Raw genomic sequence first — 64,570 nt, 5'->3', positions numbered from 1 at the left:
CTACATCAATGGGCTTAAAACAAATTTTTTTGTAATGGAATGGGCTCATTGGCAGCCCTAATCATGTTCATAAATGAGGATCGAAAATGCTAGTAGGCTTATTTCATACTAGGATTTCATACCAGCATTCAGTACGTCATGTCATCTCGTGAAGTATTATGTCCGTTTCCCTCTCGTTTCATAGTTATACATTTTGCACTCTTTCAACCTGGGCTTAACAGAAACTCCTATTTTTACCGCACTTTGGCTCCCCCGCACAACCCCACCATTCCACTGAAACTGATGTCAAGAAAGGTCACCGGAAACCTCCTGGTGCTGGTCCAGTGGATATTGGTTTAGCTCTTTTTTTGTTCAAACTCTCAGTGGCATCTGACCCTCTGACAACCTATTTCCTTTTTGAATTCAATCCCTTGTCTGTGGAGCCTGGCTTTCTCCTTTGCAGACTTTTTTTTTTTTTTTTTTAGCTCATCTTCCTCCGCTTGTCCCTTAAATATTAGTTTTCCCAGAGTTCCACGCCGATTCTCATCTTATGACCTTACCTCCTCCTCCCTCCATCCTTACCTGGATGAGAGGGAGCTCATCCACTCCCACAGTTTTACCTCCTGTGGAACTGATGATGATCCTACTCAACCCCTTTCAGCTTTGGGTCCCTATATCAAACATCTATTATAAATCTCCACTTAGAGGTCCATCAGGGTCTTCAGATTGAATAGTCCCAACTCAGTTCTCCATCTCCTTCTCTCCCAAACCTGCTCCACTCCCCTGATGGCTGTGCAACTCCTCAGCCCAGTCACCTGGCCTGAAACCTCTGGGGTCATTCTTGACCCCTCCCCACTCCTCACTGCCATATTTGATGGGTGTTGATTTTCTACATCCTTAATATATCTCAGATTCATCCCTTTCTCTCTGTTTGCACTGTCACTTCTGTCTCTGCAGCAGCATCACCTCTGACAGGTCTCCCTGGTTCATGACTGTATCAGTCAGGGTTCAACCAGAGGACTGGAACCCTTGGGAGTTTTTCCAAGGAGGTGGCTTATGCAATTGTGCACCCCTCCCTGTTGTGGAGGCTGAATAAACAGTCCCTCTAAGGCTGTCTCTGTATCTGACGCTAGAGCCTGAAGTCCACAGGGCAGGTGTTCTGGAAGAAAAGATTGATGTGAAGTGGGGGGATGGAGAGCAGGCTGGAACCCACAAGCATGAGTTGGAACCCCATGTCCATTCTTTTGCCTCTGACCTCGTTGAGGAGGGTGTCCTGCAGAAGCTGGGTCTTTTATCGTTGTTACCTGGAATGATCTTTATGAGAACCAAGTCTTTAAAACCCTACTGTGACTCCAATGCTTTGAGAAGGCTGTGCAAATCATACAGCACAGGGGGCCCTGAGGTCCCTGCCTGCCTACCTCTCTGGCTTGGTAACTTGTCCTCCCCCTTCTCCCCTCCTCCCCTTCCCCTTTTAATTCACACACAGACACACACAGACACACGCACACGCACATGCACATGAACGCACACATGTGCATGTGCACATACTCAAGTCATATAAAACTGCAGCAGAAAAGAAATTACCCATAATCTTTGGGGCCCAGTTTGTTCAAAATTAATGGTATTTTTGAAGTTTAGCTATCTTAACTCCAAAAAAATTAGGTGAACGCTTGAAAAACTATGTTGTTACCTGTTAAAACACAGAAGAGGCTGGGAACTGTCACAAATTATGCATCACAAGCCAGGTATCCTCCATCACACAGGGATTTCATTATAAAGAGCGTGACCCAATCCACAAACAATAAATGCTGGAGAGGTATGGAGAAGAGGGAACCCTCCTACACTGTTGGTGGGAACGTAAATTGGTACAGCCGCTGTGGAGAACCGTTTGGAGGTTCCTTAAAAAACTAAAAATAGAACTACCATATGATCCAGTAATCCCACTCCTGGGCATATATCTGGAGAAAACCATAATTCAAAAAGATACATGTTCATTGCAGCACTATTTACAATAGCCAAGACATGGAAGCAACTTAATGCTCATCAACAGAGGAATGGATAAAGAAGAAGTGGTACATGTATACAATGGAATATTACTCAGCCATAAAAAAGAATGAAATAATGCCATTTGCAGCAACATGAATGGACCTAGAGATTGTCAGACTGAATGAAGTAAGTCAGACAGAGAAAGACAAATATCATATGATACCACTTATATGTGGAATCTAGAAAAAGGATATAAATGAATTTATCTACAAAACAGAAATAGAGTTACAGATGTAGAAAACAAACTTATGGTTACCAGGGGGTAAGTGGGGGCAGGGATAAATTGGGAGATTGGGATTGACTTAAACACATTACTATATATAAGATAGATAAGGACCTACTGTATAGTACAGGGAACTCTACTGGGAACTCTGCTCGATACTCAGTAATGGCCTATATGGAAAAGAATCTAAAGAATGTGGATATATGTATATGTATAACTGATTCACTTTGCGATGCACCTGAAACTAACACAACATTGAAATCAACTATACTCCAATAAAATTTTTTTTTTAATTAATGAACCAAAAAAAAAAGAGAAAAGAGCATGACCCTGTTCTCCTAAGTCAGGCCGTCCTCCCTGTCATCACTGACTGTTATCTGCAGCCCCGTGATGCCTGTTATCCGCCACATGCCACTGGAGCAAATGATTCTCAAGTTACAATGGAATGGATCGAAAAATAGGCACTTATTTAAAAAGCCTTTTTAGAACATTTCTGGGTTTGGATTTGTTGGTGCTTAGACTCCCCTGAATCTGCTCTTACTTCGAGGTCTTGATCATGTGATCCCTCTGCCCTTCCTTTGCCCTTCGTCATGGAACTAACTCTTGTTAACTTCAAAGCTTGTGTAGGATGTCACGTCCTCCAGGAAATCTTTGCTAGTTCCCTTTGGCCCCTCCATCTACCCAGGACTGGGTTAGGGGCTAATCCGAAGGCTTAACTTTTGTCGTTAGACTTACCACACGGTATTTCATCTGCTTCTCAGGCAGGGAATAAGCTGTTTTTAGAGGATTTAGTTCCTAATCCCTAGCATGTAGCATAGTGCCTATCACAGCTTCATTCACTGGAGAAGAATTTAGGACATTATACTTGAATGAAGGAATTTGCTTCTTACCTGCACCCTCATCCTGCCAAAATCCTGATCCATCTGTCTGTCCACTGACGAGCCCAAAAAATGCAAGCTTGGGACATTCAAATGAAGATCATTTCCCAGTGTTTTATACAATGCTGGTGTGAATACTATTTTTTATAATTTTGTGGAGGGCAATGTGATAAATTATATCAAAAACTTTAGCATTAGGAATTGCCTTTAACTCTGTAATTCCATTTCTAGGCATTTGTACTAAGAAAATAATTAAGGGTGTGAACAAAGGTTTACCCACAATAATGTTAATTGTAGCATTGTTTATAACAGCAGAAAATTGAAAATAATCTATGCATCTAAAAAAGAGAATTAATTTGAATAATCGAATAAATTGTCAATGAACTACTATACAGTAATTGAAAATTAAATTCTACACGTAGGTTTATTTATATGTTAAGATGTTCATGATCTATTGTTGGATTTTAAAAGCAACTTATAATACAGTAAGCACAGTATTTTATTATTTTTATATAAAAATATGTGTAACGTATGCATAGAAGAAAGTATAGTGGAATATTCTTGTCTTTTTTATTGTCTGTTTCTTAAATTTTTCTAAAACGCATATAAATTGCTTCTAAAATATTATTTTAGCAAGAAAAACATTTAAGTTACTTGTAGTGAGTTCTCCAATCCCTCTACCTAAGCTCTATTAATAGGCATAAATGCTTTGGGACCGAAAGAAAAAGAAAAAAATTACCAAGCATGGGACTGGCTGGGCATACGTCACATACATGATCTCATTTGGTCCTGTAAAATGTATATGTTGCCTCCATTTATATTGATGAGAAAACTGAGTGCCAGAGAAAATAAGTGTCTTATGCCTGAAATCACACAGCTAGTGACAGATTCCATCCAACAGGTTCACTCAACCATAGGCTCCAGCCTTTCCTTCACACCACACAGCAGAGGCCCCACTTGGGAACACCCACCCCTGAGGCCAGTGCCAGCACTGAGAAGGGTGAAAACAAATTCATTCCCAAGGTCAGTGTTCTCTAATGTAAACCCACCAGAGGTCAGGGACCCTTGCATTAGAAGGTGGATTGAAGCTGTGGGGCTTATTGGTTTTGCCCTGTAGTTAATGATTATCTATCTGAGTATTGACCCAACAAGTTCCACAAAGAAGAACAGCAAACACCACGCACTTGCCTGGAAGAGCGCCAGGTTGGGGTGTCTTGCATTCAACCCCTGCTGGATGTGTGGTTTCAGGAGGATCATCTAATTTCTCTGAACTTCGGTTATCCCATTTACAGAATGTGAGGGTTGGTGGCCCAAACTCCAAGGACGCTTCCATCTCTGATGCTCTACCATCCTGTGATAAAACACATATCACACATGCAGGAAGGGCATCTTCACAGGAAGGGGAGCAGGAACAAATATTTCCAGTGTCTCAAAGACCCCAGTTTTCACCAACCCTCAGAGAGAGGTTTTCCTATCCTTGTTTTCAAGGTGAGGAAACTGGTTCTTAGAAAAGTTACAGGGACGATTTCTCAAACTTCTGAGCAGCTTCCTATCTGGAACTTCACACTCTTTCTCCCTCTCCTAACCCCTTTCTTATTCTTTTTAAGAATCTGTGATTAGGATAACTTCCAAGTTTTCTAGAAAATTAGTGAAGGACAAGTTAATGCTTTTCTCTAACAGAGTGGCAGAAGGTTGGCACATCTTGTTTCCTCTGATAGAAACACAGATTATCTTTGCCCAGCTCAGCTGCAAGTCCTTTAGCCTGGCTCAGGGGATGCAAGACCAATCTTTCTTAAAGGGACATTCCTCGAAGCTTACTTATTCTTCACTTATTTCCCAGAAATATGATACACTCTGATTGCTGTAGAACATACAGCCTCCGTGTTCTTTGTGTGCTTTGAGGACCTGGATCCTGAGCATTTGCACTCAGTACTGTCAAAGACACTGCTTAGAGTACCCCAGGACTCAACTGTGTTTTGAAAGTGAAGGAAATTTAATAAATTTTTTGAACACTGAAAAGCAAGGTAATGGCAAGGTAATGCTTGTAATTTAGAAACAAAGAAGACAACTTCAGAAATGTTGTTCTCTGTTCATTCCCTACTAGCTGGAAGATACTGCTGCAATGGGGAAGGGACAGGAAATGGAAAAAGTTCACCCACTCCCTCCAGATTCAGGGCAGGAGTTTTCAGTCTTCCCTCCTTCTCTGCTACCCACCCTTGTATCATTATCCCTCTTCTTCTCTTCTCCCCTCTCTCTCGCCATCCACCGTTCCCCTTAGAGCTTCAACAGGAGCTGCTCAGTTCAGCTGGCAATTAGGTGGTAATTATCAGCAAAGGGCATAATTGAGATGTTACCTCCTGGAGGACATAATCCTCATCCTTGCCTCCAGTGAAGTGCGGACAGGGTTAGTTCCCTCCCCTCCGTGCTCCTATAGCATCCAGATGTGTGCATGTGTGTGTGTGTTAGTTAATCTTCATTATTTGCAGATTCTGTATTTGCGAGTTCACCTACTTGCTGCAACTTACTTGTAACCCCAGAATCCCTGTCCACACTCCTATTACTTTGGCAGATATGCACAGAGTGGTGGGAAAGTTGAGTGCCCGGATGGAGCAGTTTGAGTTTTGAGCTGAAGTCAAATGCGTTTGTGCCCTGCTTTTTGTTTCCACTCTGATGCTATAAACAAGTGTAATTTTTGCCACATTTAGTGCCACATTTTTCACAATTTTGTGCTTTTTGTTGATGACTTCATTGTTTAAAATATCCCCCAAGCATAGAGCTGAAGTGAACGAGAAAGCTGAAAATGCACGTGTGTGGTAAGCTTCATTCAGGTATGAGTTACAGTGCCTGGTAAATTCAATGTTAATGAACTAACAGTAAGTACTAAATAAGATGTCTTTGAACAGACACACATATAAAACAGGGTTATGTATTATTATTGATTTGATGAAAATGTGACCAGAGGATCAGTGGACGGACACACACACACACACACACACACACCCCATATTGTATTTTCTCCTTACAAATATCCCTTCTCCTCTAGGCTATATGTTCCTTATGAGTCGGAACCCTGTCTAATTCACATCTCTGTCTCCCCTTCTATTTAGTACCTGGTACACATAGGTGCCCACCAGGAGTCTGCTGAATGAAGAATGAATGACAATCTTCTAAAGTTGTTTGAACCACACTGCAAAACCCCCAGTCCATTGGACACCCCCCGCACAGGCCTGAATCCCCATATGGGTTGTTTCCTTGGTTTCCCCAAAGCGATCAGTGTGGAGGTGTCAAGATAAAGTCATTTGTATTAGTATGTGTTTGAATAAAGCAAATGCCAGCTTCATAGCTATAATTTTATTCCCTGTGCGCTGCCATAATACATATTAATTATAACATGAGAAAGCCTTGGATCTCTTGGGCTCCCTGGCCCCAAGGGTAAACATTGAGTAAACTTATGTAAAAAACGGTGAGATGGCGTTTTATAAAGGACGGGGTCCATCTTTTAAAAGAAAGAGTCTTTCTCTTTAGAAAATTTACAGAACTATAGTAGAGCTCTGACAGTCAGTCTCTAAAATTCCAATAGAGTTACTATATAAATTCTGTCCTTGACTCTTTCCCTAAGCTCAGCCCTGGTGGCCTTATAGATCCTTGGGGCTTCTACTATCAAGGCCAAGAGGCTGTCTTCCAGACCTAGCCTCTCTCACTTGATTGGCAAACAATTATTGAGCAGGTACTCTCTGGTAAACATCACATGGATATCCTGCAGGTATGTTGAATCCAGTATTTATTCCAAAATTTAGCTCCTCATCTCTTTCCTATCTTTCCCTCAAACCTACTCCTCTTCCTGGCATATCTCTTTCATGATACTCCTCCCTAACATTCTCCCCAAATCACATCTCTGCAGCCATTTCTGGCCCTTCTTCACCCATGTCCCCCATCAGCGCTTGCCAAGGCCCTTGCATGTTGAGTGAATGAACAAACTAAGCAGATCAATCAGTGATTCTGTCCTGGCTTCAAACTGTTGAAGCATTTCCTCCTCAAAGGTATCAGGATCTAGAGAGTATGAGGTAGAAATTATCAAAAGTAACGGAAAGGAGGAAAGCTCAGGGATGAAGACTGGGCCAGAACAAGCACAGCATCAGGCCTCATTGACTCAGGGTTCCAGAAGTGGTACAGGGATCATCTGTGTGGTCAGTTATTTCATAGAAAAATGAACATATGCACTCAGTCTAGTGGGAGTGTGAAGTGGTACTTCTGAAATCCATGTATAATGCTGTTGTTGGGAATGTCTCAAGCTATAAGCATTTGGCCCCAAAACTTAAATCTTCTCACTGGGAGATCACTTTACATTTAGGGTTTCCTGTTACATGGAGCTTAGTCTGCTTGGACTGCTATAACAAATACCATAGACTGAGTGGCTTAAACAACAGAAATTTATTTCTCATAATTCTAGAAGCCAGAAGTCCTTGGCTAGAAGTTCAAGATCAGGGTGCCAGCCTGGTTGGGTTCTTGATGAGGACTCTTCTGGCTTGTAGACAGCCGCCTTCTTGCTGTATCCTTACATGATGGAGAGGAAGAGCTTTGGTCTTTTTCCTCTCATAAGGGCACCAATTCCATCACAACGGGTCCACCCCATGATGTCATCTAAACCCAATTACCTCCCAAAGACCTTACCTCCAATACCATCACACTAGGGATGGGGTCTTCAACATATGGATTTTGAGGGGACACATTCAGTGTGTCCACTGAATGAATTCTATAACATTTGGACATTTATGGTAAATAATGCTACTAATAATTTCCTGCTTCTTAATCATTATCTAGTATTTATATAACTAGCAACTTTATAGCATTTCTAACTTTTTATTTTGATTATCTTCAAAATTACAGAATTGTAGTCGTATAAAGACCTCTCAGATACTCTTTGCCCTTATGAACCAATTGTTGATATTTTGTCAAACTGTCTCTGTCTCTTTCTCTCTCTCTCTCTACACACACACACATACACACTCATATTAATGTTATTTTTTTCATAACCATTTGAGGATAAGTTACAGATATCATCACTTTTCTCTTTATTCCTAAATACTTCAGCTCTATTTTCTAAGAACAAGCACATTTTCTTACATGATCACAGTATCGTTATCAAATTCAGAAAATTTAACATGCATATACAATTATATAATTTACATTCCATTTGCAAAATTTGTTAACTTTTCCAACGGTATTTTTTAAAGCAATCTTTCCTCCTTATCTCAAGATTCAATCCAGGATCGAACTGGAATCACATATTGCCTTTAGTTACAAAGTCTTTTTAATCTCCTTTAGTCTAGAATAGTTCTTAGGCTTTTCTTTGTCTTTCATGAGTTGCCATTTTGGAAGAGTACAAACTCGTTGTTCTGTAGAAAACCCTTCAATTTGGTGTGTCTAATCTTTCCTTGTGATTAGATTTAGGTTATGCTTTCCCCCTCCCCACAAGAATACCGTGGAAGTGCTGCTGTATCCTCAGTGCATCACATCAGGAAACATGTGGTATGTTTGTCCCATTACTGGTGATGTTAAGTTTGATTGTTTGGTTAAGGTGGTGTCTTCCATGTTTCTCTGCTAATGTAATTATAATTTCTTCTTTTACAACTAATAAGTAATTAATAATTAATAAGTAGTTTGTAGGGAGATGTTTTGAGACTATATAGATAACCTATTCCATATAAAATTTTCATTCAATCATTTTAATATACATTGATGATTCTTGCCTTAATTAATTATTACAATGATGGTTACAATATTGATTTTCTGTCATTTCATCTATATTTAGTAATTGGCATTTTATTGTAATCAAAAGCTTTTCCTTCTTCCTTATTTAGTTAGTACCAGTAGAGACTCATGGATCACTATTTTATTAAATAAGTTTAATTCACGACTATCATTATTTGTTTTGATGCTCAGGCTGTCCTAGATTTGGCAGTTGATTTCCTTCAAGTGGTTCTTTTTACGTGAACTAATCATTCTTTCAGTACTTGCTTACTTTCTGGCACAAGGCCATCTTGTACTTTTTCTCTTCCTGGAATTAGTCACTTCTTCAAGGAGCTTGGCTTGCTTTTCATGGGGACCAGTGCGTAGAAACCAAGATCTGAGCACTCGATGGGCTCACTGCTACTGAGTGCCTTTGCTTCTAGGTCTGCACAGTGGACAAAACTGGAAAGAATAGTGATTTCATATGGTTCAACAGTCACTCGTGCTACCTGTGTAAAATTATGAGTTTACATGGGATTTGGTGAGATCTCCCACTGAATACACCTCCTCCTTGCCCCACTCAACTTTGGCTGTCCCATATCCCTTTTTTCTTTCCAGCTTTACTGTGATGTAATTAATATCGAACATTGTATAAATTTTAAGGTGTACAACATGATGATCTGATATATGTATATATTGCAAAATAATTACCGTAATACGGTTAGTTAACACATCCATCACCTAATATACCTGCCATTTTTCTCTTTTTTGTGTGTGGTGAGAAGATTTAAGATCTACTCTCTTAGCAACTTTCAAGTATACAACACAGCATTGTTAACTAATCTAGCTAATGTCACCATGCTGTACGTTAGATCCTCAGAACTTACTCATATTATACCTGGAAGTTTGTACACTTTGACCGCCATCACCCATTTCCCCCACCTTCTAACCTATATCCTTTTACTTCAGCGGAATCTCCTTAACCCCCAACATGCAGACCAAATCCAGAAAAGAAGCTGCTGAATCATAGCAGAGCTTCCACTGAAAGAAAATATGTCAGAGCTGCAGCCCCTCCATGACAATGTGTCCTGAAACCAAGTTCTGGTTCTGTTAATTTGGCAGATCTTACACTTGGGGTATTAGAAAGGACATATGTTTTGGGGTGACACAGTCATGAATTGGGCATGAAGATAACTTCCAACAAGGCTTTATGAGGGTTGAGGGAGCAGCTCCTCAGAGAGAGTCTGTCCCTAATTAAATCTTAGCCTTCTGTCTGGACCATGCCTCTAATTCAGGAACCAGGGTGTATGCCCAGCACTGGATGCCAGCTATTGAAGGCCAAGTGTATTGTTGCCTGGCATTCTGAAGTGACAAGGCAGCCTATTTGCAGGATATAAAAGGGTGATCTGGGCTTCCCTGGTGGCGCAGTGGTTGAGAGTCCGCCTGCCGATGCAGGGGACGCAGGTTTGTGCCCAGGTCCGGGAGGATCCCACATGCCGCGGAGCGGCTGGGCCCCTGAGCCATGGTCGCTGAGCCTGCGCGTCCGGAGCCTGTGCTCCGCAACGGGAGAGGCCACAACAGTGAGAGGTCCGCGTACCACAAAAAAAAAAAAAAAAAAAAGGGTGATCAGAGAGGAAGAACTTGGTGGTGTTTGTCCAGCCTGCTGGGGAGATGCCAGAGAGACATCCCTCTCCAGTGTAAATTAACCATCAGGCGTCTGGTTTATACATCAGTTGCTTGTGCATAGGGTTAGTGTGGGTTGGCCCCCAGGGCTGAGTGACCCTGGGTACCCTGCAAAGCTGAGACATCCTTGATATCTCTTCAGAAACCACCACTGCTGCCTCCAACCTCCTTCATTAAAGTGAGTGTGAGATGTGGTTTGGAGATCCTACCCGCCTTCCCTTAGGGTCCCTTGTTATCTTTTAGAATCTCTTTGGTGACATGCTGAGGGCCAGCTGTGTCCCAAGCACTTTATTTGTGTGCAGGACCCTGCCTGACCCTCACATCTTTCCTATGGGTTAAATGTGGCCTCAATCTATGTATTAATGCTCACAGGGCTGACGAGTGGTAGAGCTGGGATCACACCCAGGCTTGTTTGAGCCCAGAGTCTGTGCTCTTGGCCGCAACACCATAGGGATTCTTGTAGAAAATCCCACTTTCAATACTGCAAAGATTTGCCCCAAGAATATTTTGATACTGAAAGATGAGCTCTAAACCTTCTGAATTTTTTTGTACATTGCCTACATATTATTGATAAAAGGGAGAGAGAGGTTCCAGTGTCCAGGAACTTTAGGAGACAGACTGTCAATGGGTGGCCTGAGGCTACTGGGTGGGTTGGCAGAAACAAATACCTTTCAGTTTATAGAGGAGGCAGTTGGAAGGGTTGGAAGGGCATAGAAGGTAAACTACATAATTCACATTTTTTGTTTTTACTGCTGCTCCAGCTCCCGCTTCCTTGGATACCCTCCCTGCCTTGCCCATCAGGCATACTCCTATTCCTCCTTCAAGCCCCAGCCCAAATGTCACTTCCTCTGGGAAGCCTTTCCTGACTTCTCCAGCAGAGCTAGTTCCTCCCCCATTGCTTTCCTAGAAGCCACTCACTGAGGACAAGAACTCTGCCTTCTTCTCTGAAGCCATATAGGCTAGATGTATACCCTGCTGTAAGACCTTGGGCAAGCTGCTTAACCTCTCTGTTCCTCAGTTTTCCTCATTTGAACAATGGAAATGACAGGGGTACCTACAGTGCTGGGTTGGTTGAGGACCTTAAATGAGAGGAGGAACACAAAATCCTTAGCACAGGGCTGGCACACACTGAGAACTCAGCAGCGGTACTTATTATGTGTAACGCTGAGCCCTGGCAGCATACGGAATAAATGTTCATTCAATATTTTTGGAAGGAAGAGAAGATAAAAGGAGGAAAGGAGAAGAGAGAGAAACACAGCAACCAGCTGCAGAGATGGTCTTTAACGAGGGCAGTGCCAGCCTGACATTCTGGAGCTGTGGCTGCTGAGCATTCTTCCTGAGTACGCAACCCACCCTCTCAGGTCAAGACTTGGTGCCACTCTTTTACCTCCGCAGGGACCTAATCCTATGGGCTGTGCCTCTCCCAGCTGCAGCAAACAATGCCTCGCCTGGCCTACATCTCCCTGTCGTAAAATCAACAATCCGCTATCTCTGCCCTGAATCCCTCCACTGTCAGGAGGCTGGAGGGAGGGGAGCCCAGGTACCGCCCCCTCCTGGCTCAAGGATAATCAGCCCGGTTTCTCCTAACCTGACCCCCTTCGCTGTGACTCCGTTCGGGTGGGCTGGGAAAAGTCGCCCGCAGAGTTGCCTGGGGTCTGTGCTATGTGAGACAAGGTGAGGACCACAGGACAGTCACGGCTGTGACAGCAGATGTTGTCCCACGTGTCCTGTGCACCAGGGCTGTACCAAGCACCTTGCACTTACCTCCCCTGTGACCAGTCTTCACTGAGGCCTCAGAACATGGTGGCTCCCGCTACGTTCCTTGGACCGGGAGAGCCTGTGCCATCTAGTCAGTGGCCACATCTGATTGTTAGCATCTTACGTGAGGCGTGCCATAGTGTAAAACGAGTGGAAACGATCTCATTCATAAATCTTTCTATTAATGACAGATTGAAATGATGATATTTTGAATCTATTGGATTAAGTCAAATGTTAAAATTAATTTCACCTGCTCTTTTCTTTCTTTACTTTTTAAATGTGGCTACTAGGAAATTTAAAATAAAACATGTGACTTGCAGTGTGTTTTATGGAAAGCACTGGATTAGAGGATCACCCTGAACCAGAGCCAAGGTTTAAACCTGGGTTGATGGCCCCACAGCCTTGCTCTCACGTTCCTATGCCGAACTAAACTGCTCTGCTGATTCTAAAGTCCTCCACATACGTGATGGGGACAAGACAGAAGTGTACCTGGGGTGGGGCTCCTGGGGAAAGACCAAATGTGTTCCCCTCTTTCTACAAGTAGGTGCAGGTATGTGTGTGTGTGAGCCTGTGCGAGCTGGTGTTTTATGGGCAAGGAAGCTAAATGTTACGGCACCCACAGTGTCTCAGGCCATCTACAAAGCAAATGGCAGAGGCAGAATTGAAACCCAGGTCTATCTGACTCCAAAGACCGGCCTCCTCTCCCTGCTGCCTCTCACAGGGCTCCATACTCCACAACCTAGCAGGAGGCTGGGCCCAGGTTGTTTGAAACTGGCTTGAAACGCGGATTCCTTGGGCCCTGGTGAACAAGTTCCATCTTACCAGATCCTGGGAGGGATCTCTCCTGGAAAATGGAACCGTGTCAGGTAAAGAGAAGGGCAGGCATGCCTTCAAGGCAGGGCTGAGGGCTCTCAGCAGTCACCTGATTCTACACCCGATTTCACAGTTGAGGAAACTGATGCCTCTCACCTGTGGTCTACACAGCTAAGGGTTGAACCAGGACCTTCGAGTCAAAGTCCAGTTTCCTCTCCGGTCAGAGTTTAATCGCCCTTTAATCTATTTGCCTTTCTTCTTAGTTGCGGTGAAGGCCTTTACCCCTGCATGTCCAATGCATTTCCTCAGGCCCCAAACTCTCTCCTCCTCTTTTGGCTTCTCTTCAGTCCTGTCTCCCCCATCCTTCCCAACCTCTTTTTGTACATCATCTGAGCCCTGTGAATGTTTGTTCCCTCGCTGGCTGTAAATCTTTGTCGTACTCCAATAATTGAACGTCTGACGTCCATGCCCATTTCTGGTTTTCATACCCATTTTCCTACTGTTGCTTCTGGTTGAAAACAATGCCTCATGCCCATCTCTAAGGAGCTGGGATCATTAGATTTGAGTTTATAAATCAAGCCTTGAAAACTGATTGTTTGCTTGCAGACATTAGTTAGGGGCTGTATCATATTAAGCTAATTAGTCTTATTGACCCTTGATTACCGAGAGCCTAACACAGTCCCTGGCATAACCCTAACCCTCAATCAGTGTATGTGGGGTTTCAAGTAACTGCCATGATTATACCTATAACACTAGCTATCCTAGGTAACAAGTGTGGGTCTAGCCCTCCTCATACAGAATCTCCTATGAGGCAGGCTCTGTGATTAGCCCATTTCACAGATCTGGCTTTTGAGGTTTATGGTGGTTACCTGACTTTCCATGTTCATTCAGTTGGTAATTAAAAGAGTTACAATTAGGCTATTGCTGTAATATTTGCTCTGATGAAAAAGATTCTAAACTAGAAGTTTTCTATAACTGGTTCTGTCACTAATTCATTTATGATTTTTGTTAGGCACTTCTTTCCTATACCTCAGTTTTCTCACCTCAGAAATCTGCTGGCTAGAGTCACTAAATTATCATTAAGGGTACAGTACTTTTCTGTGAGTCTGTATGCTACCACCAAGTGATCTACAGTGACCCCCAAGAACATGGTGATCGATGAAGAAAAAAATATTTTCCACTCAACTTTTTAATAAAAATTTAAATTTTATCACATTAGCTAATTACAGCAATCCTTATTAGCAACACAAATCATTGTATTTAAGTTTAGTGTGAAATTAAAGTTTTAAATAAACAGATAATATTAAATGACTTGCTTAGGTTTAGTTCACGGTTATCAGCCGTGACTATCATACTGCGCATTTCAGTTTAGGGAGGGACATTTCTTTCAAACCACTCGGAATATCTCCACTTTCAGTAAAAAATCTTCATACATCTGAGCAGTTTCCTATCAAAAAATCTCACAGATAGCTATCCTTATTTACCAGTGCAGCAATTCCAAAACTGGATTTTGCAGGTTAATAATAAGTATCACAAAAATCTCTCTTACAGTCAAGTTAGTATAGGAAATTGTGATATAAATAGATTTTTGCACCTCAAAGCTTCAGAGAGCCTTTAACATGCTCATGTGTGTTCAGACTCTATAAGACTGTGCATCTATGGACGCAGCGGTTCCTAAACTTCTTTGAGCACAGAACACTGAGGTCGGGGGGGTGGGAAGGGTGGAGAGAGGGGTGAGTAATGCGCATATCTCACGGAACGGGATTCTATAGAATACCTTCTATGGTAGCCTAGTCTAGAAGCTTCCCTTCTCTCGTGACAAGCTATTTCTGATGTGTGTATGTGTTTTCAAATAGAAAGTTTTAAAAGATGTTTGTGCTTTGTACAGTTCCAGTCAGTAGTAACTTCCAAGTGGAACCCCAAGCAGAAGCTAAAAGAGAAAAGCCAGGGTCCGAACCAGTGTATTCCTGTATTTCAGCCCACCCTCCAATCATTATCTATCTCTTAACAATAGTATTAGGTTTTAGCCTCTGAACAAGTTTGCTTCCACACAGATCCATAGAAAAAAGTGTAGAATTGGAGTGTGATGCAAGAACTATTGATATGCCATTCACTTTTCTTTTTAAATTAATTAATTAATTTATTTTTGGCTGCACTGGGTCTTTGTTGCTCCTCACTGGCTTTCTCTAGTTGCCTAGAGTGGAGGCTACTCTTCGTTGCAGTGCATGGGCTTCTCATCGAGGCGGCTTCTCTTGTTGTGGCACATGGGCTCAGTAGCTGTGGCTCGCGGGTTCTAGAGCGCAGGCTCAGTAGTTGTGGCGCATGGGCTTAGTTGCTCCGCGGCATGTGGGATCTTCCCGGCCCAGGGATAGAACCCATGTCCCCTACATTGGTAGGTGGACTCTAACCACTGCTCCACCAGGGAAGTCCCTCACTTTTTTTTAATGTAAATGAAGTCCTTGTTTTAAAAAAACTAAATGAGGCTAAATAGAACACCTTTTTTTAAAAGTTTAAAAATTTTATTTTTTATTGAAATATAGTTGATTTAAAACTATATTAGTTGTGTTGGTTTCTGGATGTACAGTCAAGTGATTCAGTTATACATATGTATGCATATTCTTTTTCATATTCTTTTCCATTATGGTTTATTACAGGATACTGAATATAGTTCCCTGTGCTATACAGTAGGACCTTGTTGTTTATCTATTTTATATATAGCAGTTTGTATCTGCTAATCCAAAACTCCTAATTTATCCCTCCCTCACCCCTTTCTCCTTTGTTAACCATAAGCTTGTTTTCTATGTCTGAGTCTGTTTCTGTTTTGTAAATAAGTTCATTTGTGTCATATTTTAGATTTCACATATAAGCAATATCATATATTTGTCTTTGTCCTACTTCACTTAGTATGATAATCTTTAGGTCCATCCATGTTGCCACAAATGGCATTATTTCATTCTTTTTTATGGCTGAGTAACATACCATGATATATATATATATATATATATATATATATATATATATAATCTCACATCTTCTTTATCCATTCATCTGTCAATGGACACTTAGATTGCTTCCATGACTTGGCTATTGTAAATAGTGCTGTTAAGAACATTGGGGTGCATGTATCTTTTTGAATTAAGAGTTTCCTCTGGATATATGCCCAGGAGTGAAATTGCTGGATCATATGACAACTCTGTTTTTAGTATTTTAAGGAAGCTCCATACTGTTCTCCATAGTGGCTGCCCCAATTTACATTCCCACCAACAGTGCAACACACCCTCTCCAGCATTTATTATTTGTAGACTTTTTAATGATGGCCATTCTGACTGGTGTGACGTGATACCTCATTGTAGTTTTGATTTGCATTTCTCTAATAATTAGCAATGTTGAACATTTTTTCATGTGCCTATTGGCCATCTGTATGTATGCTAAACAAAACTGTTTCTAGCCAGATCCCAAAGTGCTTTAGGAATCTCATGGGGGCCTTTATGTAGATGATATGGGGTTAAAGCCCTTTTTCAGATATAACAAGAATGGTGATCCTGGGAGGTGGAGCATGAAGTCACTGAGCCCCGTTAGCACCGTGATTCTGGGCTCCAAGATGGAGATAAAGATCAGTGTGGCCAGGACATCAGCTAGAGGCAAGGTGCTAGGGGCATATTCTGACTCAGCTGGAGCGCTGGACACAAACCAGAACTCAATCATGACCTCTTGGGAGCCTTGACCCAAGGGTTTATTTTGATTTCTTGGGAAACGGTTAGGAAACTGACATCTGTTTACATGTATACATGAATGTGAGATTACTCAGGGGTCTAAGGTTACAGATAGTGGCAAATCCCATCCAAAGTACTGACTCAGGGAAATCCACATTTAGAATTCAAAGAGATAAAATAGGACATTGTGCTTCAAAACCTGATCACTGGTTTAGCTTGTAATCACAAAGCTGCTCAAGTTGGCCTCAGAGCCCTATATACAGCCCGGTGCCTGCAGCTCTGCATACTGACCCCTCCTGGGCCTTGCCCCCGACAGGATGAGTCTGTTCCTACCTCTGGCGCTCTGCACCCTGGCCGCCTACTGTGGGGCTCTATCTCCACCCCATCCAGTCCCCGGCCCCCCGCCTCTCTTCTCCCTTGGCTGCAACAGCTCAGATGTGCTGGATATCGCGAACTTCATCCTGCAGGACATCAACAGGGACCGAAAGGACGGCTACGTGCTGAGCCTCAACCGAGTGAGCGATGCCCGTGAACACCCACAAGAGGTAAGTGGCAGTACCCTCTGGGGCAGGTGTTTGCACAATTTGGGGAGGCTCGCCAGGGCACGGGAACCCAGAGACACCTGTTGGCAGGTGTTTTCCAAATCAGAAACCCTGTTGAGTACATGTTGCTCTCCTCTGCCAGGGTGCTACAGGTTCTTACTGTTATTAGAAACAAGTGCTAAACGGTATCTGCTCAGAAACGTGTGTCCCACCGTTTATAAGAAATCTTCACAAACGTCATAGCCTTTGGCTTTGCCATGAAACAGGGACCTTTTTTGCTGGTCTTTAGGGGTTTCTGCTTCATGTGGGTTGTGCATTTCTCCTCCCCTTCCCACAGGCTGGTCTGGGGTCTCTGTTCTATTTCACGCTGGACGTGTTAGAGACTGGCTGCCATGTGCTCAGCAGGAAGTCGTGGAAGAATTGTGGGGTGAGGGTCTTACATCAATCGGTGAGTACTTGTGTCCAGGAGCTCGAGGGGGAAAACTAGGTGTTCTCTGTCTACAGCATGAAGATGGTTCAATGTGTACCATCTTTAAATGTCCCTCTTTAAAATCTCTTTGGCAGGGTGCCTATGTGGTTATTCCAATTCTACAGACAAAATAGAGTTTAATCAGAGGCGTGTCTGAGGCTCCCACTGGGGTCATGACACCAGAATTGAAAAGTTGCCCCCAAATTATTTCCTACCTCCAAGACCTTTCTGTAGGCTCTGAGCTAGTGTTTAAATTGAGAAAAAAAGATCTGAAGCGTAGTGCTCTAGGAGCGTGTCTAAGGAAAACTGTAGAAGTAATGGAGGGGGAACTTTTTAATTTGTTTTATTTTGCTTTAGTTTGTTTCACTGAACACTGATATGAGATTTGAGGCTGGACACAGGGAGGGCTATGGTATGGGAGCTCTCAGAGGTTCCATGGAAGGATTTCCTGGAATCATAGAACCTAAAGGGAGTCAGAATTGATCCTATTAAAGATGACCATAGAAGAGGCTTGAAAATAACGTAGTGAGTTTTCATTTGGTTCTCAATTATCCTGAGATTATTTTCATTAATTTATATGAAATTTTATGAGTACAGGAGTGTGATATAAGTGTTTAGAAGTGAACTATTTGACCAAGATATCTTTTTCTAATCATTTAACCAAATTCGTCAAACTGCACCTACCTGGTTTTGAAAAGCAAATAGTCTATTTACCGTATTGTGAATTACATTTGTTAAGGTGACACTAGCTGCTATAACACATACACTAAAAAGCGTATACTGATTGCAAAATGATAGAAGTTGATCCCCATTCACATGAAGTTCAAAATAGAAATTCTTGATCAGGAAGGGGCCTTCCTCCAGGAGTGATTTGGAGACCCAGGTACCTTCCATGTTGTGGCCCTAGACTCTGCTGCCTTCAGCGCGTGGCTTCTGTGGTCACCATGCTCATCTGCATCAAGCTATGGAAAGGGAAAGAGCACGGAGGACAGATAGCACGTGGGAGAGCTTTATGGGCTAGACCTGGAAGTGGTTACACATCACTTCTGCTCACCATGCTGTGGTTAGAACTCAGTTACACACAGTCTCACCTAAGCAGGAAGGAGGCTGGGAAGAAGTCAAGCTGTGTCTCAGGAGAAGGTTAAACTGTTTAATGATCAGCTGGCCGTTTCCCCACCCCAAACTACTAAAATTGACCTTAAGTTTCTTGTTCTTTAAAAATGAAATGTCCAGGGCTTCCCTGGTAGCGCAGTGGTTGAGAGTCCGCCTGCCGATGCAGGGGACACGGGTTCGTGCCCCGGTCCGGGAAGATCCCACATGCCGCGGAGCGGCTGGGGCCGTGGGCCGTGGCCGCTGAGCCTGCGTGTCCGGAGCCTGCGCGTCTGGAGCCTGTGCTCCGCAACGGGAGAGGCCACAGCAGTGAGAGGCCCGCGTACCGCAAAAAAATAAAAAATAAAAAAAAAAAAAAGAAATGTCCAATTTCATTCTGGGGGTATTTAAAAGTCTTAGTTCATTCCACTGCGTCATAAAATGTATTTGTTGGTTCCAGGTTTATGGTCAATGCAAAGCAATATTTTACATTAATAAGGCAAGAAGAATTTTCTATTTACCTGCTTATAATTGTACTCTTCGCCCAGGTAAGAGATCACTTTGATTTTGTGCATTTTAATAATAGATGGAAAAAGAGTATTTAACTATACTATGCTATAGTGTATAGGGTTTCTCCCATCCTTACTTCCTATTCATTCCAAAGCCAAGTTCTTCATATATCCAACACTTGCACTGCTCCTCTTCCCACAATTAATCTACATTGTGTCCTACATCAAATCCTAAATTTTCAGTCGGACATAAATGGCATAACCTCTTTGACTGGTCCCCAGGCTTCCTTTCTAGCTATTTCTGCCTTATTACCTTGACTATACCAACTCTGCCCTCCATTCAACTGGATCGCTCACTATTTTCTGAATACACATCACACCTTCCAATCTCTGCATCTTGTTTGTTCTTCTCCCTCTGCTGAGGATGCCCTCCACTGATAACCTCTGCCCTTGGAACTCATAAGCATTCTTTAAAGATCATTGTCAATGCTGCTTCCTCCCCCACCGTTCTCTATTCAAGAAACTCCCCCTCCCCTCAAAAAACAAACAAAAAGTGGTGCTTTCCTATTCTACAGCCCTACACAACTTTAACCTAACCATTCATGGAGTACAGACCATGCACTGCCTTGATTTGGGGTCTTCTGTCTTATATTGTGTAGAACGTTTTATCCCTTCTTCCTGTCTGCTACAACTCTCCCCCAGTTCCTATCAAGTGTAAGGAGTCTGTAATATCATTGAATAAATTAATAAATACATACATTCATTCTGGGTCTCTCTTTGAACAGCAAGCATCCATGGCATGGGAAAATAGGATATGGCTACTCATCAAACTATTATGTGTGTGTGTGACTCCCCTGGGAGATCTTGTTCAAGTGCAGATTCTGATTCCATAGGTATGGGGCAGGGCCTGAGGTTCTGCATTTCTAACAAGCTCTAGGTGATAATAATGCCGTTGGTTCCTTTGAGAGGGCAACAGATCTAAACCTTCCTGGTTGTGAAGATGAGACTCGCCTAAATTAGAGGACAACAGCCAATAAAATGGATCAGGTCTTAAATGGAAGTCCTAGATACCTGAAGTATGGGAGGTCAGGAAATGACATGTGGGGATGGTGCCGGGAGTGACAGCTGTGGGTGTAACTTCCCCACAAAATGCCCGAATACATCCAAATAAACACACAGTTGATCAAACAATGTGCTTGCTTTGTCAAAACAACTGCTAGACAAGTTTCCTAGCCTGACTTTTATACAAGTTTTGCCACCCCCCAGCTCCTCCAATCAGACATTCTAGCTGTACCATTAGTGTGATTATCCTATCCAGTCATACAGTGATTTGATCAACTTTTATTTTCCAGCTTACTTGCATTTTCTAACCAAAGAGGGTGTGCTTCCACCTTCCGTATGTCATTCACTCACTCATTCATTCAGCAGGTATTTACTAAGCACCAACCATGCATTAGACATTATGTTAGGTGTTGGCGACTAAAAGGTAAATAAAACATGACGGTAATGAAATCCCAACTCAGTCTGCTTTACAGAGGCAATAATGGTGGAAGATATTGAGCTAATTAGGAAAATGTTTTACCAATGTTATACCAATATACAGTTGACCCTTGAACAACATGGGTTTGAACTAACTATCATGGTCCACTCATGGATTTTTTTTCACTAAATACATACTGTAATATTACACTGTATGCAGTTGGTTGAATCCATGGTTGCAGAACTGTGGATACGGAGGGCTGAATGTAAAGTTAAACTGGGATTTTTGGCTGTCTGGAGGGTCAGCACCCCTAACCGCCGTGCTGTTCAAGGGTCAACTGTACTATATTATGTGTTTTTTAACTAAATTCCTAGGGTAAAAAAATTTGCGTAAGGTGAAAAAATATTGCTTTGTTTCCTTTTAAATTATGAAAGTAATACACGCTCATTGCAGAAAACTCTGCAGTAAGCTAACTTTCTTTCTAAATAATGCTTTTCCACTCCATCCTTGACAAAGCTGAGCATTATCTTTTTTTCTTTCAATCTCTGCTTCTGTTGTGATCATATGATTTATAGGATTATGTATCATTAAGGAGTTTTATTTTTAAACTTTCTCCCTTTGGCATCAACAGTTTCTCTAAGCAAGATTACCACGATATGCCCTGACTGCCCCAGCTCCAGCCCCCATGATTTGTCAAACCCCAAGTTCCTGGAAACTGCTACTGAGTCTCTTGCAAGATACAACGATAAGAGTCCCTCGAAGCAGTATTCTCTCGTCAAAATCACCAAGACTTCTAAGCAGGTGAGCCTGAAAGGCCAGTTACAACAATATGTCTCATAACTGTTGCTATCGCTATCGAGGCCCTCTTTTTGATTAGAACCCTAAGAGCCTTTGCTTCATTCCCTACCTTTGGTAACCCTGATGCACATTCAATCATGTTTTCGTTTCCGAGTCATTCCATGGGATTTCTGTTAGAGTTGTGTGGTATGATTTTACTTCATTGCCCTGAAGGCAAGAAGGGAAATGGACTCATAGTCTCCTTGGGTTATTCTACTTAGGTTCACTATTTACTACCACATTCCCATATCTGGTTGACCTTGGACCACTTAGCAAGTCAAGTTCTACTCTGTGTTTTAAGTATAGGAGTGGATGTTGAGTTTTATGGGTTAGGGGAAATGTTCATTTGTACCTGAATTATGTTGATATCTATCATATGGAGAAAAGCTAATTTAAAAACAAATTTACATGAGGAAAAATAAGCTCCCCCAGGGGAAGGTTTTTAGAGCCCAGTTAAATCCTTAAGAAGGGAAGAAAGGTATGGTGAATATGTTTTCTAAACAACAAAATCATAATACATGGTTTGATCATGGTGGGGATTACAGGGACAAAAAGTGACCCGTGTTGACAATGACTCTGGGAATGTATGGTTTCTGTAAATATAATGTTGCCAAACCTGACTCATTTCTCCACTTGAGAAGGTTTGATTTTTATTTCTCACCTCTCGTCTCCCACCAGTGGGTGTTTGGCGCTGCCTACTTTGTAGAATATTTAATCCAAGAGTCATGTCCCAAGTCCCAGGCTAGCAGCTGTGCACTTCAGCCCCCTAACCCTGTGGTGAGTATTGTTGAATGTCTTCATAATTTAAGCTTTGTGCTCACAGATCATCTATATATGTTTATTGAGCATAAATTATACATGAAGTGTTGTAATGCATGAGACACTTTTCTTCCCCTTAAGGAGCAACTGACTATTTAGAGATGGCCCAGATGCAATAATATTTGATTGTAAATGCAGTTTTCATCAGCAATGTGATGGCTTTGCAAAAAATGATCATAGGAGGCTATAAAAATATAGACAACTCTCCTCAGTGGTTGGTGGTAGTCCTGCTTTTATCCAAACAGACCCAGTTACATTTGGAATACAGCATGGTGTTCCATTCCTTGGACCACTCTTTAAGAAGGACAAAGTGAAACAGGGCTTCTTTCAAAGAATGCAGCCAAGATGGGGAGGGTGCCCTGAAACTATCTCAAGCACACCTAGTAGGAACGTCAATTGGCAAAATGTATTGTAGCACAATTAGGAAAAATGCAAGCATTTTTCCCCCCTTATTCACTTAGTTATAATAAAATTTTATTAAGATATAATTCACACACCATAAAATTCACCCTTTTCAGGTGTACAAGTCAGTGTTTTTTAGTCTATTCATAGAGTTGTGCTGTCATCACCACTATCTAATCTTAGAATATTTTCATCAGCCCAAAAACAAACTCCACATCCATTAGCAGTCATTCCCCTTGCCCTCTCGCCTATGCCCCGGGAAGCCACTAGTCTACTTACTGACTCTATGACTACATTTTTTGAACATTTTATATAATGGAATCACACTGTATGTGGCCTTTTGTGTCTGGCTTCTTTCACTTAGCAAAATGTTTTCAAGGGTTATCCTTGTTCAGCATTGATATATCAGTGCTTCATTTCTTTTAATGGCCAAATAATATTTCATTGCACGGATATACCATGTATTGTTTATCCATTCCACAGTTGATTGATATTTGAGTTGTTTCCCCATTTGAGATGTTATGAATGGTACTACTATGAACATTTGTGTATAAGTTTTTTTTCTTTTGGCTTGCGGGATTTTAGTTCCCCAACCAAGGGTTGAACCTAGGCCCATGGCAGTGAAAGCACCGAGTCCTAACCACTGGACAGCCAGGGAATTCCCTGTGTATAAGTTTTTATGTATACATATGTTTTCATTTCTTTTGAGTACACACCTTGGAGTGGGACTGCTGGGTCATATGAGAATTCTGTGTTTAACCTTTTAACTAACTGCAAACTGTTTTCCAAAGTGATGGCAGCAGTTTCATAATCCCATCAGCAACATGTGAGGGTTTCAATTTCTTCATGTTTTTGCCAATGCTTATTATTATTATCTGTCCTTTTTATTATAGCTATCTTACTGAGTATGAAGTAGTCTCTCATTTTGGTTATATTTGAATTTTCCTAATGGCTAATGATTGAGTATCTTTTAATGTGCTTTTGGCCATTTGTATGTATTCTTTGGAGGAAAGTCTATTCAAATCCTTTGTCATTTAAAACTTAGATTATTTATCTTTTTATTGTTGAATTGTAAGAATTCTTTACATATTCTGGATATAATCCCCTTATCAGATACATGATTTTCAAATATTTTCTCCCATTCTCTGATTTGTCTCTTCATTTTCTTGATGATGCTCTTCGAAGTACAAAAATTTTTTAATTTTAATGAAATCTTCTTTATATTTTTTCTTTTGTTGAATGTGCTTTTTGTGTCATATCTAAGAATCCATTACCTAACCCAAGATCATTAAGATTTACTCCTCTGTATTCCTCTAAGAGTTTTATAGTTTTAGCTGTAGGTCTCTGACCCTTTCTTTCTTTTTTTTTTTTTTTTGGCCACACTGCATGGCATGTGGGATCTTAGTTGCATGCGGGATCTTAGTTCCCCGACCAGGGATCAAACCCCTGTCCCTGCATTGGAAGCACAGAGTCTCATCCACTGGACAGCTAGGGAAGTCCCCTCTGACCCATTTTTGAGTTAATTTTTGTATATGATATGAGGTAGGAGATTCAACTTCATTCTTCTGCTTGTGGATCTCCAGTTGTCCCAGCACCATTGGTTGAAAAGGCTATGATTTCCCCCATTTAATTGTATTGACATATTTTTGAAGATCAACTGACTATAAATGTAAGAGGTTTTTTTTTTTTTGAATTTTTTTTTTTTGCGGTATGCAGGCCTCTCACTGTTGTGGCCTCTCCTGTTGCGGAGCACAGGCTCCGGACGCGCAGGCTCAGCGGCCATGGCTCACGGGCCAAGCCGCGCTCTGTGACATGTGGGATCTTCCTGGACTGGGGCACGAACCCATGTCCCCTGCATCGGCAGGCGGACTCTCAACCACTGCGCCACCAGGGAAGCCCTTTTTTCTGAATTTTATTTTATTTATTTTTTTATACAGCAGGTTCTTATTAGTCATCAATTTTATACACATCAGTGTATACATGTTGATCCCAATCTCCCAATTCATCGCACCACTACCACATCCCCTGTCACGTTCCCCCCTTGGTGTCCATACGTTTGTTCTCTACATCTGTGTCTCAATTTCTGCCCTGCAAACCAGTTCATCTGTACCATTTTTCTAACTCCATATATATGCATTAATATACGATATTTGTTTTTCTCTTTCTGTTTTTCTCTTACTTCACTCTGTATGACAGTCTCTAGATCCATCCACGTCTCAACAAAAAACCCAATTTCGTTCCGTTTTATGGCTGAGTAATATTCCATTGTATATATATATCACATCTTCTTTATCCATTTGTCTGTTGATGGGCATTTATGTTGCTTCCATGACCTGGCTATTGTAAGTAGTGCTGCAATGAACATTAGGATGCATGTGTGTTTTTGAATTATGGTTTTCTCTGGGTATATGCCCAGTAGTGGGATTGCTGGGTCATATGGTAATTCTATTTTTAGTTTTTTAAGGAACCTCCATGCTGTTCTCCATAGTGGCTGTATCAGTTTACATTCCCACCAACAGTGCAAGAGGGTTCCCTTTTCTCCACACCCTCTCCAGCATTTGTTGTTTGTACATTTTCTGATGATGCCCATGCTAACTGGTGTGAGGTGATACCTCACTGTAGTTTTGATTTGCATTTCTCTAATAATTAGTGATGTTGAGCAGCTTTTCATTTGCTTCTTGGCCATCTGTATGTCTTCTTTGGAGAGATGTCTATTTAGGCCCTCTGCCCATTTTTGGATTGGGTTGTTTGTTTTTTTAATATTGAGCTGCATGAGCTGTTTATATATTTTGGAGATTAATCCTTTGTCTGTTGATTCGTCTGCAAATATTTTCTCCCATTCTGAGGGTTGTCTTTTCATCTTTTTTATGGTTTCCTTTGCTGTGCAAAAGCTTTGAAGTTTCATTAGGTCCCATTTGTTTATTTTTGTTTTTATTTCCATTACTCTAGGATGTGGATCAAAAAAGACCTTGCTGTGATTTACGTCAAAGAGTGTTCTTCTTATGTTTTCCTCTAAGAGTTTTATAGTGTCTGGTCTTACATTTAGGTCTCTAATCCATTTTGAGTTTATTTTTGTGTATGGTTTTAGGGAGTGTTCTTATTTCATTCTTTTACATATAGCTGTCCAGTTTTCCCAGCACCACTTATTGAAGAGACTGTCTTTTCTCCATTGTATATCCTTGTCTCCTTTGTCATAGATTAGCTGACCATAGGTGTATGGGTTTATCTCTGGGCTTTCTATCTTGTTCCATTGGTCTATATTTCTGTTTTTGTGCCAGTACCATATTGTCTTGATTACTGTAGCTTTGTAGTGTAGTCTGAAGTCAGGGGGTCTGATTCCTCCAGTTCCACTTTTTTCGCTCAAGACTGCTTTGGCTATTCGGGGTCTTTTTTGTCTCCATACAAATTTTAAGATTTTTTTGTTCTAATTCTTTAAAATATGTCATTGGTAATTTGATAGGGCTTGCATTGAATCTGTAGATTGCTTTGGGTAGTATAGTCAATTTCATAATATTGATTCTTCCAATCCAAGAACATGGTATATCTCTCCATCTGTTGGTATGATCTTTAATTTCTTTCATCAGTAGACATAGTTTTCTGCCTAGGTGGGAAACTTTTGCCTTTTGTCTCCGTAGGTAGGTTTATTCATAGGTATTTTATGCTTTTTGTTGCAATGGTAAATGGGAGTATTTCCTTAATTTCTCTTTCAGATTTTTCATCATTAGTGTATAGGAGTGCAAGAGATTTCTGTGCATTAATTTTGTTTCCTGCAACTTTACCAAATTCATTGACTAGCTCTAGTAGTTTTCTGGTGGCATCCTTAGGATCCTCTATGTACAGTATCATGTCATCTGCAAACAGTGACAGTTTTACTCCTTCTTTTCAATTTGTATTCCTTTTATTTCTTTTTCTTCTCGATTGCCATGGCTAGGACTTCCAAAACTATGTTGAATAATAGTGGTGAGAGTGGACATCCTTGTCTTGTTCCTGATTTTAGAGGAAATGCTTTCAGTTTTTCAGCATTGAGAATGATGTTTGCTGTGGGTTTGTCATATATGGACTTTATTATGTTGAGGTAGGTTCCCTCTATGCCCACTTTCTGGAGAGTTTTTATCATAAATCGGTGTTGAATTTTGTCAGAAGCTTTTTCTGCCTCTATTGAGACAATCATATGCTTTTTATTCTTCAGTTTGTTAATATGGTGCATCACATCGATTGATTTGCATATATTGAAGGATCCTTGCATCCCTGGGATGAATCCCACTTGATCATGATGTATGATCCTTTTAATGTGTTGTTGGATTCTGTTTGCTAGTATTTTGTTGAGGATTTTTGCATCTATATTCATCAGTGATATTGGTCTGTAATTTTCTTTTTTTGCAGTATCTTTGTCTGGTTTTGGTGTCAGGGTGATGGTGGCCTCACAGAATGAGTTTGGGAGTGTTCCTTCCTCTGCAGTTTTTTGGAAGAGTTTGAGTAGGATGGGTGTTAGCTCTTCTCTAAATATTTGATAGAATTCACCTGTGAAGCCATCTGGTCCTGGACTTTTGTTTGTTGGAAGATTTTTAATCACAGTTTCAATTTCATTACTTATGATTGGTCTGTTCATATTTTCTATTTCTTCTTGGTTCAGTCTTGGAAGGTTATACTTTTCTAAGAATTTTTTCCAGGTTGTCCATTTTATTGGCATAGAGTTGCTTGTAGTAGTCTCTTAGGATGCTTTGTATTTCTGCGGTGTCTGTTGTAACTTCTCTTTTTTCATTTTTAATTTTATTGATTTGAGTCCTCTCCCTCTTTTTCTTGATGAGTCTGGCTAATAGTTTATCAATTTTGTTTATCTTCTCAAAGGACCAACTTTTAGTGTTATTGATCTTTGCAATTGTTTTCTTTGTTTTTATTTCATTTATTTCTGTTCTTATCTTTATGATTTCTTTCCTTCTGCTAACTTTGGGTTTTGTTTGTTCTTCTTTCTCTAGTTCCTTTAGGTGTAAGGTTAGATTGTTTATTTGAGATTTTTCTTGTTTGTTGAGGTAGGCTTGTATAGCTATAAACTTCCCTCTTGGAACTGCTTTTGCTGCATCCCAGAGGTTTTGGATCATCGTGTTTTCATTGTCATTTGTCTCTAGTTATTTTTTGATTTCCTCTTTGAGTTCTTCAGTGATCTCTTGGTTATTTAGTAACATATTGTTTAGCCTCCATGTGTTTGTGCTTTTTACGGTTTTTTCCCTGTAACTGATTTCTAATCTTATAGCATTGTGGTCAGAAAAGATGCTTGATATGATTTCAATTGTCTTAAATTTACTGAGGCTTGATTTGTGACCCAAGATGTGATGTATCCTGGAGAATATTCCATGCACACTTGAGAAGAAAGTGTAATCTGCAGTTTTTGGATGGAATGTCCTATAAATATCAATTAAATATATCTGGTCTATTGTGTCATTTAAAGCTTGTGTTTCCTTATTAATTCTCTGTTTGGATGATCTGTCCATTGGTGTAACTGAGGCATTAAAGTTCCCCACTATTATTGTGTTACTGTTGATTTCCTCTTTTACAGCTGTTAGCAGTTGCCTTATGGATTGATGTGCTCCTATGTTGGGTGCATATATATTAATAATTGTTATATCCTCCTCTTGGATTGATCCCTTGATCAGTATGTGTGTCCTTCTTGTCTCTTGTAATGTTCTTTATCTTAAAGTCTATTTTATCTGATATGAGTATTGCTACTCCAGCTTTCTTTTGATTTCCATTTGCATGGAATATCTTTTTCCATCCCCTCACTTTCAGTCTGTATGTGTCCCTAGGTCTGAAGTGGGTCTCTTGTAGACAGCATATATATAGGTGTTGTTTTTGTATCCATTCAGCAAGCCTGTGTCTTTTGGTTGGAGCATTTAATCTATTCACGTTTAAGGTAATTATCGATATGTATGTTCCTATGACCATTTTCTTAATTGTTTTGGGTTTGATTTTGTAGGTCCTTTTCTTCTCTCGTGTTTCCCACTTAGAGAAGTTCCTTTAGCATTTGTTGTAGAGCTGGTTTGGTGGTGTTGAATTCTCTTAGCTTTTACTTGTCTGTAAAGCTTTTCATTTCTCCATCGAATCTGAATGAGATCCTTGCTGGGTAGAGTAATGTTGGTTGTAGCTTCTTCCGTTTTATCACTTTAAGTATATCATTCTACTCCCTTCTGGCTTGTAGAGTTTCTGCTGAGAAATCAGCTGTTATCCTTATGGGAGTTCCCTTGTATGTTATTTGTCATTTTTCCCTTGCTGCTTTCAAGAATTTTTCTTTGTCTTTAATTTTTGCCAATTTGATTATTATGTGTCTTGGTGTGTTTCTCCTTGGGTTTATCCTGTATGGGACTCTCTGCACTTCCTGGACTTGGGTGGCTATTTCCTTTCCCATGTTAGGGAAGTTTTCGACTACAACCTCTTCAAATATTTTCTCTGGTCCTTTCTCTCTCTCTTCTCCTTCTGGGACCCCTATAATGCGAATGTTGTTGCATTTAATGCTGTCCCAGAGGCCTCTTAGGCTGTCTTCATTTCTTTGCCTTTCTTTTTTCTTTATTCTGTTCTGCAGCAGTGAATTCCATCATTCTGTCTTCCAGGTCACTTATCCGTTCTTCTGCCTCAGTTATTCTGCTATTGATTCCTTGTAGTGTAGTTTTCATTTCAGTTATTTTATTGTTCATCTCTATTTCTTTGTTCTTTAATTCTTCTAGGTCTTTGTTAAGCATTTCTTGCATATTCTCAATCTTTGCCTCCATTCTTTTTCTGAGGTCCTGGATCATCTTCACTATCATTATTCTGAATTCTTTTTCTGGAAGGTTGCCTATCTCCACTTCATTTAGTTGTTTTTCTGGGGTTTTATCTTGTTCCTTCATCTGGTACATAGCCCTCTGCCTTTTCATCTTATCTATCTTTCTGTGAATGTGGTTTTTGTTCCACAGGCTGCAAGATTGTAATTCTTCTTGCTTCTGCTATCTGCTCTCTCTGTAAGTGTTTATTTTTGTACCTTCAATTTTACTCCATTGATCTGCATATCTATTCTTATACCAGTACCACACTATCTCCAATATTATAGTTTTGTAGTAAATTTTGAATTGAGAAGTCTGAGCCCTCCTATTTTGTTTTTCCTATTTAAGATTATTTTGGGTATTTTGGATTCTTTGCATTTTCATAATAAATCAACCTTAGAATCAGCTTGTCAGTTTCTATCTTTAAAAAGTAGGAAATTTGATAGGGATTTCATTGACTCTGTAGACCAATGTATATAGTAAGTACTGTCATCTTAAAATTAGTAATTCTTCCAGCCCATGAATATGGGGTGTCTTTCCATTTGTTTAGGACTCATTTAATTTCTTTTAACAATGTTTTGTAGTCTTCAGTGTCCAAAACTTTCACTTTTTTGTATAGCTAAGTATTTTTTCCTCTTTGATGCTAATATAATGTATTTGTCTTCTCAATTTTATTTTTGGATTGTTCATTGCAAATATGTAGAAGTATAATTGATTTTTCATATTTTGATCTTGTATCCTGTAACCTTGTTGAACTCATTTTTATAGTTCTAATAGTTTTCTGGTAGAGTCCTTAGGATTTTCTGTATACAAGATCATGTCTTCTACAAATAGTTTTAGTTCTTCCTTTCCAATCTAAATGACTTTTAATTCTTACCTAATTTTCTTGACTAGAACTTCCAGTACAATGCTGAATAGAGATGGGGAGAGCAGACATCCTTATCTTATTCCTGATTTTAAGAGGAAAGCATTCAGTATTTCATCGTTTAATGTGATGGTAACTGTAGGCTTTTTATAGCTGCTTTTTTATCAAGTTGAGAAAGTTCCCATCTAGTCCTACTAGTTTGTTGAATGCTTTTATCAAAAAACAGTGTTAGAGTTTGTCTCATGCCTTTTCTGTGTTAATGAGATAATCGTTTGGTTTTCTTTTTCTCCTTTAATCTATTAGTATTGTACATAACAATGATTTTTTTATATTAAAACAGACTTGTGCTTTGCGGATGAATCACAGTTGATCATGGTGTATAACCCCTTTTATATGTTTCTGAATTCAGAGTTTTTAAAAAGTTTATTTATTTATTTTTGGTTGTGTTGGGTCTTTGTTGCTGCGTGTGGGCTTTCTCTAGCTGCAGCAAGCAGGGAATACTCTTCATTGCAGTGCACGGGCTTCTCATTGTGGTGGCTTCTCTTGTTGTGAAGCATGGGCTCTAGGCACGTAGGCTTCAGTAGTTGTGGCTCATGGGCTCTAGAGTGCAGGGTCAGTAGTTGTGGTGCACGGGCTTAGTTGCTCCGTAGGATGTGGGATCTTCCCAGACCAGGGCTCGAGCCCATGTCCCCTGCACTGGCAGGCGGATTCTTAACCACTGCGCCACCAGGGAAGTCCTGCATTCAGTTCGCCAGTGGTTGTTTTTTTCTTTTAAAGATTTTTAATCTCATATTTATAAGAGACATTGGTCTGTAGTTTTTCTGTGTCATATCTGCCTGATTTTCATATGAGTTTAATATTGGCTTCATATAATGAATTGGGAAAATTTCCCTCCTCTTCTGTTTTATTTTGGAAGAATTTGTGAAAGGTTGATGTTCATTCTTCTTTAAATATTTGGTAGAATTCCCCAGTGAAGCCATCTGGGCCTGAGCTTTCCTTTGTGGGAAGATTATTTGATTAATATTTCAATCTCTTTACTTGTTGTAAGTCTATTCAGGTTTTATATTTCTTCTTGAGTAAGTTTTGGTAGTTCATATCTTCCTAGGAATTTGTCCATTTCATCTAAGTTATCCAATTTTCCAGCATACAATTGTTCATAGTATTCCATTTTTATTTCTGAAAGATTAGAAGTGATGTACCCTATTTAATTCCAATTTTAGTAGTTTGAGTCATTTTTTTCTTAGTCTATCTAAAGCTTTGCCAATTTTATTAAATTTTTCAAAAAAGAGTCAACTTTCAGTTTCATTTTTTTCTCCGTTCTTTTTTTATTATCTAGTTCATTTATTTCCTGTCTACTCTTTATTGTAACCTTCTTTTTGTTTGCTTTGGGCTTAGTTTACTTTTCTTTTCCTAGCTTTTTAAGGTAGAAGTTTAGGTTATTGATTTACAATCTTTATTTGCTTTTAATATAAGCACTTACATCTACAGATTTCCTTCTAAGAAACGATTGAGCTGCATCTCACAAGTTATACATGTTGTTTTTGTTTCCATTCATCTCCAAATATTTTCTAATTTTCCTTGTGATCTCGTCTTTGGCCAATTGGATATTTAAGAGTGTTATTTAATGTCCACATATTTGTGAAAATTCCAATTTCCTTCTGTTATTCATGTCTAATTTCATCCCATTGTGGTTGGGGAATGTACTCTGTGTGATCTCAATTCTTTTAAATGTATTGAAGCTTGTTTTATGGTTTAACATAAGGTATATCCTAGAGAAAGTTCCATGTACACTTGAGAAGAATGTGTATTCTGCTGTTGTTAGGTAAAGCATTCTGTAATTGTCTATTAGGTTTAATTTGTTTATAGTGTTGTTCAAGACTTCTGTTTCTTTGTTGATGTTCTGCAAACTTGTTTTATCCATTATTGAAAATGAGGTTTCCAACTATTATTGTTGAATTATCTATGTCTTCCTTGAATTCTGTCAGGTTTTGCCTATGTACCTTGGGGCTCTATTATTAGGGGCATTATATTTATAGTTGTTATGTCTTTCTAATAAATTGAGCCTTTTATCGTTATAAAATGTTTTTCCTTGTCACTAGTAACAATTTTTGTCTTAAAGTAAATTTTGTCTGATATTTGTATAGCCATTCCCAGCTCTTTTTTGTTACTGTTTGCATTGTAAATTTTTTCCATCTTTTAATTTTCAACCCATGTGTGTCTTTGAATCTGAACTATGTCTCTCAAAAGTCTTTCATAACCAGTCAATTGAATATTAAGGAATAATTGGGAAAATGTCTTCATCATCTTCTGTAGAATCTCTCTTTCTCACTTCTCAATGCCATCTTGGGCAGATCACATAGCTTTCTGGTTATATTCAGTAATAAGAACAATTTCACTTTGATTATTAAGATTCACTTTCAGGTATTAAAAATCCCTTTTAGTCAATTCTGAATCAAAACTTCTATCTCACATCCAATTCAAAGCTTTCTCCTCCCTGTAGCTCAAGCCTGACCTAGAGCTTAGAACCTGCTGTGAGGAAGGAGTCAAGGTCTGTCCTTTCACTCTTTCTCCCCCTCCTGCAATCATTTATTTAACTATGGTTCTTCCAAGTTCCAGGAAGAATGAGAGAGGAAATAGAGAAAAGAGTTTAAAGTCTTTTACATAACTGGATCTGCAGTTGTAATTTTCTCTTGGTCTACACTGGCCTTCTGTTTACACTTGAAAAAAATGCATACTCTATGACTCTAAAGTTTCTCTTCTAGGAATTTACCCTAAGGATATATGAAAATAGCTTCAATGTTTAAACATAAAAAATTAGATTCAGGGCTTCCCTGGTGGCGCAGTGGTTGAGAGTCCGCCTGCCGATGCAGGGGACACGGGTTCATGCCCCAGTCCGGGAAGATCCCACATGCCGCGGAGCGGCTAGGCCCATGAGCCATGGCCACTGAGCCTGCGCGTCCGGAGCCTGTGCTCCGCAATGGGAGAGGCCACAACAGTGAGAGGCCCGTGTACCGCCAAAAAAAAAAAAAAAAACATTAGGTTCAATCCAGCTTCTAACAAAAGAGAACTTGTTAAATAACACAGAGGAATATTAGGTAGCCATTATAAAGAAAATCATAGAAAACTATTCAGTGTCATAGATGGATTTTTACTATATATTGTTAAATGACAAAAGAGAGTTATAAAATATTATGAAGAGTATAATTCTATTTTTCTAGAAGAAAAATTATGTATGCATAGGAAGAAATGTTAGAAGAAAAGAAATCTGCAGGAAACGGGTACCTTTCATGTAGTTACAGGTCTTTTTATTTTCTATTTGTTTATCCATATTCTAAATAACTGTTTATTACATTTCTAATAAGAAAACAAACTTATTTTATTTTTAAATAAAGAAAAGTTTAAGGAGATGAGAGTAGTCTTGTCTGAGAAGCAAAAACTCAGGTGGAACATACATAAAGAGCTGCTATATGAGAGATGAAAACAAGTTTTCTAGTTGACCCAAGGGTAGAAGTGTGGCCAAGAGATAGACCCAGATTTCTGTGTCTGTTCTATAGACACAGATTTCTGCTCAATACAAAGAATTTTCTAATAGAGTTTGTTCCTCAAGAAATCCTGAGTTTCTCTCATTGGAGGTAATTTAGCCTAGTTTGGGTGATTATTTGGTAGGGATGAGCTAAAGAATTGGCTCAGAGCCTACCTATTGCATGGTAGGAGCATCAAAGTGTTGATTGGCTGTGTGTCTATGTAATCAGAAAGCAAGTTGATTTCCATTTATGATCATTGATAATTGTAATACACATGTGACATTGTATTTTCCTTTTTTTAGCCTGTTGGTATTTGCCACGGTTCTCTTACTGAACGACACTCAGAAAAGTTGGTCTCCGTGACTTGTGACTTCTTTGAATCAGAGGTATTTTTTAGTCTAATCGGTTGTCTTTCTGTGAATAAAAGAGCAGATTATTTTAGTTGCCCCTACCCTACCCTCTCCTTTTATTTTCCTAAAGTCCATGATCACCACTTTATTCAGGGTGTCCTAAGGCCACATCCACAGGGTAGCTAAAAGAAAAACCTGTCACCCTTTCTTTTAGTTACAACATGGTCCCTATAGCATAAGTAAGACCCCTGTAGCTTGAGGGCTCAGGCATCTGAGATATTAAATTCAGTGTCCCAAAGACTCTTACCCTGAACCATAGGTAGAAGTTGTTTCCATGGAAATACTGAATCCTTTTTCAGAAGTATTTATTGAGCACTTACCATAAGGCAGCCTGGTGTAGTTGAAAGGGTGGTTGAGACAGGCCACCTGGGTTCCAGTCCTGTTCTGCCACCTACAAGTTTTGTGAACATGGACAATTTCCTACCTCTCTGAGTCTTGGTTGCCTCATCTATAGAATTGGATTGCAATACCTACCTCCTTCAGATCCCCATGAGAAACAGGTCAGAGGATCTGGTTGAAGGGCACTGCCCTGGGCCTGGCACAGAATAAACAATCACCAGAGGTGGCTTCTTCTGCCACTACTAGGAGTGGGGAGACACCTTACTAGGGACTTTGAACAAGCCATCTTACCTCTCTGGATCATTGTTCAGCTCTGAAATTTGTGAAGCCTACAGTCAAGCTTCTAAAGGTTTGGTTCCCCCTGGCCCTTATCTGTTTTGCTTTTTAACCATTTACTTATTTAAAATTTTTTTTTGGCCATGCAGCTTGTGGGATCTTAGGTCCCCAGCGAGGGGTTGAACCACAGCCCATGGCAGTGAAAGCCTGGAGTCTTAACTACTAGATGCCAGGGAATTTCCTTTAAGCCCTTTAATCAGAGGCCCATCTAGCTAGTCTCCCTTTGAAAATTCCATCAGAAAGGCACAGAACAGCATAATCTAGTACCAGGCATGGCAGGAATTTTCTTGGAGGACATTCCCTTATTTGAAAGCATTCTTATTTCAGGCTCCCACCCCTAGAGGTGAAAACCCTACTGTTAACCCAAGACCTGTGAACCTGTTCAAGGCGGAAGAGCCCCAGCAGACAACTCATCAGCCAAAAGCTGTGCCCAAAGGAACTGTCCAGTACCTTCTTGACTTGGATAACAAGGCTGAAGATTCCCAGGGAACGGACCCTGTTGAGGCCTTCCCTGTGCAGCTGGATCTAACCACAGATCCCCAAGGAGAACCACTGGATGTCTCCTTCCTCTTCCTGGACCCTATGGAGGGGAAGCCGGTTGTCCTGCCTTTCCCCTCAAAAGAACAACGCTCTGCTGAGTGCCCAGGACCAGCTCAAATGGACAACCCTCTTATTCTCCCACCTTGAGAACCACGTAGAGGATCCTGGGCGACATACTGCCCTACAGGAGATGAGCGGCGTTGGGAAAAGGGGGACAGAGAAACAGTTCAAACATAGAGAAGGCTAATAAAGTATGTCTTTTTGACTCCTCTTGGTCTCATCATGTTGCCTGGAAATGGAAATAAGACTTAACTGTTCACTTGCACACTGGACTGCATCCCTCCTAAACCATCCAAGGCCCCATGCCATGGATAGATGCCTCTCATATCATCTGCCTCTCTCTTTGTAATGACTTCTTACTTTTAGCTAATTGTTTCTGATATAGGGCCTTACTTAAGAATGTCCTCATCTTTCTGAGGTTAACCTAAAACAAATAGACTGAAGATATTTCTCCAGCAAAGATGGGTTTATTCAGGATCAGCAGAGGGTTGTGATTTGGGGTCTGCAACTGCGGAGAGCCACATGCAATCCCCCAAACAGCAAGCGAAGGAGAAGGCCTTCATGGAGAGGAAAAGGAAGTTGGAAGGGCCATACTAAACAAAAAGTCCATGGCTTTTCATTAGCTGAGTCCTTGCCAGGAAAGAAACGTCTTTCTTCTTCCTATAGGACTGTACTATTGTCACAGGTGAGAGCTCTCCCCTCTGGTCTCCCAACTCTATGAACTGAGGTTTCTGTTTATTAATTTTTTACCTTTCTCCCCTTTTAATCAAGATCTTTCTCTGAAAGCATCACTGATCAAGAGTCAGGTATTCTAGTTTCAATGGCTTTTTGTCATCCAGTGTCAGGAAGGACCTTTCCTTGGTGTAGTGTCTCAAATCGAAGGGAAAGTATGAAGATTAGAAACCTATTAAGGTCACCTTTAAATGACAAGAAGGGGTAGGAGGGAGAACTCTCAGGCCCTTTTTATCTAAAGTTCATATTTTATCAAGATCCTAGACATTGGAGATCATCTGAAGCATTCTGTAATCAAAATTTTGGCAACAAGCTTCCAACAGGCCTGTTCTGGTTATCCTGGGAAAGCTGTCTCATCAGCTGTCATCTGCTTCAGTTCTGGGAAATCTTTACTTTCAGGTCACCAGATGATGGGCAGGTCCAATTAGGGTTTGGCTCTTTCTTTAGGTGTGTCACATGAATCCAAGAGTCTATTCCTTGGAGTTTGGTGGCACAAGAGCTGGCTAGCAGTACCTGATAGAGGCCTTTCCATGAGGTTGAAGGAGAGTTCTTCTGGAGACGTCTTTTCAAAATAGATAAAATCTCCAGGTTGCAAGGTGTGATGCTTAAGGTCTTTTTCTCCCGAGGGCACACCGTGAAAAGATTACCTTACCAAAACATGGTTATTTTTAATAGAAACAATTAGGGCCTTGGCGATATTGGAATAGTTCTCCTTTATCAGTTGTGGGGCAAAAGAAGCAGGAGCCAGGTTCATTGGGTGTCCTGTGACCATCACAAAGGGTGAGAATTTATGAGCTCTAAGATAAGCAGATCTGAGATTTAGCGGGACTAATAGCAATGCTTTTGGTCAGGGTAGTTGGAGGACCTCTACAGATTTTTCCCACTGAGTCTTCATGATGTTGTCAAACCAGAGGATTGAGGGTGGTGAGCCCAATGAAAGTGTCGTAAAAGCGACCAAACAGCACATGTTTTTCGAAATACCTGGCAAATAAAATGTGTTCCTTGATCATTATGAAGTTTGAGAGGAGTTCCCCAGACAGGGAGAATCTTTTCCAGGAGGACTTTAGCTACAGAAGAGGCAGTAGTCTGTCTGCAAAGGAAGGCTTCAATTTGGTGTGAAAACATACAGACCATGACTGAAATATATTTATATCCATTAGATGGAGAAGTTGCATCAAATCCATTTGCCAGGCCTTGAACTGTCCATCTGGCAGTTTAAAATGTCTGGGAACGATACAAACAGGCTTCCCTGGGTTGCACTTTGGACAAGTGGGACAAGTGAGGTAGGCACTTTTTTCGACCTTATTGTTTTCCCACCAATATTGGTTCATGAAGGCTCTCATTTTGTCAGGAGACCAATGGTTTAATGCACATACAGTGGTAAGGAGTAGGAATTTTAGAATCTCTGGTAGGACTGTGTTGTTATTTGGTCCAAACCAGAGCTCTTTTTTTTTTTTTAACATCTTTATTGGAGTGTAATTGCTTTACAATGGTGTATTAGTTTCTGCTTTATAACAAAGTGAATGTTATACATATACATATGTTCCCATATCTCGAGATTTCTCTTTTTATAAAATCAACAATTGCTGAAAATCTTGTTTTTCTGAGCCCAGTTTTAGGGCCTCTCTAGCAGTTTTTCTAAATTATCGTTTGGGGAAATATCCCTTTGGACCATGACAGAGGTTTGGCTACTGTTGGTCCCTTTAAGGGCAGCATTGCTTGCAGAAATCTCAGCAAGGTAAATTTCCCTTACTTTCCAGAGAGTCCAGTTTAGAATGCCCCGGGATCTTAATAATAGCTAAAGCAGCAGGTTAAAGTATTTCATTTAATAATTCCCAAATGTAGGGACCATTCTTAAATTTTATTTCCATGGAAGTAAGGAAGCCACATTTTCCCCACAACTCTCTAAAATCATGAGCTACTCTGAAAGCATATCTACTATCAGTATGGCAGTTTTGTCCTTGGCTAAAGGACAAGCCCCTGTAAGAGCATATAATTCAGCCTATTGGGCCAAAGTAGCCATAGGTAAAGATGCTGCCTCAATACCATCAAAAGGAGTTGTAATGGTATACCCAGCACAATATCCACCATTGTCGCCTTTAAATACAACCAACCCATTGTTGAACCATGAGAAATTAGCGTTACCCAGTGGAATTTCCTACAGATCGGGAGAGGGGTCAGGTGGTTGGTCAGCGTTAAGCAGTTGCGAGGGACTTCATCAGTGACAGGAGAGAAGAGTAGCCAGGTTAAGGTTATTACAATGTAAAAGAGTTGTGTAAGCAACAGTTAACAAGAGGACCTCATAAGAGGTGAGGCGACTGGCTGAGAAATGTTGAGTGTGATGAGAGTTCAGGAGGCGTCTGCTGCATGAGGTACAAAAATGGTTAAAGGGGATCCCACAATGATTTTCTCAGTAGTGTTAACCAAAAAGGCAGTAGCCGTAATAGCTCTAAGGCAAGGGTGTATCCCTGTGCCACAGAATCAAGCTGCTGGCTATAATACCCTGCGAGTTTATCATGGCCCCTGTCTTTACGGTGAGTACCCCAAGGCATTCCCTTCCTCTTCGTATCTAGAAAGGAAAAAGGGAATCTGATAATTGGGACGGCCAAAGTCAGCTGAGAGTTCATCAAACTCTTCTTTAAGGCCTTGAAGGCTGTGTCATCCAGTTCTTCCCATAAAATTGAACTGGGTTATTGTTGAGCAAATCATAGAGGTTTGGCCTTAAGAGAGAAATTTGGGATCCAATTTCAGTAATAACCAACTAGCCCAAGAAAACCTTGCAGTTGGCACTTAGTTTTAGGTCTAAGGGGACTTAGGACACTAAGAAATCTTATCTGGATCTAGGTGTAGTCCTTGTTCTGATATCAGATGCTCTAAATATCAAACCTGGGTTTGGACAAGCTGCAATTTTTCTTTGGCAACCTTATGTCCCTTTAAGGCTAAAAGCTTTAGCAAGTGGATGATGTCTTCCTGTGAGGAGGCTTGAGAAGGAGAGCAAAGAAGCAAATCATCCACCTGTTGCAACAAAGTAGAACCCCTGGGGAACTTTACATCATCCAGATAAGCCTTCAGGATTTGTAAGAAACAAGGACTCTCAGTATAACCCTGAGGCATTATTGTCCAGGTGAACTGTTTTTCTTCCCAAGTAAAGACAAAAAGGTATTGGCCAGCTTTGTCAACTGGAATTCTAAAGAATGAACTGCGTAAATCTATTATAGTAAAAAGTTTACTTCCGGTGGGAATGGATGTTAGTAAGGTATGAGGGATAACAATGCTGTTTATTGCTCGGAGGTCCTGGACAAATCTCCACGCTTGGTCCTTAGGTTTTTCCCACCGGTAAAATGGGAGTATGACAGGAGCTAATACAAGGGACAATGAAACCATGAGCCTCGTAATCTTCTATTATGGGCTTTATGCCTTGAAGGGCTTCTTTACAAATAGGGTATTAATTCTGGGAAGAGGTCTTGAGGGATCTATTTGAATCTTGATGGGAAGTACACTGTGGATTGTGCCCATGAGGAAAATGGTAGCTGATTCAATAGGGGCAAATGATCAGTGTTTCCAGAATCTGCTCTACTATTATCAGAGATGGAACAAAAAAAAAGATGTCAAAGGATCATTTAATTCACCTGGTGGATAACTTTGATGACGACTGTCCATTTTCTAGAATTATTTCCCCTTTTTTGGACAAAGACATTCAGGCATGCTACTTCTCTAAGAAGTGTCAGCCTAATAAATGAATAACAGCAGAGGGACTAAGGAGAAAAGTGTGGGTATCTCTCAAAAGGCCTAAACAAAAGACAATGAGTTCAGAGACAGGAACCTTTTGATGTTCATTGGAGATCCCCACTATTTGAACTGTTTTAGTACTCCAAGGCATCTATTCTTGCTTTCTTACCTATTAACCAGTCTTTGAACTTTTGTAACCTGTCTGGGATTCTATGTGCCCCGAATGGATATACCCTTACATGTGGGAAGATTAAGATTTTGGCTGTCTTCCCTGGAGGTGACTCATCTAGAGTACGAGAGAGCTGGTTTGCCAGATTCTCTAAATCTGGAGTGGACATAGTTTCCCTTCTATCCTGGTCCTTTCTACTAGAAGGGAAAGGTCCTGGTTCATTCAGCCCATTAATAAACATAGAGTTAAAGGCTACCCGGGTGGAATCTACACCTGAAGGAAGACCAGAATCTGAAGCCTACTGTAATATTCATGAACAGGTTCATCAGAGTTTTGTGTGCAAGCCTGAATTTTGTTCCCATCAACAGGCTTTGGAAAAGCCCTAGGAATTGCTTCATAAAGTTGCCTAGCAATTGCCTGAGCTTGATCGCATAGTAAGTTAGTAGGCTGGATTCCCAGCTGTAACTCTAGAGACCTTTCAGGACTTTCCTAATTAACGGTTTTCATCCAGTGCTGGGCCTGGCCTTCACCAATGAGCATATGAACTAGCTGAGAAAAGTCACAGAAACCAGGTTGATAAGTTTGAATGACTATATTAAATTCCTCAGCGGATCATTGAGATCTTCAGTTTCTTCGGGAAGGTCTTTGACTATGGCTTGCCTTTCAGCTTTAGCCCAGGTAGTGTAAGAAATTAAGGGCTTAGCCCCTGGATCCTCAGAAGTCTTAATTTTAAAAAGACAGGATCTGACAAGTGCAGAGGAAAAGGGAGTGGGGAGAGTTTCAGAGAAAAGGGAAAGTTTGGTGGAAGAATTATTGTGAGGGATTTGAAGGTATAGTGGAGGCATAGGCATCCTAGAAAAGAAAGAAGAAGATGGTGCCAAAGGCAGAGCCTGAGACAAAGAAGCCAAGGAAGAAGAGCCTCAGGCTTCAGGAGCCATTTTATCTTTCTTCAGTCATTTGTCTGCCTCAGTTAATCTTTTGCAGAGGTAATTTCAGACTCCTGATAATAGTTGGGAAGCCTCAATATACCAACTGAAATAAGCATTCCACTCAGTTCTGGAAATTTTTGACCTATTGTAGTCCAGTTTGGTTTTTTTTGGTTTTTGGTTTTGGCTGCATTGCGTCTTTGTTGCTGTGCACGGGCTTTCTCTAGTTGAGGCAAGTGGGGGCTACTCTTTGTTGCGATATGAGGGCTTCTCATTGTTGTGGCTTCTCTTCATGCGGAGCATGGGCTCTAGGCTTGTGGGCTTCAGCAGCTGTGGCACGTGGGATCAGTAGTTGTGGCGCACGGGCTTAGTTGCTCCGCGGCATGTGGGATCTTCCCGGACCAGGGCTCGAACCCATGTTCCCAGCATTGGCAGGTGGATTCTTAACCACTGTGCCACCAGGGAAGACCAGTTCAGTTTTAAGGAAATTAAATTTTGTGAATTTCAAAAGTTCCCCACAATGGCCATTGGTACTCTAAATTGAGTTTGGTCAAGTCCGTTTATTTAGTTAGAAATGAACATGAGGAAGGACCCTGGTGTTTAGACATAAAATCATCTGGAATCCCTGTAGTGAGGGCACCCTCAAAATACTTAGATAACTGGGAGCCCATTTCTTAGAGGTTTTTCTCTAGGGTAAAGAACAATTTTCAAACAGCTCAAATAGCTTACAGAACAAATGGCTCAATTCAAATAGCTTGCAAGCCAATCCCAGCCAGTCTTAAGGAGATAGCTTTGTCTTGAAGGATCTAGACCAAAGGCTTTTTAAAGCCAGTCTCCAGAAGACAGCCATTCCAAAGGAATAGGCAAAAGGCTGAAAAACTCGGCACCGATTCAGAAAAAAATTCCCCTGCTCCCAAAGGAATGAGTCAAAGGGTATCCAGCTTCAGGAGAAGCAGCCTTTGTTCCAAAGGGAATAGGCTGAAGGTTAGCCAGTTTCAGTGAAACAGTCTGATCTCAAATCAGACAGAAGTGCCAATTTCACATACAGAAAACAAGGCCTTAACGAGAAAGAGGAAACCTTCAAATAGATACTGAATAAAGCCTGGAGCTTCAAAAGCAAAGAGGGTGCGAGCTCGGATCCAGGAGAAAGCTACACCTTCAAACTCCGGGGTTGGAAAAGCAATGAGGAGCAATGGGCTCAACTGTGGATACCACACCTGTTTGCTCACCAACCCTGGAGCTGTTGGGTGTCTTCTCTGGTCCCTATACAGGCCACCAAAATGTTGACCCGAAACAAATAGATGGCCAGGTATTTCTACCGCAGAGATGGGTTTATTTGGGATCAGCAGAGAATTGCAATTTGGGGCCTGCAACTATGGTGAGCCACAGCGAAGTCCCCAAACAACAAGGGAAGGAAAACTCTTATAAAGAGGAAAAGGAAGTTGGGAGGGCTGTAGTAAACAGAGCCCATGGCTTTCCATTGGCTGAGCTGTTGCCACGAAAGAAGTCTCTCTTCTTCCTATTGAGCTCTGCTACTGTCACAGGGCGTGAGTGCTCCCCTTCTGGTCTCCCAACTTCTATGTAATTGAGGTTTCTGTTAATTATTTACACTGGGCAAAAGCATACTGTGATTCTTTTGATCAAATAAGATGAAAATTGAGGGATATCAAGAGACTGGGATTCATCAGAGTTTCACTCTCCCCTTATTCCATAATTATTTCAACACCAAGTATCGGTCAGATATTGTCTGCACAACCTTCAGCCTGAAGGTGGAATTTTTTTTTTTTAACCTGTCTGAATACTCTCCAAGTCCCAAGTGAGTTGATAGACTCACTTAGCAATGGGGTAGGTGAAAGTGACATTTACCTGTGGCCTGTGGTTAATCCTGGAGAGAACCAAACATGGTCCAAGTTGGGGAACTTTCTGATTCCTTTAAAAGTTGTTTCCCAGAGGAGAAGTTAAGGGCCCAGATTATATTTATTCCCAATTTTTTCACTTAAAAATTATGTAATATAAGAATATAATATTATATGTGTGTATATGTATAATATATAGACACATGCACATATATGTCTGCAGACATTTACATATACACATATCTTTTGAAGTTGGACAGGTGTTGTGGGCTGCATTGTGTCCCTCAAAATTCATATACTGAAGTCCTAACCCCCAGTACCTCAGAATGTGACTGTATTTGGAGATAGGGTCTTTAAAGAGCTAATTAGGTTAAAATGAAGTCATTAGGGTGGGTCCTAATTCACTATGACAGGTGTCCTTATAAGAAGAGGAGATTAGGATACAGATGAGTATAGAGGGAAGACCGCGTGGGGACAGAGAGAGATGATGGCCATCTACAAGCCAAGGAGAGATGCCTCAGTAGAAACCACTCCTCTGACACCTTGATCTTGGACTTCTAGCCTCTAGAATTGTGAGAGATTAACTTGTTGTTTAAGCCACACAGTTTGTGGTACTGTGTTCTGGAAGCCCTAGCAAACTCATACGACAGGGAATGTACAGATGTAACTCTTGTCCTCTCTCCTGGCAGCTGTTTCTCAGAAGAGGCACATAGGGCTTGGCATAATTTGTTTAAGAGCAATAGACAATATTCACACTCTATTACTCTTACCTGCCTCCTTTAAGAAGGAAAAATGACTAAGTAGGGGTATTATGTGGTGGCTATGGCCCTATTTCAATCAGGGTCTAGCAAGAAACACAACGCATCACTAGCACTGTATGTGTCTTTCAGGTTCAATAAAGTGAGCGGAAGGGAATTCATGGCTCTAGTGACTACCCCTAGGTCTCAGCACAAGAGTATGTAGGAAAAGCTGATTCTCACCCTCGGTGCCCTTTCCCATCCGCTCAGCGTTCCCATCTCTTTCCCTCCACCAGCATTTAGCTCACCCAGGGCGCTCCATATTGGGTGTGACCAGTGTAGCAATAATAGAAAAGCCTCATGAAGGAGCTCAACTTATTGAAACATAAAACGGTTTTGTTCTAATTAATGGCTTTCTCCACCTCCAACCCTGGGTTGGAGCCGCTTAGTAACATCTTGGCCAGATTCCATACTAATCCTGTCATTCTAAACTACACTGAAGCTGTCCTGTTTGGATATTTAAAAGCTAGTGTTACTAATATTAAAAGTTCAATCTCAAATATAATCCGAAATGGGTTTCTTCCCCTTTTAACACGTGCTAAAGCGACCTGTGACTCTGGGAAGTGGGGTCTGCTTTCCATACCCCCGTCCCCATTGCTTCTCTTTTCAAACTCTTTGCCTCCATGCAGGTTCTGTCTAGAGCTTCACCAGTTCCCAGCCTTGGCTGCACATTGGAAGAACTCCCAACACCTGGACCCATCTCCAGAGATCCTGATTTAATTGCTCTGAGGGAGGCCTGGAAGTAAGGACTCTGAAAAGCATCTCGGGTGACTCACCGCAGAGAAGAGAGTGGGGAGGAAGGCAGATGCCGTTTAAGTCCCTGGTAGTGGGGAAGCAAGCTGGGCTGACTCCCTCTGGTCCTTTTTTTTTTTTTTTTTGCGGTACGTGGGCCTCTCACTGTTGTGGCCTCTCCCGTTGCAGAGCACAGGCTCCGGATGCGCAGACTCAACGGCCATGGCTCACGGGCCCAGCCGCTGCGCAGCATGTGGGATCTTCCCGGACCGGGGCACGAACCCGTGTCCCCTGCATCGATCGACAGGCAGACTCTCAACCACTGCGCCACCAGGGAAGCCCTCTCTGGTCCTTTCTGATGCCGCTGGTCTCTGCTGGCATGAGGGATCCCTGCAGGTATATTGACTTATTTTTTTTTAATAGATAACTATTTTATTCATTTATTTATTTTTATATTTATTTTTAGCTGTGTTGGGTCTTCGTTTCTGTGCAAGGGCTTTCTCTAGTTGCGGTAAGTGGGGGCCACTCTTCATCGCGGTGCGCGGACCTCTTACTATCGCGGCCTCTCTTTTCGCGGAGCACAGGCTCCAGACGCGTAGGCTCAGTAGTTGTGGCTCACGAGCCTAGTTACTCCACGGCATGTGGGATCCTCCCAGACCAGGGCTCGAACCCATGTCCCCTGCGTTGGCAGGCAGATTCTCAACCACTGCGCCACCAGGGAAGCCAATATTGACTTTTTAGGAGGAGTGAGGGTGGGGGGGAAGCAGCTTAATCCCAGCCCTGTCCTCCAGTGCTGAGCCCCTCCCCCAATGGTCTAGTCCCTCTAACCCCTTCTCTGGAATGGGCATAGAATGGCTTGACTTCTACCCTCACCACCATCCTCTTCCACATGAACTAATTCTCTTTAGCATACTTTAAGGGTCACAAAGAACTGGAATGACATGAGTGTGCCCCCAACTTCTTCCCAGTCACACTAATTATAGTAATAAAATAGCATTATGTATTTAGCACTGGATCTGTGCTAAGAATTGTATTGGTGACTTTTTATGCATGTTTTCTTATTTAATCATCACACAAGCCTGCCGAGAGATTTTTAAACCCTATTTTATAAACGAGGAAACTAAGGATCAGAGAAGTTTTATAGCTTACCCAGCATCACACAGTAAGAGAGTAACAGGCCCAGGGTTGAAATTCAGATCTGACTTCAAAGCGACAGCCTCTTAATCCTTCTCCTCTACCTGAACTGTCTTCCTTTTATGGTGTTAACCATTTCACATGTCTCCTCCCTTCAATAATGCAGCTACATTCTACTGAGGACTTTCAGTGCCACAATCCAAAGAAGGGACTGATGGCGGAGATTTCTGGCTGGCAGATGGAGGAAAATTATTTCTGACTCCACCTCGTACACCAATGCAGGCAGTGCTTACGGCCAAAAACACACTTTGGATCTGCTACCTACTAGTAATAACCAGATTTGTGCAGATCACAGTTTCACCCACTCACTGGTGGCATGTTTCAACTTTCTGTCCCCAAGACCCACTAATCATTTACAGCGTGTTGACTGATATGTGAACCAGGGGTCAAGGTGAACATACCCAGTTACATAACAAAAACGGGTAAAGACTTTGTTGAATCAATCGTGTGTGTATGTGTGTGTGTTTTAGAAAATCTGTATAAACTTCTCTGCTGTGGTATCCCAGAGCAAAGAATGGTTTTCACATTTTAACAAAATGAAGTTACTCACTGCAGCACTGTTTTTCATCCTTTTGATCCCACTGCAGCATTCCTGTGCTGTGAGTCCCACAGGCTGTGATGCTGCTGAGCCCGTGGCTGGGAAAGCTCTAGACCTGATCAATAAAGGACGGTGGGATGGCTACCTTTTCCGGTTGCTGTGGGTCGCTGATGTCCACTTGGACAAAATGCTGTGGCGCTGTCCATGGCAGAGCTGAGTGGGGAGATGATGTACCAGGGGCAACTGAGACTCTAGCCCCTAAGCCTGCTGCTTTGCACAGTGGATTGGCTTTGGGCAGGGTTTTCTGTTTCATCTGTGGGCTGCTGTGACTGTTCTTTTTTCCTTCAGATGAATGTTTGTTACTAGTATGTCCTTAACTATGAAACAGCCTGTAAGTACTTGTAAACACTTATGCAGAGCCCAGTCAAAGGCTCAGTACTATAAGAGAAAGATTAGAATAAACTGTGGGACTTGCTCTCAAGGAAATAATAACCAGCTCACATGCACACATATGTGAACTGCATAAGATGGGATATATTCAAGTGACCAAGTGAGTGGTATAGATGCAGGAGTGATCTCATAAAAGAACTATTTCGATGGGATGGGAGAAGGCTTCCTTTGCGTCCTGAAGGGTGAGCAGGATTTGAATAGGACGGTGGCTTGTGTAATGGCCTTCCAGGAGAATGCCAGCCATACCACCTCCATGTGGGTAGGGAATCAGGAAGGAAGGTGTTAGGGAGAAGCGGAGCAAAAGCAGAGGGGTTCCAGCAGTTCTCTGTGGGCTTTGGAGCAGTCATCACCTTGGAAGAGAGACCGTAGGCTTGAAGAAAGCAAGCCTACTGTTTTCATTTAGGTTATATGTTTATTCGGAGTGCATTTGAGGGCTTGAAAGAGATTACGGAGGGAGTCCTGCTTCTCCACCACCACCCCAGAAATAACCTACCCTTTGGTGGAACCACTGAAATCAGGGAGGCGAGACCATGGGGCACCAAAGAGGACAAGCAGAGATATTTATACTTGTTACAGTGTTAGAAACCAAGGCCCTAAAGGTTACAGAGAACGAGAGTGGAGGGATTTAGGATTCCACTAGCAATCTGATGACCAGTCACCCCCTTCCAGGCTCTCTGCCACATGTGTAGGACACAGGATGAATCATAGGACACAGGATGAATCAGCACAGTGCGACCTCTGAGTGGCAGTGGGGAAGGGGTGGGGGTGGGGGGGCGGATCTCCCTGTGCCTGGGAAGATAGGGGCTGGAGCAGGGACACAACTAGGAGCTCGTTCAGGAATGATGACATGAGGAGCAGCCCCAGGCAGTGGGAATTAGGGCAATGAGAGTAAAGAAAAGACATGAGACATTTCAAAGAAAGACCATTCAAGGCTTGAGGACAGGACATTCTTTAAGACAAAGACTAAGGCAATAAATGATTAATGGTGCCACTGACCAGACAAAAGAAGTTGAGAGAGGGAGCTGGTTTGTAAGAGAAGAGACTGAATTTAGCTTTTGGCAAGTTGAAATCAAGACAAGAAATCTGAGACTTCCCTGGCGGTCCAGTGGTTAAGACTCTGCCCTTCCATTGCAGGGGGCACGGGTTTGATTCTCTGGTCAGGGAACTAGGATCCTGCAAGCCACGCAGTGCAGCCAAAAGGGAAAAAAGTCAATCTATATTTTCAAAAAAGACAAGAAATCCAAGTTCAGGAATAGAGCTGGATGAGAGGACACGACTGCATATACAGATTGGAGGCCGTGATGTGACTGTCAGCACTTATATTCTAGGCTTGTACCTTCAACACCTCCATCCAAACCAACACTGCTTTTTAGTGATTGCTTTTGAAAGTTCAAGGGCAGAAGCAACATTGTGACCAGTTAAAAAGAGCATTCAGAAGTAACTCTCTGAAGCGTTTTATTAAATAAATAGATAAAATGACGCGAAGGTAGGACATCTGCGATGACTTGGAGAGGAGCAGGAATTCTATTTAGGAAATAAAAAGATTGGGTTTTTTTTGAAGAAAACTCTGGGCTCCCACATGCTACCCACCCATTGCTTTCTTGGTATTCCCCAGGGATCCACAGCTGTCTAGTATTTAGTCTTGGATGTGAAAGAATCTGACTGTTCAGTCCTATCCAGGAAACACTGGGCTGACGGTGAGCCAAGCTGTTTCTATTCGTCCATCTGAAATCGTAAGTAAACACGGTTCCATTCCTCTCCTCTTAGCGTTCTTGACTTCTGTCTATTGTGCTTGCCCAGGGTGGCTGCATACCTGGGCTAACACTGTAAAAGAGTAAGAGCAGCTTCTGCTTCTTGGCTCATGAAGACTGTGTTGACCTTGAGTAATATTTTCTTGAGAGCTACACTCTGGAACCCAGTTCAAGAAAAGTCAGTGGGGCTTGTGGTCCCATGTGATAGCATGACCAGCTGTAAGGCCTTGAGCAAATCACCTAACGTCTAAGAACGTATGAACTTGTAACCGTGTCCTATGAATACTGGTCCCACTAACAGAAATGGCCAAAGGGATTAGTTGCAGTCACCATGAGGAATAGGGTCTTGTTCTGCACGTTGCACGCGGGTACTCAGAGCCCAGGCTCCCTGCCACAGGAGGAGGACACAAAGATGAAAGAGCACAGATATAAGATTTCAACTCCAGAAAATAAGATGTTTACATGCCCAGGGGTTTTAGCATTTTTTTCCCCTTGCAAATATTTGGGGTATGGCCATGATCTGTTTCAACAGTTTCTCCGTGGTTCTCATGAGGGTTTTGGATGCTTATAGCATCCAGATCACAGACATATGCTAAGAAAATACAGGTTTTTGAGAGAGGGTTTGGTGAGAGAAAGCACAGACAAATTTCAAATGGTTAGTAGGAGTATGTTGCCTCACTTTTTTGTTCCCTCGTGTCAACCTGAGGAAAGCAGTAGGCAATAATATAAACCCCTCTTTCTTGCAGGTGATTGGACAATGCAAGGTAATAGCTGTAACACTTTCGGATGGGTCTCAGGATCTTAGAGTGAATGACTTTAACTGCACCACAAGTTCTGGTATGATCATCTGTTAAAATGCTAATTAATTCTAATTAATACAAAATTCAGTCTTACAGTGGTATCATCATATAAGACTATGAAGTACATATCAGAAATGGTTCCTGCCCTTGTGGACGTATTATTACTTGCTCTCCTGAGAAGAGAAGAGAGAGGGGTTTTCCTATTACTGGCACACCTTCTTTTAAATAAATTCAACATATAAAAATAGAAATTTACAAGAGGCTGTATGGAATCATCGTAGAGAACATAAGCTCTGGGGTCAGATTTGTTTGAGTTTAAATCCCAGCCTTATCACTTACCAGTTGTGTGGTCTTGAGGGCAAGTTACTTAACCTCTTCAAGCTTTCCTCCTTTGTAAAATGAGGATAACAATAATATTATCCCTTTGGTTCCTTCTCAGAATTAAATAAAATTGTCTGTGTAGTACACTTTGCAAAGTACTTAGCACTCGAGTATTGCCATCAACATCTGAAAGTTATGTATGTTCACAAAGCAGTCATACAAAGGATATATTATCTCCTTTAATCTCACAACAAGACTATGAAGTAAAGATTATGATCCTTTCTATTTTAGAGATGAAATAACTGAGCCTCAAAGAGATTCAATGACCTGGCCCGGGGAACACAGCCAAAGTGTGGCAAAGTCAGGACCCTTTACCACCGGTGATGACTCCAAATTCCATGCTCTTTTAATTCACTTTTTCAAAAAGAATTATCACAGAACTTCTTTTAAAATAATTAATCTTAACATGTTTCAACATATAAAAATTCAATAGTCAAGCAACTCCCCCAGGAGGTTGCCTTAAAGAAAGATTGAGCTGTACCTTCTCCTCTCTCTGTTAACGATGCCTCTCTCTCGTTGGCAGAGACAGGAAGAGGTCATTAAAATATTATCGTTCTAGGGCTTCCCTGGTGGCGCAGTGGTTGAGAGTCTGTCTGCCTATGCAGGGGACACGGGTTCATGCCCCGGTCCGGGAAGATCGCACATGCCGCGGAGCGGCTGGGCCCGTGAGCCATGGCCGCTGAGCCTGCGCGTCCGGAGCCTGTGCTCCGCAACGGGAGAGGCCACAACAGTGAGAGACCCGCGTACTGCAAAATATATATATTAGCGTTTTATGAGTGATGGGGGTGGGGGCATCGTGAATAAGGGTCACAACAGAGACTTGAGCATCGGAAGGATCTGGGTTTAAGAGACGTGGCTGCTGACTGGCTGATTTGATCTTAGACAAGTTACTTAGCCTCCCCAACCCTCAATTTGTCCATCTATAAATTGGAAGCTATTGTTATTCTTGCTGCCATGCTTATATGTGTTAAGTCCTAGCATTGACATTGTAACCCAGTAACCACAAAGCTGCCAACTGCTTTCTCTAGTCTCTTCGGCACTGGTCAATACTAAAGACAGCCCAGTACTCTCAAATTTCTTTGCGGATACAGAGCTCTACAGAAAACAAGCTGACAAAGCCCTGGAGAAGTACAAAAAGGAGAATGGTGACTTTGCTTCTTTCAGAGTGGACAAAGTGAAGAGGGTTGCAAGAGTTGTGAATCACCACTAACGTTTAGCTAGAGTTTGAGGGCCCAGGCTCCACCCTGGCAGGTGCAAACTCAGCAGCACTGTTCCTCTCCGCTGGCCTCGCTCGGCCAGCTGCCTTTTACCTTGAGACGTCTGTTGCAGCCTCAGCAGAGAGGCAGCAGATACCATAGAACTGCCCTCCTTCAGTTCTTTAGACTTTGGAGTTGGGGTGTGTGTATCTGAATATCTAACAGAGAAAAGGGAAAACCCAAACAAGGAAGAGGGAAAGACAGAAGAAAGAGCATAATAAGATGATGAGAGTCATTAAAATCATCAGGTCCTAACCTCCTTCTATTACAATGGAAGACCGAGGCTCAGAGTGCCTATCTCACCACACCCAGTGGTGTGGCTCGAGTGGGGCAGTTCTGCCTCCCAGTCCAGGGACCTAAGTGCTTCCCACCCAGAGGGGTCTTGTCGAGCAGCTAGTTGATGTCTGTTGTGCATTTTGAAAATGCGAAGTTAAATAGATTACGGTGAATCCAAGCAATGGAATGAATACAACGTAATTACTAAAAACAACGTTTTGGATGTATATGCCCTGGAAAGTGTTTCAAGATACATTGCTAATGGAAAAAACAGGTTACAGAACAATACTTAGAATATGATCCTATTTATGTTAAATAATTAGATATATGTGTATATGTGCAACATATTTAGGAAAAGGCTTGAAGGAAAAACTCATCAAGTGGATGATAATGGAACCTCTGAGAAAGGGAGGCTGGGGTGCAGGAAGGGTGATTTTTCACACTGTGCTTGAGTACGTCTGTGTTAGTTGAACGTTTCAATGAAATAGTATTCACCGTATCACTTATGTGATAAATATTTTACAGGCAGAGACCATCAGAAAAATGGCACATATTGGGGCTTTTGAATCCTCATAGTGCTATATTGAATATTGGATCGTAGGTATCCACTGCCTTTTTTACTTTTTACGTCCCGAAACTGCTTGGATTCAACTTGTTCTAGAGAGGAGGGGAAAGAACCAATTACTACCTGGACTTCTCTGTGAGGAACTGCTCCAGTCACCACTTTCCCAGGCACTCTCATGTGAGTATAATCAGCCTCTGTGAAATACTAGGTAACATTTAGAGACCACTTACTAGGGGCCAGGCAACTTTCTAAGTGCTTTATATATGTGACCTTATTAACCCACCACCACCCTATGAAGTAGGTACTATTCTTATTCCCGATTTACAGATGGGGAAACTGAGGCACAGAGAAGTTAAGTGAATCATGAGAGTATCATGTATATTATAGAATTATATATGCTATATACCTCAACACCAGGTTCTTTACCCATTAGGATAAAGACTTAGCTAAAACTAATAACTTGCTTGTATTAAGAACTGACACCCAAGGGTGCTTTCACTCACTTCACCTCGTTTACTCCACTCAGTGACCCCATTTGACAAACGAGGAGGTAACTGAGGCTCAACAGAGGGAGGTGTGTTAGTTTCTGCTTTATAACAAAGTGAATCAGTTATACATATGTTCCCATATCTCTTCCCTCTTGCGTCTCTCTCCCTGCCTGATGTTCACAACTGAGCTGAGGTTAGAATCCAGTCCTCCAGTTGCTCAATCGATGGGATTGCTCCCCTAGTCACTTATACTTTGATACTCAGGTACCTGCAGGAAGATCTCCTTAATAACACTCAGCATTTGTATGGTGACTTACAGTTTACAAAGCACCCACGTTATTGCCTCGTTGGAGCCCTGTGACAAGCCCTCTGAGGAGAAGCAAGTGTTTGCCTCCATTTCCCTGGAACAAGATGGTCTAGAAGTTTAAACACTTGCCTAAGGGCACTTAGCTAGAGAGTGTTAGGACACAGGATGTTAATGGTGGCCTTTTGATTTCAAGTCCAGGAATTTTCTGAGGTTTAATAACACATTCTCCAGGACGGAAAGAAAGGAGGCATTCATTCGTTCCTTCTCTCACTGTTCAACTTTTCAACCTCAAGCAGTTCTAGAATCCTGCTTAATAGCTACCAGGAAAGACACCCCACCTCCTCCATTTCCATCCCCAACAAACCCCTATCTTGGTGTAGGTAATGCAAACCCAGTAGAGAAACATGGCAGCTGGAGAAGAGGAGCTCAGTGCTAAGTGTTTTGCAGCATATTATCTCATTTAATTAAGCCTTCCCACAACGTGTGGATAGTTAGCATTGTGCTCACTTTACAAAGACAAATCCAGAAATTTTATGTAACTTGCTTAAACTCACAACCAGTAAATGGCAAAGACAAGATTAACATAGGTCTGTTTGACTCCAAAACTGTCCTCAGATCCTCAATGCTTAACAGTCTCTTCTAAAAAAAGAGTTTTCTTCTTGTCCTAGTCTAACGTTGACAGCTGGGTATTGGGGCCTCTGGGGCATAGCGGTGCCAACCAGTTGTAGCCTTGGTACCTAGGGTAGGGCCAGCAGACAGTCACTTTGACAGGGTCTGTGCAAACCCACTTTTATACTGGCTCCCTTCTTCCCAACATTTTCTTCCAAGGGCCCGGTTTAGGTTGTGCAAATCCCTCCTCTACACCACTCTTCACTCTCTCTAGACACAGCCAACTCAGGTCTTCATGCAGAAGGTTGGGCTAAAGGTAAGGTATCAATGATGCAGAGTTCCTCCTGCAGCCCATGGGGAAGCCCAGCACGGGGGACCACTCATGGAAGGGAACCACTGCAACTTGGAGTGAAACCCTTCAGAACCTACACTTTCCCCAAAGTGTTGACTAGGAAAAATGGTTAAATAGCTGATGGAGATATTTGATAATATTACCCTGATTTTTCGAAAGCCTGTTTTCCTTCCCCAAATGTCTGGAAGTTCACAACAAGAGCTGGGCACCTTCCTACCACCTGCACACACACACTCAAATACACATAGACAGACACTAACAGGTTTATCTCTTCTTTATAGATCTTTGGATTCTGCAGAGCAAATTTGTCCTATGATGTAGAAGACTCTGACTTGGAAACCCCAAAAGACATTGTCATAAACTGTGAAGTTTTCAATCTTAAGGTGGGTTGCTTAAGTAGCCTTTGTCATGAGCAGTGCCAAACTAAGTGATATTTTCACACATATAGTGTATTTTCTTCTTATGGCTGTTGGTGTGTATTGTGTGTGTGTGAGAGAGAGAGAGACAGAGACAGAGAGAGAGAGAATAGGGAGAGGGAGAGAGAGAGAGATGATGGATAAGAGATGGGGGGGAGGAGAAATACAGAGAAAATAGGCCCCTGGGAAAGTACAATTGTTGATATGACACAAAAAGTATGAATTTTTCCCCAAGAATTGAGGGTAAGATTTGCCAGAAAAGTAAAATCATGATCAATTCAATCAACCTCTAATGAATTTGAAAGTGGCCCTTGTAGTCAGGATTCCAGTGCTGACACTTAATAATTCCTAGCTTTTATTATTAGGCACAGAACCTAAGAAGAATGAATTAGCCTAAAATTTACTATATAAAGGTATATGAAATAAGATTCAAAACAATATTTTACATATGTCCCAGAAAGTTTTGTTCTATACCAAGATATTCTTCACAGTATTTTTTACATCAGCAAAAAAAACACAAAAAAAACAAAAAAAACCCTGAGTATAATCCAAATGTCCATGTACCAACCCTCACCCCCAAAATGGCGAGGGCAGGCTTGTCACCATGAACATGGCTCCACAAGTGCAAAGAGGTAAGTGCTCATCCTTTAGGAGTAGGAGATGTTTGTACCATAAAGCCTCAACTCTTGAGAATATAAATTACAAAGCACTAGTTTCCCAAAGGTTGATCTATAGATGAGTATCATTTTATAATATAATTTCACCAGATTATGTTGAAATGAGAAGAATAGTAATAAGGAAAGTTTTCATAATACAACATTTATTCCATCAAAAGGAGTAACCTTTACTCTGAGATTAACTTTCTGACTCGTGTTATCAAAGTATTATTCCTATTGTGAAATAATAATGGTGGTAGATGATAGTTTTGTTCATATTTTAAATGCCAAGTTGGCTAGATAAGAATTCGAGGAACCATTTTTTTGGGTCTCCTATTTTTAAAATTAGTTGTGAAATCCAAAAGTCTGGAAACCATTGGTGTAAATTAAATTAAACATCTAACTTCTTTTGTGTTACAGGATGATATTCACTCTTCTGTGTCCTTCACCAGGAACATACATCATTCCTGGTGTGAAGTGGTGTGAAGCATCGTTTGGGTCATGCCCTCCACTCTGGTGAGCATTCTCCTGCTGGCAGGACTCCATTTAAGCCCAATGGATCTAGAGATCACCATAATCCCCACGAGTCACATAACTTTAGATGCCCACCTCCTCTAGAAGACAAAAATTACTCAGACAGTCCACCATTTTGAGTAGGAGTTCCTCTACCATTGCCCCCTCCAGGGTCAAGATGCCATCACCCTCATTTTGACACCAGTGGGACCCATGGGCCCCCTCATAATCATAGTTCAGGTGAGTGTTATCCACACACACATTGTCCTCACAGTCACCATCCCCATGGACACCATCCCCATGGCCATGATTTCTATGACCATGGACCCTGTGACCCACCACCCTATAGCCAAGGTCCCCAAGACCACCATCGCCGAGGCCATGGCCCACCACCTAGGCACTCAGAAGAAAGAGGTCCAGGTAAAGGACCTTCCATTGGAGACAAATTGAATATGTTCACTGACTCCCTCCACTAAATACAGGTGAAGTTCTCCCTCTTCCCGAAGCCAATTTTCCCAGCTTCTCATTGCCAAACCACAATAATCCCCTACAGCCAGAGATTCAGGCCTTCCCCCAATCAGCCTCTGAATCATGTCCAGGAGAATTCAAGAATGAGTTTCTACAAATCTCAAAGTTTTTTTGCATATACAGTTCTAAAATAAAATCTGATTTCCAAACTTCCCTGGCGGCACAGTGGTTAAGAATCTACCTGCCAATGCAGGGGACACGGGTTTGATCCCTGGTCCGGGAAGATCCCACATGCCATGGAGCAACTAAGCCTGTGTACCACAACTATTTAGCACGCAGGCCACAACTACTGAAGCCCACGTGCCTAGAGGCCGTGCTCCACAACAAGAGAAGCCACCACAATGAGAAGCCCCTGCTTGCCTCAACTAGAAAAAGCCCGCACGCAGCAACGAAGACCCGACACAGCCAAAAATAAATTTTTAAAAAAGTAATAATAAAAAAATAAGTAAAATCTGATTTCCTTGATGGGAAAAATGAATCATGTCCTAGATTAGAAACATAAATAAAATGTGACCAGTAATAAATGCAAAATGACAAGTTATTTTAACCTTATATTCATACTCAGCATCAGGAAAAATGTGAGTGGGGGTGGAAATGGCATGAGAAGAGGGAGACAACTGGAAAGGAGAGGAAAGATCTCAGCACTACAGATTAGAAGTTAAGTCCATCACTGCCTATTACATCACTTGAGGCAAATCTCTGATCCTCAGAACTTCTTTATTCCTGAACTCCTTTAATTCTAGCGTCTTTTCTCTACTAGTACTTATGCTGAGGTTGGGCCTACCAAGAAGGAATGTATTCTCACTTAAAGGATTATTCTTACAAAAGGGACCCAAATTCTCTTCCACTTGTTTTTTCCAGCCCATTTGTTTTTTGGAACAAATTAATTTCGATTTCAGGTTGATGTCCTAACTGAGCTAATGGGAAATTTAACCTCAGGCCTTCTTGGAGTTCCCGCTACTTCCCACACGAAGTGGTGCCGAATTTTACTCTCATAGTGCCAAGGTGTTTGGGTGGTGGGCATGAGAAGGAGGTCTGATTCTTTTTTTTTTTTTTTTTTTTTTTTTGTTGCGGTACACGGGCCTCTCACTGTTGTGGCCTCTCCCGTTGCGGAGCACAGGCTCCGGACGCGCAGGCTCAGCGGCCATGGCTCACGGGCCCAGCCGCTCCGCGGCATGTGGGATCTTCCCAGACCGGGGCACGAACCCGTGTCCCCTGCATCGGCAGGCGGACTCTCAACCACTGCGCCACCAGGGAAGCCCAGAGGTCTGATTCTTCATCACTAATCCACCAGGTCCCCCGGCTGAGGGACGCTTACTACCCTGTTCACATCTCTCTTTAGGTCTCGTTTATCTGCTTCTTCTGTACCAAACTGGGATATAGGAGTCTCCGTAAGATGCTAATGGACATGACTGCCAAGAGACACCATATGGCTGGTCTCTCCCTGAGATCTTGCTGCCTCCAAGCTACAGCCCCAGAAAGCAGGACAGAGGTGTCCTCTGCTTCACAAGTCCTCTGTTCTTCTCTTCTCTTCTCCCCAGGCTAGGGACACTCTAGTCTCAGATAACTTCTCTTTATTCGTTTTTGCTCAAAAGACTCCTTTCTCACACTTGGATCCTCTTTCTTTCTCCTTCTTCCCAAATCAAGTCTCAAGCATAGACACAGGCTACTAAGACTTTAGATTCTCTCTACCTGACTTAGTGAAGCAGTTTCAGGTGTGTGGTGTTGGCAGAAGGTAGATTCTAACAGCAGGGCTGCGGGTGGGGTAGGAAAAAAAGCTAAGGGTGAAAGCAACTAAGCTCTTAGACTGGGAAGAAGGAGAAATACGCAAAGATGGAGAAGCTGAAGCTGAGAGAGTGAGGGGATGGCTGAAGGTGCACGGTCCACGAGTTGGAAAGGAATACACGGCTGATCACGGTGGTGTTTCAAGTGAAAACTCAGAAACAGTGTTTTCGAACCGAAGTTTGTGTGCCTGACACACTGTGAAGCCAAAAAAAAATGTCAGAGTTTGGATCAGAGAAAGGTTTATTAGTTGAGGAGGCGCCAGCGTGGAAGATGGGACTTTTCTCAAATTTATCTTCCTGGCTGGCCGGGGTACAAGGTTCTGAAAGGCAAAAAAGTAAAGGGGAGGGGATCTTTGTGATTTTCGCTTCCTGATAAGACCTCAGTTGCAGACATCCTGGCGCCATCTTGTGACTCGATGTGTTCTTGGTGATTGTGATTGATCTATGTGTTCCTGCAAAGCAAATTAGTCAATGGTGGTCTTGTGATCCCTTAACTTCTTTCTAGGAGAGAGCAACAGCGATGGTGGAGGCATTTTATTATTTCTTAGAGCCTTCGTGATGGTTCAGGAGTTCCGATTCTTAATTGACCCTCCCAGGGTCATCAATTTTAAGCCCGCTTGGAGCCAGCTGGTTTAAGCCACAGGACAGTTTGGGGTCATAAATCAAGGCATTAGTTTAAACTAACAGTCATGGATAAGATTATGTTGGACTTGATTTTTCTTCCTCTGCATTCCCTCACTTCCCTAGTTAGTAACTGTTTGACTCTGTCTGTGGAACTCAGGGAAGGTCTAGGAGACTAAAACCTTTTTACAAACAAGAGGCAGGCAGAGGACATGCGGTGGGGGTCTGGTCCTGGGAAGGCCCCAAAGGGTCCTGTTCAGTTACAACTGGACTTGGCACTGTATACAGGTGTATAACTGATAGGAAAGAGTGACTTTGAAGGACACTGATCTGAGTTCTAATCCAAGTCCCACAATTTACTAATTATAACAAACATTAAAGAAGCATTCGTATACTTTTTAGCTATCATATGACAACAACAACATAAATCTAGAAAAGGAGCAATCAGTGGTGTATTGTCTAAACCTCTAGAACAATGTAAGGTCCCTAAAGTAAGTAGGAATCCTTTCTTACCCCATTATTCACCTGTAGCAACTATTTGCATATCATGAATGCATTTAATTAAATGAATTGAGAGCATTCAATCCTATGTTTTCCAGGAAGTAGTTTTAATAACTCAAGCAATATTTGTGAAAGGACTTAATAAAAATTATAAAACACTGCTCAAATGCTTCTGTGGGTTATTAAGCTATGTGTTTTTTTGGTCTTCCTGGATTTCACCTTTTTCCACTCCCTGTGTCCATGCCTTCGTGGAGGAATGTGATTCTGCAGGGCTGGCGTTCAGCAGGTGCCACCCTAGTTGTCTATGGCTGGTGACTCTTCTGACTGGTTGTTGTATCTGGTCTGATTGGTCAGTGCTTTCGTCATATTAGTTATTGGATACTTAGAGTATCAACACTGTGGCTCCAGGAAATGAAGTCTAGCTGTATTCCAAGGAGGAAAGAAAAATGGGTTGCCACCATTACTATATTTTAGAGAAGAAAGATGAGGCCCAAAGACGTTTAATTCCTTTCTTAGGATCTTACAGTCAGTAAATTGTGGGTCTGGGATTACAACCCAGATCAGCCTCCTCCAAAGTCACATTCTTTGCTACTTATTATATTTCCTGTATACGCTGCCAAGTCCTGTGTTTTTAAATTTTTTGTCAGTTTTATTGAGAAATAATTGACATACATCACTGTGTAAGTTTGTGTTCTGCATGATGCTTTGATATACATAAATGTGAAATGATGATCACAGTAGGTTTAGTTAACATCCATCATCTCATATAGATACAATTAAAAGAAAAAAGAAAAAAATTCTTCTTGCGACGAGAACCCTTAGGATCTACTCTTAATGACTTTCCTATATATCACACAGGAGTGTCAGCTATATAGTCACCATGATGTGCATTATAGCCCTAGTGCTTATTTATCTCATAACTGAAAGTTTGTGTCTGTTGATCACCTTCCTCCAAGTCCGGTTTTTGAGTCTTCACTTGAAACATCACCACGATCAGCCTTGTATTCCTTTCCGAGTCCTCCTGGACCGTGCACCTTCAGCCACTCACTCTCCCAGCTTCAGCATCTCCATCTTTGCACATCTCTCCTTCTTCCCAGCCTAAGAACTTACCTAAGTCTCTTTCACCTCTAGCTTTTTTTTTTCCTACACCACCCCCGACCCCGCCTCAATACACACACATACTGGAATCTACCTTCTGCTATCACCATGCACCTGAAACCACTCCAGTAAATCAGGGATTCTTAACCATCCCACTCTAAATGTGTTTATAATTTATAAGAACTAATTACCAGGCCCTGTACATATCTTAATTCATTCACTCCTCAAAAAAAAAAAAAAATGAAGATAATATTCTACATTTAACAGAGGAGGAAACTGAAGCTCAGAAAGGTTATATGACCCTGACTTGCTCAGGAACACAGAGCAATTAAGGAGCAGAACTAGATTGGAATCAAGGTTGGATTACTGTCAAGTGAAATGTTCCTGCCACTCCACTACAAGGCCGCCATTCAGCCCACATTGACCCTCTTTTCCAAGGGCTCTCAGGGAGACCGAATTGCCAAGCTAGAGACCCTATCAACAACAAAGAAGTCAAACACCTTTTTTGTGAGGGAGGGGACAAGACTTGAGGGCAAACTTCTGCTAGGGGCTAGCCCTTGTCTTAGACCACCTCTCCCCGAATAGCCCATCTTTCTCAGACAGGTGGCGGAGGCTTGGTAGTGAAAGACACCAAGCCAGAAGCACGGCCTGGGGATGCAGGGCTTCACCCAACCCATCTCTTCTTATGCTTCTCCTCTCTCTCCTCCACCCTGGGGAGCATTTTCCTTTCCAGAACCAATGCAAGTGAGTGGAGAGAGGCTGGCTTGAACACAGACCATAAAGGATGTCCATATTTTATTTTTAGTTGCACCAATATCCTGGTGTAGGACCCCCAGCACTTACTACGTCGCTGTGCATGGGCTCCCCAGGCACGCAATATGATTGCTGGCAGCTTGCTTCTCTGCAGCTAGAGAAGTTAACATGCAGAGCAATTTTATTGAAAGGTGTCTGCACAATCTACACTTGCATTGTTGCCACGTGCAGTGACCTTCATAAATGGCTTTGGGAAAGTCACAAGGGAATAACAGAGGTAGTTGGTGTTTTTTTCTCTTCCTTTATTAGAGTCTGCTCTGATTTGCTAGACAAAGTTGTGCAATCACCAGGAAATTTGTGCTCTGTGCTCCCACATGCTCCCCAAATGCAAATAAGCAGGTCAACAACCCCAGTGTTGTAATGTTTCATCCTGAAATCTGCTTGGATTACCCAGCAGGGCCATTTGTCCTTTTGGAATAAGCAAATAGTGCATGGCAGCAGGAATTAGCCAGGACCCCAGAGCACTGAGGCAGCAGGGAGAGGAGAGCACGGAGGAAATAGAGGCTGAAGATAGTTAAAATCAGCATCTTAATTGGCTCCCAATTCTTCGTGAAACTCCCAGAGGGAGACTTAAATCATGAAATTAATCACCATCCTTTTTCTTTGCTCCAGGCTGCTACCAAGTTTAACCCAGGATTCCTCGCAAGAAATCTACTGCAACGACCCGGATGTATTTCAAGCTGTGGACACTGCTCTGAAGAAATATAACAGTGGAAACAAAAGTGGCAACCAATTTGTATTGTACCGCGTAACTGAGGTCATCAGGACGGTGAGTGAGCTGTGTTTAACCTTGAGGTCATTGGGGATTTGTGCTGTCACTTGGAGCCCAGGCCTCACGCCACACACGCACCCCAATCACCAAAGAACTGATAATCGAAGGGAAGCTTACAGCTCTTAGAAAAGACCAACACCATTCTCTGGCCTGGGGGTGAAGGGAAAGGTATGACTCCTCCTGGGTGATCAGAGCAGCATATCCTAGGGTGAAATGAAACAAAGGTAGATGGAGAAATTTTAAAGGGACTGTGCAGAGTGGGAGAATCCAGGAACTCGGTCAGGCTGCAGCAGCAGGATTTACTGGGTGACCAGTCCTAGACAACAATATGAAGACCTCCAGACCTCAGGTGGGAAATGGGTTCTTAAAGGGGTACATCTAACAAGTATGATATGATCTCACTTATGTGTGGAGTCTAAAAGTTCAAACTCACAGACACAGAAAGTAGAACGGCGATTGCCAGGGACTGGGAGGTGGGGAAATGGGGAGACGCTGGTCAAAGGGTGCAAACTTTCAGTTATACGATGAATAGGTCCTGAGGATCTAATGTAGAGTGTGGTGATTATAGCTAATAATACTTTATTGTACACTTGAAATTTGTTGAAAGCCTAGATCTTAAGTATTCTCACCACAAAAATATAAGTATGTGAGGTGATGGGTGTGTTAATTAGCTTGTTTGTGGTAATCATTGCACAATATACATGTGTTTCAGTTCATCAGATTGTACCCCTTAAATATATACAATTTTTATTTGTCAATTATACCTTAATTAAGCTAGGGGAAAGGGAAGGTTTGTCTAAGAGGAGTCAGAAATGAGACTAACTTGGTTCAACTGCATTGGACAAAATACCTGCCATGAAGTCCATATGGCTGAATGCATCAAGGTAACAGCCATGTTCTACTTGATTTTTAGCACTTTTTTAAAATCAATGAAAAAAATAAAAAAATAAAAATAAAATCAATGATCGATGCACTCAGGATGGAGACAAACCCTGACAGGGTATGTGACTTCAAGAATTACAAATCTTTTCAATATAGTTTGTTTGAGTGAATTTCACTATAAAACATTGTGTTTCTGTGATAGTTAAGCAATTGATTACTTTGGTGGAAAAAAAACCCCAGGTATTTGATATGATAAGGAAAAAGGAAAAAGCCTAGTAGATATGTTTTTGTTTGTTTGTCTTCTGAAAGTCCGGCCTTTCTGTTTCACAAATTTGTGCAGTCCTGTGAGTCCTAGTGTTCTCTAGTATGGTTGTAGTCTTTATTGGCAGACATCCATGGCAAATGTGGTTTTTTATTCTAAAATGTCCATAGAATCACTCTTTATCTCTACCTTGCTGTGTGGGGACTGCCTGTACCATGACCACTTAGGTTTTATTAAAATCTGAGACCTAGAAGGAACTAGAAGAGTCTATCTTGTCTGATTCCATCATCTCCCAAATGCAAACACTGTGGAGAGAGCACTGCCTGGTGAGTCAGGAGACCTGCCATCCAGAGCTGGCTCTGCCTTTCCAAGGTGGGGAGGCTGCCTAAGGCATACGCCATCTACCTGGGGCCTCCTTTCTCTCACCTGCAAACTGAGAAGATGGACAACATCCCCTCTGAAGTCCCTTGCTGTTCTGACACACCCCGACGTTGCATCTGAAGGCTCATCTAAATCAGCACCTTTATACTTTAAAAGTTTATTATTTCACGTCATGCTATACTAAATAGAAAACAAAACAATGCCCATAAAAATACTAAAATTACCCATAATTATTCCCACTATCCAGATAACTGTTACTTTTTTTTTAATGAAAAAAAGGCTTCTGGTTTGTTTTCTAACTGTAAAAATAATGTTTGTTCAAAAAAATAGACAATTCAGGAATGTTTGTTGAAAGAAGAAAGTGAAAGAGAACTGTACTCCCACCACTGAAAGACACACATTTTAACAGCTTTGCTGCATACTTTTCCAGACTTAAAAAAAAATTTTTATATCTATTTACATATAAATTGGTTTCTACAAAAATGGGCTAAAACTATGGACCTACTTTGAAATTTAAATATATATATATATTTGTAAATAGTATATTATGAACATTCCTCCAAGTAAATATTTATAAACTTTCAATATTTTTAATAAATGTTTTTGCCTTCATTGAATCAAATCAAGATCAAATATAACTGCACCAGATCCCACTCAAATGATTTGCCGTTGGGTCAGTTAGATGAACCGTACGTATCTTTGGTTGCTGTTTTTCAGGATGATCCTGACACGTTTTATTCCTTCAAGTACCAAATCAAGGAGGGCAACTGTCCTGTTCAAAGTGACAAAACCTGGCAGGATTGTGACTACAATGACTCTGCACAAGCTGTGAGTGTGTTGACAGTTTCCGAGCCTCCAGTTTTCTCGGCCAAGTTTACCAAGGGCTGTCTTAACCTAACGCCTACCCTGCCCTGGCACAGCACAGCTTCTTGCTGGGCCGTAATTGAGGGAGAAGCAAGCCACTCTCCTCCCAGTCCAGGGAGCCACCTCTTCAATGTCAAAACCCTGGCTTCCTGTATGCAGTTTGAACACTGAAATTGAAAGGTAAATCAAGAGGACAGTTTAGCAGGCTGGTTCTCAGGCACTGTGGGCATCTTGATGCAACAGAAATATCTCTGGGGCTCAAAACAAAGATTCAGGGCTTCCCTGGTGGTGCAGTGGTTGAGAGTCCGCCTGCCGATGCAGGGGACGCGGGTTCGTGCCCTGGTCCGGGAAGATCCCACATGCCGCGGAGCGGCTGGGCCCGTAAGCCATGGCCGCTGAGCCTGCGCGTCCGGAGCCTGTGCTCCGCAACGGGAGAGGCCACAACAGTAAGAGGCCCACGTACCGCAAAAAAAAAACAACACAAAGGTTCATACTCTAAAACCTCGCCATTTAAACTGCCTTTCCTCCAATATTTCACGAATATCAGTGGCTTGTATAAAATAATGATTAGGCTGCAAAACATTCATTCTTGTGTCTCAAAACTCTGCTAGAAAACATAAAAAATCTTGACAAAGTTGTTTTTTGTTTGTTTTGTTTTGCGGTACGCGGGCCTCTCACTGTTGAGGCCTCTCCCGTTGCGCAGCACAGGCTCCGGACGCGCAGGCTCAGCAGCCAT

At 41.7% G+C, this 64,570-nt stretch overlaps 4 protein-coding genes across 6 annotated transcripts in view; all 4 read left to right on the top strand.

Annotated features, from left to right (window-relative positions):
* Positions 1-16,992: 16,992 nt before the first annotated feature.
* FETUB (fetuin B) lies at positions 16,993-36,043 on the top strand. The gene is made up of 7 exons (XM_082840519.1): positions 16,993-17,368; positions 17,703-17,813; positions 19,384-19,471; positions 21,544-21,713; positions 22,428-22,526; positions 34,453-34,536; positions 35,563-36,043. The coding sequence occupies exons 1-7, from the start codon at positions 17,141-17,143 to the stop codon at positions 35,920-35,922; spliced, it is 1,140 nt and encodes a 379-aa protein (XP_082696645.1). The 5' UTR covers positions 16,993-17,140; the 3' UTR covers positions 35,923-36,043.
* A 10,417-nt stretch (positions 36,044-46,460) lies between these two features.
* On the top strand, positions 46,461-55,319 carry LOC309962211 (histidine-rich glycoprotein-like). The gene is given in 9 exon segments (XM_082839867.1): positions 46,461-46,700; positions 48,574-48,589; positions 48,592-48,663; positions 48,665-48,691; positions 49,456-49,546; positions 50,919-51,085; positions 52,084-52,164; positions 54,025-54,126; positions 55,236-55,319. Coding segments are annotated over 9 exon segments (816 nt in total). The 5' UTR covers positions 46,461-46,506; the 3' UTR covers positions 55,302-55,319.
* Positions 55,317-58,276, top strand: HRG (histidine rich glycoprotein; the record flags this gene model as incomplete). The annotated part of the gene is given in 6 exon segments (XM_082839266.1): positions 55,317-55,331; positions 55,367-55,465; positions 55,469-55,757; positions 55,760-55,788; positions 55,792-55,978; positions 58,146-58,276. Coding segments are annotated over 6 exon segments (750 nt in total).
* Positions 58,277-61,065: 2,789 nt separating this feature from the next.
* Positions 61,066-64,570, top strand: part of KNG1 (kininogen 1) — a 26,408-nt gene continuing 22,903 nt past the window's right edge. Inside the window, exons 1-2 of one of the 3 annotated variants that reach the window (XM_082839408.1) lie at positions 61,066-61,442; positions 63,688-63,798. In XM_082839408.1, the coding sequence (XP_082695534.1) occupies positions 61,251-61,442; positions 63,688-63,798 (303 nt within the window). In that variant the 5' untranslated portion in view covers positions 61,066-61,250. The remainder of the gene's footprint in view (positions 61,443-63,687; positions 63,799-64,570) is intronic. The other 2 variants (XM_082839409.1, XM_082839410.1) reach the window with 2 other exon arrangements.

This window comes from Leucopleurus acutus (genome assembly GCF_964270905.1).
Source record: "Leucopleurus acutus genome assembly, chromosome: 5".
NCBI lineage: Eukaryota > Metazoa > Chordata > Mammalia > Artiodactyla > Delphinidae > Leucopleurus > Leucopleurus acutus.
This window is presented reverse-complemented; position numbering and strand designations above follow the sequence as displayed.

Bases quoted from the DNA above. Each gene is read 5' to 3' on its own strand.
- FETUB (XM_082840519.1), top strand. From the start codon at position 17,141: ATGAGTCTGTTCCTACCTCTGGCGCTCTGCACCCTGGCCGCCTACTGT. The intron at 17,814-19,383 runs GTGAGTACTTGT...TGTTGGTTCCAG, and splicing joins TGAGGGTCTTACATCAATCG to GTTTATGGTCAATGCAAAGC. The intron at 19,472-21,543 runs GTAAGAGATCAC...TGGCATCAACAG, and splicing joins TAATTGTACTCTTCGCCCAG to TTTCTCTAAGCAAGATTACC.